Raw genomic sequence first — 72,089 nt, 5'->3', positions numbered from 1 at the left:
GCCACGCCTAAGTTCTCTCGGAGCTTAGACGATCACCGCCCTTAGGATTGCTTGGGAGTGAAGAGAGAAATGAGAGAAGAGAGGGTGTTATAAGAGGAGGTGACATGGAGGGTATAGGTTGCCTTAAATTTTTGGTAAGAAAGGGATGTGATAGGTATGGGTTCATTTGACCTGGTGAAGAGAGAGGTATGGGGTGAGTGATGGGTTGTACTTTGATTGATTGATGTGATGTTTAGTAGAGATTCTCTTGGGTTTTGCAATGCGCAACCTTTTTCCTTGAAATAAACGCGGGCCCACAACTCCTAGCCTGGGTATCGCATCGGTGCATAAGATGCGGTGTTGGAACCACGGCAACGACACGGTCGCAAGGGTACAAGTCTCGGGTTGAGCTGACTCAGATCTACAGGATGCAACTTAGGGTCACGCACTAATGCTGATTACAGGTCGTAGGTTGTCAGAATTCGATGGGGAGAGTCGCATAAGTCTAACGAACGGTACGGACTAGGATACGACCCTTACGTGGGTCCCACGTGCAATGAGTCACCCTCGAACAACTGAATATAAATGTACAATATGGTTGAAACGCATACACCATAGTGGGCCTATAATGAACCATACATTGTCTGGACCAACCTGATGTTGTGTGGCCCCTTTCATCGAGGCTATATAGTGATCTTATCAATAGGTTGATGGCTGATAACATCACAGTGGGGCTCATAGTCAGTGGGTTCCACACAACTCTAGATTAAGTCGATTCTTGTATATTAAAACCATCCAACCCATTGGGTATTATGGAAGGTTTAGATGGCGTGCAATCCTTAAAGTGAGGCTAACTACAACATAAATAAGGAAAAACAAGGAATCAGATAGAAGAGAAGGTGATTGGGTTTACTCACATTAACGGTCTTGATAAATGGTTGAGATGAAAGGGATTGATGGTGGCCCACCAAGATCACACATCTCTCTCTCTCACTTAGTGTGAAAATGTTGAAAATGGCTAAGGGATGGGGATATTTATAGGGAATTAACTAGGGTAGAGGGTTTGGTTTAGTTAAAGTTAGAACTTTAAATATAGTTAGGGATTATAATAGGATTAAGGGACTTAATCCATATTTAGGGCTTAATGGTGATCAAGAAATGCATGGGATGGTGTGGCTTGATGAGGTCATAGATAAGGGGAGGTATGGAGAGATGATGCTAAAGTTGACTTTGTTAAGCACATGAGAGAGGGGTTGGTTTGTGGTGGTGATGTCACATAGCATGGTAGAGATTCCCTCACACATGTGAAGTAGAGTACATGTGTGAGAAGTAAGTGTGGTTTACATGTGTGGGCATGAAACATGAGATGCCATGTGCACATTCAACTCAAAGAATTCTCCAGACGTACCTCACCAACGGAGCACCGCACGGATGCATGGGTGGTACCTATGTGACCTTGACGATGGGGCGGTCAATATGGCTGAGGTCTTGGGGTTCGAGTCAGTCGGGCACATACTACGCATAGGTAGTTTGTGGCTAGCCAAAGGCATCAAACATCATGCACACATATGCAAAAGGGTATGGAAGGGACAGGGTCTTACAACTCCAGTCGAGCTTCAAATATTAAACTACTAGCTCGAACATCAAGATATCGCCAAGGTAATTGAGGTTCGAGAAAGAGTAGGAAGGATGGCATTGGGATCAGAGTCTCCCTCACAAGAAGGACTAAAGGAGATGATCTAACTAAAGGGTTGACAACCCCAAGTGTAGGGTTGCGATGTAGTAATAACTCGGTGAGACCGAGGTCAAATCCTTAGGGAATAGGGAACATGGCTTAGAAATAATCTCAAGCTAATGATTGGTCTATGTTTTTAATCCATCGAATAGGTTAAAGGGTTTTAAAACAATAAATAAATAGCTAAGGATCCATGAATCCACTCATAAAAATCACGATATCTCATTCACTGATTCAATGTATAACTTAATTAGAATCGAAATCCTATCCAATCCAATCGGAAGATAATTCTATTAAACCAATCATCAACACTAATAAGATGTGATTTCAATTGAATGATTCTATTATGAAGCACTTGGATCTCAATCATAGTGAATCAAAAGCATCTAAAGCACCCTCAAGCAACAATGGATCAATCAATTATATAGATTAAATCCTTCTCTAATACAAGCTAAACAATTGTTAAATCAAAGCATTCATTGTACACATAGTGCACAACAATTTCAGAAATATACAACTAAAAGACTTCAAAGTAAAGTCTATATTAGTTCAATTTACTACCATATTTCAACCCATTATTATTGAATCAAATAGACTAAATACTATAATTATATTACAAGCTTCATCCCATAGCCTTAGCTAAGAGATTAGTCAAATATGGCTAACATCTTAGAAAGAAAAATAAAAGAAAAATTGAAAAGACAAACTTGATTTGAGGGATCGAAGAAGAATGATGGCTTTATGGAAGCTTCGCCACCCCTAGGTCTTTCTCCCAAGTCCTAATTCATACTTTGAAAAGTTTAGAACACACCTTTAGATATGAAAATCTCGCAACAACCTGAAATTGACTTCAAATTTATGTACTTTTGTTACGCTTCCATCACTCCGATGGTAGCCTTCAGTTGCACCAACTAGCTCTCTTGGTTGTAGCCGAATTTCTTCTTTATTAAAGTCACAAAAGTGGGTCTTTAGGGAAATTAGGGGAAAATTGCCTGGTTTCATCATCGATGAAGACGACATTCGAGTCAATGAATTAAAGACCAAAGAAATCCTTAAAATGCCACCTTTAAAAATTGAAAAGGAAATACAGGGCTTCTTGGGAAGGATTTAATACATCATTCACTTCATTGCCCAGCTCACACATGTATATGAGCCCATATTTAAGCTGTGCCATAAGAACATGCCAAAAGAATGGAATGGAGACTGTCAAAAGGCCACCGACAGAATCAAGAAATACTTGTTAGATCCGCTAGTCCTAGTCCCACCAGTGCCTGGATGACCATTACTACTCTACATCTCAGTAGCCATATACGACATTGGTTGCATCCTTTGGCAACACAATGATACAGGAAGAAAAGAACAAGGAATCTACTATCTCATCTGCTGATTTACTAATTATGAGTCCCGATACTCGCCAATTGAAAAGACATCCCTACCCCTCATATGGGTCACTTAAAGCCTACGTTAATACATGATCGCTTATCCAATCCTCTTACTTGCATGAATGGATCTATTGAAGTACCTGTTCGAGAAGCCGACATTGACTGGTAACTTACAAAATAGCAATTTCTACTTTCTGAATTCGACATCACACCTAGAAGGAAACCAAGGGGCAAGCATTGGCCGATCACCTTGCAACATACTTTCTACCTGATTACTAGACACTAAAGATGTTCTTCCTTGATGAGGATATCATGGTCCTCGAAGGTGAGGAAGGGCCAAAAAAAGATGAGTGGATATTGTACTTTAATGGGACAGCTAATGCCAAAGGAAGTAGAGTAAGGGCAATTCTCTACTCTCCAGATGACGTACATGTTCCCATCTCAAGAAGACTGGCATTCAAGTGCACAAATAACGTGGCAGGATATGAAGTATGTATAACCGGTCTAAAAGAAGCAATCATCATAGGAGTAAAAAAGTTGGGTCTTTGGTGATTCTCAACTCATCATTAATTAGACAAATGATCATTAGAAGATGAAGGATGAAAACCTGATTCTATACCACGTTTATCTCAAGAATCTTGTCGAAGAGTTCCACCAAGTCACCTTCACATACAACCCCTGTGCCAAGAACCAATTCACAGATGCACTAGCTACACTGGCATCCATGCTAGAAGTGTTAAAAGGAGTAGCTCAATGGGAGCTCACAATGGAGCTATAGGAAGATCCTGCATTCTTCCTACAAATTGAAGAGGCTAAAATGCCATCTGACAAGCACCTTGGTATACTAATATAAAAAAATATCTGAAACATTGTGTATACTCGAAAAGTGCCATGACAATAAACTATCATACGATCCAACGACTAGCTGCACAATTCACTCTCAATGGCAGCTCCCTATATAAACGGCCCTTCAACCAGGTCCTATTAAGATGTGTGGATGAGTTAGAGCGACGAATATCATGGAGACTACCTTGCTTGATTCAAGGACACAACTGGAATCTGAGTCCTATCCTATCCAATTAGTAAGAAGAGATTTGTCAATTCTCTAAACTTCTCATGGATCTAATCATCGATGGATGAGGGTTGTGAGGATTTAGAAGTGATTCCATCACCTAACCATGCCCATGAGACAAGGCAAACAATGGGATTTATCAATCCCACAACCAATCATAAGAAAATTGTAAAGGTTCGGAAGGATTCCATCATCCTACCATGCACAAGGGACGATGGTGAACAACAGGATTTCCTAATTTCACAATTTCAATTCAAGAAAAGAAGATATCTCAAACTATCACAGATCTATTGTAATTTGTCACAACAAACTATTAAAAATTAAAAATATTCCTTCATAATCAAACTAGAATCCAAGAGAGTTTAACAAAACATGAATTAAAACAAAGTAAAATTTTAATCATGCTACAAGCTTCACGTCTTAGCCCTAAAGAGGTTTAGCCAACCATAGACATGATTGAACTAAGAACTCTTAAACAAAACATAAACTAAGGAAGAAAAAGAAAAACTCCTAGACGGTAGCTCCAGCCTTTTGCTCCACTCCTCAAACCCTAGAAGATGCTTAGGAACATCATAGGAACTTCATTTATAGTTGTGGAACTCCAACTTTCGCATCGAGTTAGAAAAATCCAAAAACTGCCTCAAATTTACGCGATCCCCATAGAATTTGTGTAACTATAACGCCTTGAATTTCGAGGGTCGAGCAAAGCTCGACTCCCGAGATTCTGAACATTACTTATGCTTTGTGGAAGCTGGTTTCTCAACTACTTCTACATTAGTAATTAAGCATGTATAGGATTATACTAAATAGTGTATCATACTCTAGAATAAACACAATTAAAGTAGAAGATTAAATTGAAACGCATGTAATATGATTATCCAAAGTATGGGTCTAGCTGGGTCGAATATATAATTCCAAAATCAATAAAAATATGGAAAGGTGTCATCTAGCTAAGCCCAATCGCTCGATTCTCCCTGTCGAGAAGTACGCAGCCTACATCAGCCCATTAGAAAGCTGTAAGTAAGAGAAATCCTCCTCATCCATGCCTACCTGGTCCAATGCATCGGTCTCGGTGGTCCCTGCATCTATATCAACATCTATTTGGTATTTTAAAACACCATTCCAGAGTGGGAATGAGTGATCAACTCAGTGATTCCATAAAGCATAGGTTACACATATTATCAAGTCTATCAGCACATGAATGGTAAGGCAATATAAAACAATCACTTCCTATTATTCTTATTAATGCAAATAATTGGGTTATGAAATAATATATGCCCTCACCATACAACACTCCCTCAACACGCAACTCCGACCACCTGGTTCGCAAATGACAACACTTCCTCAACACACGACTTCAATGTTTGTTTTGCCATATTCTAAGCTAATGCAATGTGGTGAATGATTATGTTAGCCGAGTGATTAATTATACCTATTCATTCAATAGTTTGGGGAAGCTATGATACCTCCCCTTTAGTCATTGGTTTCAACTGAATTACTAGATGCAGGACGACTACAACGGTCCTACGCCTGTAATCCCTAATCCGTTTAGGGTCGTCACTCTCAACTGAATACATATGAAAGGCAAGTTGTAAAAGTAATGTTTGTAGTCACTACGAGGAGGCTCTTCACCCCAACATAGGCCGACAGCACAGACACGGTGTCCCATACCACCATGCTCAGCTCACGAGTCTTAAGGATCGTAATGATAATGGTTAATAGTAAACTTATGCAATTGGTAAGGGGGTGTCCAAGATTAAAACAGTTATAATCATACATGGTGAACATATATAGGGTTAGCTAGTTCTTTAGATAATTTTGATTAATACGGGTGAACACCGGCGTAATCAGCGTGGAGTGTGTAAGCACCCCGTATAACCCAGCCACTGTCGGTCATCTATGTGCGACCTGAATCAATCGAACGTGTCCGGGGTGGCCAATCTAATTTGGTCAACTCATATCCGGAAATTTGTCGACTAACTAGACTACTCTAGTAGTCCTACTTCTTAATCTAATCAAATCAATGAGTATTAAAGATGATTAGATTTACATTCAATCATTAAAATCAATAATCTACTCATTCAGGCATTTCATCAAACGCGTAGGTGTCACTATACTACAAATTGCAATCTATTGAACATAAATTAAAATATATGTAAGTTATCATGCACATATTACATTAGCAATCATAAATCATTAAATAGAGCACAAGTATTGATAAATCACAACCTAAGCACTTATGGTCTGCACCTATTGCTAGTACGTCCGACTCAGGGTTGTTCCTAGGATTACGTTTCCAAGGAATGAACATCAGCCACCTACATGAGTACACGGGTTCGTTAGGGTTGGGAAAAACCCATTTATAGACTTACATCTATAAGGAATGTTCGAAATCTTACCTTTAATCATCACCGAAGTAGTTCCAATAGTGGAAGTGGTAGTAGTTAGGCTTGTGGGCCAAAGGGAATAGGGGGAAATCTCTTCTAGCGTCCACTCCTCCGATCTCTCCTCTTTTTCTCTCTCCCTCCTCTTCTCTTTCTCACATTAGAGCTCTCAATTTCGGATTGGGAGGAAATGGGGTGATTTGGGAGCTATTTATAGTTCTGGATGGTGTGCAAGAGGCCCTGAGGCCACTCTATTTGATCCTTATACCCTATGGGCGGTCATTTCTAACTACCAGGGCCCCCTAGAGGGCCCGCGGGCTCATCTATACCATGTGGTAGGTTCCCCACCAATGGATCAATGCTAAGACACAATTTCAGTATGATCGGATACGCAAATCGGCCGTGGGAAGCCTATGTCAAATCAACGGTCGGTAATATTCAATTGGGGCCACAGTTATACGGATGTGTGGGGGAATTATTCTTACCTTAGATTTGAAGTTTAGTCTTAAATCGACACTCCAAAATTCTCGACTTCGCAAAAGAGTGTACAACTTAAATCACTTAAGTTTCAAGTTCTTCCATAGGATATTTGCACTTCTCATGCACGCGTCCTTTGACTTAAGTTGAGCAATCCTAAACACAATTCAGGTTTGGCTCCCGCGATTAACATTGAGCCTAGTAAGACGGACCTTATTCTATAGTTTAGGAACTAGCGGTCCACTAATGAGAGGTCCAGAGCTTGTTTGTAAAATCAAGGCATTTCTGGAATGAATTAGGTAGCAAAATTTCTTATGTGCAATGATTAGGGTTTGGATTAACTATGTTTATAGTGTGGCATATTCGTAATTGGTGAAAATGGCGATTCAGTCATAATCACTCTAAACCATGGGTTTATAGGCTATATGGATAATTGAGTCACTTTGGTTTGTTAATTATGATCCAACCCTTAATTGTCTCGGCTTTGGGTAGATCTTTAATTTAGTTGTGATCGTCTTGATTAGTCAGTGATAGGTCGGATAGATTTGGGCCCTATGTGAACAAATCACGAGGTTATACTTGGTGCTTAAGTGATCGGGTAGATTCATTGGCTTTATATGGTTGATTAATCGAATTTGTGCAGTTCTTAACCGGTACTGCCTACGTATATGCTCACCACAAGTATTAATGGTTGGTTAATGATAACGCGAGCTAATTATAGCGAAAAATTTTCAAAGGTTTTTGAAAATCCAAAACAATGAAAATCTAGGACGTTACAGTAACCTTAGACTGGTCAAGGACAGCCTTCGACTGGTCAAGGATGAAGGGAATTTAAAGGATTTTGATCGCTGGAGTTTGAGTCGAAGTTCTTTTGAATAGTCGAGGAAGAGCTTAGACTAGTCGAAACAGGTAGATTTTTAGGGCTCTTTTTCTTTACATCAAGTCTTCAATTCTCTTCATTCCTCACTTGGTTTTCTTCGATCTTTGGCATGTGAATTCTTTATTCTCCTTGGCTTTGGTGATTCTTGAGCATTAAATCCATGCTTTTAGCATCCTTTTCAATCCAAGCTCTTAAATTCACCTTGCAACATAAACATGATTAAAATAGAACATTAAGCATTATCATGTTCATAAAACCAAGTAATAAATGGGGGATAATATGCAATATTTGACCCTCAACATAGGACGGGCCGATGTTCATTCGATGCGTGATGATGGCGGGATCAATGCCCCTCATGTCCTCGTGGGACAACACAAAAATGTCAGCAAAGCGTCGAAGGAGGGCTACCAACTTATCTTGCAATGGTGGCGTCAGGGACGACCCAATTTGTACAATCTAAGAGGGATCAAAACAAGGTCTTTCATGGGTCATCCTCATTCCTGAGATTCCTCATGTGGATTCAGGGATTTTATTGTCATCGTGTCACGTGGAGCCCTTAATGTCGTCACCTAATATTGTCGAGCGTCCTGTTGGTCACTGTTGACAATCCCACGCCATGCTCGATTGGAAATTTCATGGTGAGGTGGTACTGCTATCCTGAGGAGGTATAGTGATGGTCGGCCAAGGATGGCATTATAGACGGATGATTGGTCATATACAAGGAATTTAACCATTACAATGGTTTGATTTTGATCATCCCCGGCCGTGGGAGGGAGCTGGATAGCTCCTTCTAGGACAACCTATCCCCCTAAAAACCTGATTAGGGGAGTCTTCACGGGTCAGAGTGAAGTCTAACCAATGCCCATCTTAGCAAAGGCTTGAAGGAAAAGTACGTCCGCAGATGACCCTGTATTGACGAGAATCCGAAAGACCTTCCGATTAGCTATCATAACAATTATCACCAATGCATTGTCATGAGGGTGGTGAACACCTTGGGCGTCTTCGTCGGTGAAAGCTACAATGTACCTCTCTAGCTTTCTCTCTTTCGAGGGTCGAGTAAGGACCGTAATTTTTGCATTGGGGTGACTGATGCTTTTTGCATGTATCTTTTGGGCATTGTTCGAATCGCCTCTGCCTTTGTGGCCCCCCAACAATCGTGCGGATCTCCCTAGCCGGTTGGTTGTCGATTGGTTGCTCTTCGGCAGCTGTAATCCGACTACCTCTCTGATCTACATGTTCACTGAGGTGACCCTCCAGGATGAGCCTTTCAATTTCCTGTTTGAGGTGATAGCAATCACTCATGTTATGCCCATGGTCCCGATGAAAATAGCAGTATTTGCTCCTGCTTCTTTGATTGGGATTGCCTTGTAACTTGTTCGACCATTGAACGAAGCGCTCATCTTTTATATCCAGTAGGACCTGCTCTTGGGATTTGTTAACCGGAGTGTAAGTGGTGAACTTACAATCAGGTCATTTGCACGACCTACAGCCATCCCGAGAACGATCATCCTTCCGCTTTTTACTTGTGTTGGTTGGATCAGGCTCCTTCTTCGTCTGTTCTTTGTGAAAAGGCCGTGTTAAGTCCTAGAGGGAAGGGGGGGTGAATAGGACTATGCCAAATTAAAAAAATAAATGCAAAATTTAAACAAATATAAATAGAGATACCACTAAACAATCCCACAATGCATAAATAAATAACAACCTTAATTGTACAAGTATTGAGAGGTTGATACAGATGTTGTTCTAAGGACAACCTTACACCAAAAACCAATGGCTTATGGTAGGACAACCTAATTCCTAGAACAGTCTGTGTATCAAAATCTCAAACTGATACAAAGGAATAAAGAATAAAATAGCAAAGAAAGAAACTAAGCTATTACAACATTCCCACACATATATAAAAAGATTATAACATTCTCCACAAATGCGTAAAGGAAAATTACAACATCCACACAATGTCATAATTAAATAATCATCACAAGACCAGAAGTTATAGTGGTTCGCTTGTGAGTACACCAACTGTTTAGAAAAATAACCACACAACTACTCCACTCCTAATATCCTCACATAGTGGATATTAGCGTTCACTATGAAATAGGTTTTTCAAGGTTCACCTAAAACCCTCACAATTGTGTCTTTCAAATGGGCTTACATAATTCAAAAACCCCACACTCTGAGTTTTCTGGATCACCTAGACAAACCAAAAGAAAAGATTTACACAAATGTAAAATACTTATCTGGATATTCTCCTTCGATGTAGCCCAGTAGAACCAATTCGGAGTAGTAGTTCAACGTAGATGTTCAATGTTCACACTCACTTATGAAAAGGTTCTAAGTTCTAAATGATTTTTAGATTAAATCATGTTGGGCTAGCTTAATTTGATTTTGATTCCAAGAAATGGGAAAACCTCAATCCCTATTTCAAATAAAATTGGAATGTAGAATACAAAATCAAATGCAAATAAAGTTAATTAAAGAGAATATTAAATGAGCACTAAATAACTTAAGAATATCACTAACTTGTCTCTCAGAGTGGTATCTTGATTTTTCTTGAATTGAATGAAAAACTCTAAGAATCGTGCTCTATTTATAAGTGAAGAAATTATTCCTTCGACTGGCCTAAATGACGGCTCGACTGGTCGAAGGACCAACAAACTTTTGAAAATTTGGGTGCGATAAGATCAGGACATTCGATGACTGGTCGAAGGGCCTGCTCGACCGGTCAAGTCCTGTCCACCACTGGTCATGTAGGACTCATTTTAGTTGCTGGACTTTGAGTCGAGTCTGCTGCACTGGTCGAGCATTGTTCACACGATCGGTTGAGCAGTCTCCAGGACTGGTCGAGGCAATAACAAAAAATCTTAAAAATTAGTAACAAACTTAGGTTTAGTCGAGGATTTCTTGGACTGATCGAGCTAGTACTAGTACTAGTCGAAAAACAAACTATGCACTTATAAAGTGACCCAATTAAATTATGTATTCAAAATGACCTATCCTATGGTCAATCTAGGGTCATTCATACCTTATAAGTGATATATGAACATTGAATCTTCTTTTGCTTCAGTTGATAGTTGTTCTTTGAAGTTCACAAAGCTTGATATCTTGGCATATGATGAAGCTTGAATTTGAGACTTTTTGAAGCTTGAAATTGAAGTACTTGAAGCTTGAGCTTAAGGTACTTGGGTTGTATTTCATCTTGAGCTTTGAGGTTCAAAGTAAAGACTTTTGTCTTGACTTAAATGAAGTTTTGAAACCTTGAACAATTGAAGCTTGAAAGAGTGACCTAACACACGGTGTTGTACTTGAGTATGTATATCTCTTGATTTTGCATTTGAAGTTCTTTTGCTTTAGTCTTGGATATGTAGATGATCTACACAAGAAATAGATTCCAAGAGGTTTTGGCACTACAAAATTTGACAATTGTAGGAGCTAGAAAACATAGCACTTGCAATCTCCCCGTTTGTCAAATTTGTGACAAAACACATTTCATTAAAAGAAGATAACAACACACGCAAAATAAAGAATCATGCACTATATATGCAGAAGAAAGAATTATGTACTGGTTACTACAACCAGCTTAAGCCAATACACATCAACATCAATATTCTCCCCCTTACTTCCCCCTTACTATCACAAAAAAAAAAAAATCTACTATCCACAATTCTTCCAAATTTCACGAGCATGATAAAATTCTCTCCCTTTTTATCACAATATGATAAAGGAAGGAACTAATAAATGAAAATGGAAGTAGATAAATAAGGAAGTAAATAGAAGAGTAATGAAAAATAAATGCATATAAGATCAAGATTACCAAGTAACTAAAACCATAAGAAAGCATGTTCAAGCATGTCCAAGCCCATAAAACAAGAAAAAGTCAAGTATTTAAAAGTTATTACAAACCACATAATCAAATACTAATCTGAACCCGATGAAGGAGCAGGTATGGTAGGATCAATCTGATGAAGTCTCTTGTTAATGCACTTCAGATACTTGTGCATATATTTAAATTGCAAGTCATGGGACACATTCATATTTTCAACCTTTTCATCAAGAGAGCACAAATGCGCATCAAAGTCAGATGGCTGATAATCAGGATTAGCAGCAGAATCGGATTCAATTTCATCAAAAAGGTCATCCATATTGATGTCATCTGGAGGCAAATCACCGTCCTCTTCATTTGCGACACTTGCTCCACCAGCACCCACATTAACTTGGCCTGGGACCAACTTCAAATTCATCTTGTTTATATTAGAATTGTTGAAGGTTAAGTGGTGAATGAGAGCTTTTCTAACAAGCATAGCCACTAAACTATGGGTGGCCAACACAGTCATAAGATAAGCGAAGGGAATATCACTGTGTCCAGGATGGAGACGGAATTGAATGATGTAATGACAAATTAGAGAAGGAAGACATACAGAGGTTCCAGAAATAATGGAATGAAGAATACGAACCATGAACATATTAAGTTCGGTTTTGTTACCAGAACAAGGATAAACATTTGAAATGAAAATCCTGTGAAAGATTCTGTATCTGGGTAACAAAAACTTGGAGGCAAATGCATTTTCAGCAGTATTCCATTCTGCATCTATATTGCATAAATCCCTTATAAGCATTCGCTTCTCAGTTTTAGAGGGTTTTGCCACTAGAGAACTAATAGGAATACCTTCGTCATTAACTGGAATGTCCATTAGATCAGAAATAAGATGACGGTCCACATTGATTGGACCATCTCTAGTCGCAATTGTAAATGTCAGATTTTCAGTAGAAAAATCAGTAATGCAAGCATACATAGCCTACGCAATGGAGCGGTATACCGGCCCACCCCAATGTAGTATGATATCCCATCCTACAGACTGAAGGAGAGAAAGGATATCAAATGGAGACAAATAATCAACATTAACAGGCCGTTCTACTATAACATTACGCAACCGAATATCCTGTACATAATAGGGATATCTTTGGGTGACCGAAGTGACACACTGTAATAGGAGTTGACCGAGATGAAGAGGGACCACGAGATCCTTTCTTCTTAGTTTTACCTTCCATTTGCAACAAGGAAATCAAGCAATAAAGAAATTGCAAATGATGGAAAATGGGTTTCTAGGAGATCAGATTTTTGAGTAAAAAACTCCAAAAACCAACATAAAACATGAAATAAACTTCACAAATGAAGAAAATGAACTGCAGAGGACTAGAATCTACAAGAAAATCGAAAACAACACACTAACCACGGAGGAATCGAAGATGGGTTCGACTAGTCGATGTTAGGCTCGTTGGAGAGGACAACCCAATTGAAGAAAAAAGTGATTTTTCCCCAAATAAAGCACCAAACCCATGGTTCAGGGCTGATCGAGTACATGTTCGACCGGTCATGCCACGACTAGTCAAGTATGTACTCGACTGGTCGTGCATAGCCCAAAATGTGCAATTTTCATAAAATTTAAAATTTTAAAAATTTTAAAATAACTAATATATACATTATGATACAGAAAGACATGAATCAACAATTCATATTGCACATACCAAGATCAAATTTCAATTTAACAAACCTACTTTTGTCGAGCGATTTTGTGAATATGTCAGCAAGTTGAGTCTCGGTCGGAATATAATCCAAAGAAATTATCTTGTCTTCCACTAATTCACGAATGTAGTGATATCTAATGTCAATATGCTTGGTTCGTGAATGCTGGATTGGATTTTTGGAGATATTAATTGCGCTTGAATTGTTACAATATAAAACCATAGTATTTTACGCAATTCCGTAATCGCTTAACATTCTTTTATCCACACAAGCTGAGTACATGCATTACCTGTTGCAATGTATTCAGCCTCAGCAGTTGAGAGCAATACAGAACTTTGTTTCTTATTTTGCCAAGAAACTAAACAGTTCCCTATATATAGAAACAACCACCACTAGTTGATTTTCGATCATTAATGTTACCAGCCCAATCAGTATCCATGTAACCAGCTAAATGCACACTAGTATCATGTGGATACCAGAGACCAAGATTTGCTGAACTAGCGACATATCACATAATCTACTTAACAACAATTAAATATGACTCTTTAGGGTCAGATTGATATCTAGCGCATATTCCCACGCTAAATGCAATATCAGGTCGGCTCGCAGTTAAATAAAACAAACTTCCTATCATACTGTGATAGAGCTTAGGATCCACACTCTTACCTGTAGAGTCCTTTGAGGGTTTTAAAGTAGTACTTGTAGGAGTATCGAAATTTTTCCCACTCTCAAATCTAAACTTTTTAACTAAGTTCAGAGCATATTTAGTTTGAGAGATAAAGAACCCATCACGTAGCTGTTTAACTTGCAACCCTAGGAAATATTCAATTCTCCAACCATGCTCATTTCAAACTTAGACTTCATAAGATCTGCAAACTCAACAGTCATGTTAGCACAGGTAGATCCATAGATAATATCATCAACATAAATTTACACTATTAAAATGTGATCATTATGTTTCTTTACAAACAATGTCTTATCAACACTTCCCATTATAAAGTTATAACTTAGTAGAAACTTAGTCAACTTTTCATACTATGCCCTGAGGCTTGTTTCAAACCATAGAGTGCCTTTTTCATGCGGTAGATATGATCAGCATTCTTAGGGTCTTCAAAACCCGTTGGTTGTTCAACATACACTTCTTCATGCAAATCGTCATTTAAGAATGCACTCTTTACATCCATTTGATATATTTTGAACTTTCTAAAGCATGCAATGGATATAAATAGTCTGATTGATTCAAGACGAGCTACTAGGATAAAGGTCTCATCATAATCGATGCCTTCAATTTGAGTGTACCCTTAGACAACCAGCCTAGCCTTGTTTCTAATAATATTCCCAAGTTCATCAGACTTATTTTTGAAAATCCATTTTATTCCGATATTGTGTTTATCTTTAGGTCTTGGAATTAAGTACCAAACATCATTTCTAACAAATTGATTGAGCTCTTCTTGCATCGCAACAATCCAGTTTTCATCAGTAAGAGCTTTTTTATGTTAGCCGGTTCTATCTGAGATGTAAAGCACACGTAATTACACATATCTTCAAGTTGTTTACAAGTGCACACACTAGTGAGAGGGTTTTTAAGGATCTGATTAGTTAGATGGTCTTTAACAGTCCTCAGTTTAGTATTATGTTGACTTGATGAAGAATCTGGTTTATCAATTAGAAGAACTTCATCATTTTCTGAACTTGAGACATGTGTATCAAGTGATCATCAATAACCATATTAATGGACTCTTGAATTACACCAGTCCTCTTATTAAGAACACGATACGCTCAACTATTCAGAGCATACCCTAAAAATATTCATTCATCACTTTTGGTGTCAAACTTACCCAGATTTTCTCGGTCACATAAAATGTAGCACTTGTCGCTAAAAACTTGAAAGTATTTGACAATAGGCTTCTTATCAAACCACATTTCATAAGCCGTTTTACCATTTGATTTTCTAGTATAGACGCGGTTAATTATATAATAAGTAGTATTAATGGCTTCAGCCCAAAGATTTTTAGGGAGCTTCATACTATTTAGCATTACATTTGTCATTTCTTGAAACACTATTTTTTCTTTCTACTATACCATTTTGTTGTGGTGTTTTGGGTGTAGAGAATTCATGTGATATTCCCTGATCACTGTAAAATTTCTCAAAACTGCTATTCTCAAATTCTGATCCATGATCACTATGGATCTTACAGACTTGAGATCCTTTTTCTGTTTGGATACGTTTAAGTACCCTTTTTACTTCATCGAGAGTTTCTGATTTGTCCCTTAAAAAGATTACCCAAGTATATCTAGTAAAGTCATCAACGATTACCAGAATGTACTTCTTATCACCTCGACTCTCCATTTTAGTTGGTCCAATGAGATCCATATGGAGAAGTTCAAGTGGTTTAGATGTGGCATTGGAGTTCACCTTTTTGTGAGTACTCCTGATTTGTTTGCCAATCTGACATTCGCCACATATTTTATCTACTTTCTGTATTTTGGGTAAACCTCTTACCAACTCTCTTTGGCCCAATCTATACAAGTTGCGGTAGTGTACATGTCCGAGGCGCTTATGTCAAAATTTAGCCTCATCGATATGGACCATGTAGCACGATAGATTAGATGAGCTTGAATCACAGACAATATAGCAGTTTTTAGAAGTTTTGCAACCAGTTAATATTACAGAACCATTTTTATTTAAAATTTCACAACCTTGATTAGTAAATTTTACACTGATTATTATCACATATTTGGAGATGCTTAATAAATTATGTTTTAACCCTTCATCATATAAGACATTCTCAAACTGAGGGAGGTTAAAGAGTTGAACCGTACCTTGGCCAATAATTCTGCAGTTGCTACCATCACCGAATGTGACTGAATCATTAGTCATGTCTTTAAGATTGGTGAATAGACCCTTGTCGCCTGTCATATGTCTGGAGCAACCACTGTCTAGGTATCACTTTGAATGGCTCGAAGCTTTGAAAGCAGTGTAGGCAACCAAACATGTAACGCTAGGAACCCATTTCATTACTGTTTTGGGTTTGGGAGTATAGCTGGTCTTCTTATGTTTGTAGTTGTTATAAGACCGACCCACTGAGTTAGATTTTAAGAGCTCCTTGAGTAAATCAACAATTTTCTCAGCTAAAGGATTACGATTCTGATTTTTATAGTTGATATGGTTGCTTTTAGATTTTAAGGTTTGAAAAGTCTTAGCATTTTTAGAATAAGTTTGATTTAGAATTTTCCCTTTTGAGTTTGAAGACTCCCCTTTCACAAATTTGGGTGGAGTATTCTTATCTTTTGGGAGGAATACTTTTGTCGTAGCCCAATCTACATTGATCGCCACGTTTTTTGGATTCGGATAAGAGTTTTTCTAATATAAGATCACCTTGGGCATACCTCCATGTGTCTTTTAAACTTAAAAGTGATGGACTTAAAGTTTTAGCTTTTCATTTTTAGATTTTAAGTTTTCAACTTGGGAGGTTTTGAAATCTAAGTCGCATTTAGTTTTTTCAAAACAATCTGAAATGTGAGATTTTTCTAAAACAAGATTATCAAATTTTTCTTTATGTTTTGAAAACTTTTCTTTCTGAAGTTTTAGTTTTACAACAATTTTACAACTTTCCTTGTATAGGGCATTATAAGCATCTTGAAGATCTTCTTCATTTTCATAGTCACTATTCAGATTTTCTTCACTGGTTGAATCATCATTATTTAAAAAAGTGAAATTGGCTAGAGTCATAAGGGCTTTAACATAATTACCCGACTCGATTTCAGAATCTTCTGACTTAGAAGAGGCTTCAGAGCAGGAAGATTCATCCAAAGTAACTAACATACCTTTCTTTTTAGGTTTGTCCTTTTTAGGACACTTGTTTGCTAAATGCCCATATTCATGGCAGTTGAAACATTGACTGTCTTTTAAAGATTTTCAGGTTTTAGATTTTTTCTTTTCATTATGTTTTTGCAAATCAACTCTCTTTTTACTTTTGAAAATCTTATAAAACTTTTTAGCTAAAAGGTTCATATCATCTTCAGAATTTTCTAAATCAGAATTACTATTTTCTTGAGAAATACTTTTAGAAGATTTAAGGGTGATGGATTTACCTTTAGGAGCTTTAAAGTTTAATTCATAGGTCTGTAATGAGCTAACTAATTCTTCTACCTTCATATTATCCATATCACAAAGTTCCTAGATCCAATCACCTTTGAATTGAACCGTTTAGGCAGTGAACGTAGTATCTTTGTATAGACTTTACTTTCTGGGATCCTATCACCGAGACCCCACATAGAGTTGACAATGTCATTTAATATTGTATAGAAGTCCATCAAAGTTTCACTTTCTTCCATATGAATTTTCTTAAATTTGGTTGTGAGGATTTGGACTTTAGATTTCTTGACAATTGTTGTTCTCTCGTGTGTCATTTCCAAAATATCCCAGGCTTGCTTTGCAGTATCACAGGATATAATTCTCATGAATTTATCTGGTGATTATGCGTAAGTAATAGCATTTAGAGCCTTTGCATTAGCACTACTTTCACTTTTGTGAAGACTAGTCCAAGTAAAATAAGGTGTTACTTTTACAATTACAGATCCATCGGTACCAGTCACTTCAATGGTAGGAGGGGTCGAAGCTTGTCACACGCTTTCATCCATGGATTTTAGAAAAAATCCTCATCCTGGCTTTCCAATAAGCATAATTGGAGCCATCAAATGGTGGAGGCCTAGTGACTGAAATACTATCAAAATTTGACATCTTAAAAAGCTCAGATCAATTAGCTCAGGAAATAAATTCAAAAAATAAAGCAAGCTATTAGGCTTTGATACAACTTAAAAAGGCGGAGCTAAGAGTCCTAAAGGGGGGGGGGGGGGGTGAATAGGACTATGCTAAATTAAAAAATAAATGCAGAATTTAAACAAATATAAATAGAGATAGCACTAAACAATCCTACAATGTAGAAATGAATAACAGCCTCAATTGTACAAGTATTGAGAGGTTGATACAGATTTTGCTCTAAGGACAACCTTACACTAAAAATCAATGGCTTATGGTAGGACAACCTGATTCTTAAAACGGTCTGTGAATCAAAATCTCAAACCGATACAGAGGAATAAATAATAAAATAGCAAAGAAAGAAACTAAGCTATTACAACATTCCCACACATATATAAAAAGATTACAACATTCTCCACAAACGCGTAAAGGGAAATTATAACATCCACACAATGCCACAATTAAATAATCATCACAAGGCCAGAAGTTATAGTGGTTTGCTTGTGTGTACACCAACTGTTTAGAAAAACAGCCATACAACTACTCCACTCCTAATATCCTCACACAGTGGATATTAGCGTTCACTATGAAATAGGTTTTTTAAGGTTCACCTTAAAACCCTCACAATTGTGTCTTTCAAGTGGGCTTACACAATTCAAAAACCCACACTCTGAGTTTTCTGGATCACCTCAGACAAACCAAAAGAAAGAGATTTTTCTGGCACAATCTCAAAGAAACCGAAAGAAAAGATTTACACAAATGTAAAATACTTATCTGGATATTCTCCTTCGATGCAGCCTAGTAGAACCAATTTAGAGTAGTAGTTCAATGTAGATGTTCAATGTTCACACTCACTTGTAAAAAGGTTCTAAGTTCTAAATGATTTTTAGATTAAATTACGTTGGGCTACCTTGATTTGATTTTGATTCCAAGAAATAGGAAAACCTCAATCCCTATTTCAAATAAGATTGGAATGTAAATTACAAAAGCAAATGCAAACAAAGCTAATTAAAGAGAATATTAAATGAGCACTAAATAGCTTAAGAATATCACTAACTCATCTCTTAGAGTAGTGGCTTGATTTTACTTGAATTGAATGAAAAACTCTAAGAATCGTGCTCTATTTATAAGTGCAGAAATCGTTCCTTCAACTAGCCCAGAGGACAGCTTGACTGGTCGAAGGACCAACAAACTTTTGAAAATTTAGGCGCGATAAGATCAGGTCATTCCACGACTAGTCGAAGGGCCTGCTCGACCGGTTGAGTAGCCTCCACGACCGGTCGAGTCTTGTCTACAACTGGTCATGTGGGACTCATTTTAGTTGCTGGACTTTGAGTCAAGCCTGCTGGATTGGTTGAGCACTGTTCACACGACCGGTCGAGCAGTCTACAGGACTGGTTGAGGCAATAACAAAAAATTTCAAAAATATGTTTCAAACTTAGGACTGGTCGAGGATTTCTTGGACTGGTCGAGCCAATACTAAGACTAGTCGAACATAGTCTAAGACTAGTCGAAAAACAGACTATGCACTTATAAAGTGACCCAATTAAATTATGTATTCAAAATGACCTATCCTATGGTCAATCTAGGGTATTCATACCTTATAAGCAATATATGAATATTGAATCTTCTTTTGCTTCAGTTGATAGTTGTTCTTTGAAGTTCACGGAGCTTGATATCTTAACATATGATGAAGCTTGAACTTGAGACTTTTTGAAGCTTGAAATTGAAGTCCTTGAAGCTTAAGCTTGAGGTACTTAAGTTGTATTTCATCTTGAGCCTTGGGTTCAAAGTAAAGACTTTTTTCTTGACTTAGATGAAGCTTTGAAACCTTCAACAATTGAAGCTTGAAAGAGTGACCTAATATATGGTGTTGTACTTGAGCATGTATATCTCTTAATCTTGCATTTGAAGTTCTTGAGGTAAAGACCGTTGTTCTTATACACAAGATGCACAGTCTTGAATATGTAGATGAGCTACACAAGACATAGATTCCAAGAGATTTTGACACTACAAAATTTGACAATTATAGGAGCTAGAAAACATAGCACGTACACTTTGGCCAGGGGTTTTTCTTTTAGGCAACGTCTCGCAAGATCCGGGATTCCTCTGCATTAGCGTACTTTTGTGATCGGTTCAGAAACTCGGCCAGTGTAGTAGGGGGATTCTTGTCCAGAGAAAAGTGGAATGGCTTGTCTCTCAGCCCGGCCATGATGACATTTATTGCGGTCTCGTCCGAGTGTTTCCGAACCTGTAATGCTTTCAGATTAAAGCGTTTGAAGTAGTCCTTTAAGAGCTCACCATCTTTCTGAACTATGTTCATAAGGTGGGCCAATGCTTTAAGTCACTTTTTCCTCCGATGAAATTAGTGACGAAGGCCTCACTGAGTTCGAAGAAAAAGTTGATGGACCTTGGTTTTAATTGTTTGAACCAGAGTCAAGCGGCGTCGGCTAGAGTTGGCGAGAAGGCTCGACACATGACTCATCGGAAGCATTGTGAAGTTCCATGTATGTTTGGAAAGATTCCATGTGCTCAGTTAGGTCGGTATTCCCTGTGTAGGGAGTGATCTGAGGCAATCGAAACGTATCCAGAAATCGTGCCTTCATGATGTCGACTGTGAATGGGGATTCAGTCTCTTTTGGGTAATCATATTACCTCGGTAGGTTTGCTTCATGTCTACGATCTGTCGCTGTAGACTTTGTACTTGGTAGTAGCTTTGAATGGGCCTCTGCTGCGCCTCCTTTGATCTATTTCATGCCGCAGGTCAGAGGTAGGCAATGGGATAGTTCCTGAAACATGGGATGGAACAGGTTCACAGGGGCATGTTGCAAGCTTGGTTGCACGAAGGCCTATACGACAGAGGGTCGAGGAGGATTGATGCATGGTCGAACATATCTCAACTGTCCCTTCCTCTGATCGGGCTCATGAGCGCGTTGGGGCTGTATGTTTTCCATCATTTGTTTTAGATAGCTTAGGTCATCCCTGATGTCTCCGACCTCCCTTTCGAGAGCATCTCGTTGACCATTTCTTCCATACATTTGCTGACCACGATGGCTCGAGCCCGAGGTGGCCTGATGCTTTGGGCCTGTCGTTCGGGATGCTTAACAAGTTGCGGGGCCTGAGCGGGCATAGTAGCGATCGGAACGGCTACCGGAGGGGATTGAGCTTTCTTCTTTCTCTTGGCCATTACTAGATATGAGACGTTCACTGGTAGAACTGGGATGGTTTAACTATGTTGTTCCCACAGACAGCGTCAAACTGTTGATGCAGTTTTCTAACAGATCCTCCACAACGCGCTCTCCTGAACCTGCACAGGGGAAGGTGAGAAACAAAGGAGGCCATGGCTTGTACAGGGGACTCTCCGATGCCTCCGTCAGGCATGAGGTTTTTGAAGTGGGGTAGGATCTCTAAAAAAAAGATCAGTCGAGTATTAGGGTTTTTGTTAACGTACCTCAAATGGTGGGAGATGTTTACATATTTATAGGAGAGAGAGGATCCCGTAGCACGGGGATTCTTTCCTGATTTCTTGGAAATCTGCTATAATCCAGGATCTTCCCAAGATTGTAGATTCCCAAGGTTGTTGGGATTTGATCTTATCTCCTGGGGATCTTGGGAGAGATATTTGGGACTTAGGAGGATTCTTTGAATTTATGGTTCGGCTTTAGGTTAGATCTCAAGCCGGGTGCTAAATTGGAAACGATTGATACTGTCCTGTCCGATAGATTAACATTCACCATTTTCGATCGTTAGTTGAGCCAGAAGGTTCGTGTTCCTTTTATCTGGGTGTTAAAACCTTTTGACCTCACCAGGGGTATTGTCGATCTATGATCATGTTATGGCCGATCTATGGCCGGTCTGTGACTGATCTATGACCGATCTGTGATCGACTATGGCCGGTCTGTGACTAATCTATGGTCGATCCGTAATCGACACGTTGTTGATTTATAGGCGATCTGTAACCGTCCTTTAGCCGACCTATAAGTTAGGTCAGTATTCCAGCCATTTGTGCGAGCTTGTATGTAAGCTCTTTGAGTGTCCTTGCATTTGCATTACCCTTCTTGGAGGTCAGCTTACTTTTAGACGTAGAAGATTTATCACCCTCGGGTTTTACTGGGCCCGTACTAGCTTAGTAGAGTTAGTCCATTCCATAAGCCAGGTTATGGACTTGTAGATTTTTCTCCAACATGTACCACACCAAAAATAACAGTGGGACAATGATTATCACTGTTAAAACATTCTTAGGGCCTGCCATGACTTTTACTTTCCACCCAATCTGTTCACATGGTTACACAGATGAAGAGGAAAAATAAATATCATACTTATGTGACCCCTAAAAGGTTTCAATGGTAGACGTTCAGTCCCCAACTACTTCTTACAGTGTGGTCCGCTTGATCTTTGGATCCGTCATCAGGTCATGCCTTCCCGTGAATGTAGAGGCATCTCGCAGCAAAACTAGCTCTCCAAATGAATGCACGGTTATATAACACGTACCTCATGATGGGACCTGCAAGTAGAGTTGGGCACATCTGACCCGATCCGGTGGATCCGACCCAATCAGACCCGATTCGATCCGTTCTTATCCGAACCGACGGCCTGGATCCGGTAGGTTCGAGTAGTATCAGGGAGATCCGACCGTTAATCGGGTCGGGTTCGGGTCAATAGCAAATCGGACCGCACCGATCCGAAAATCTGAACCGTTTGGGATTGATCCAATCAGATTCGAACAGAATTGTAGCACTTCCGCCCTTTCCCTGTATCTATAGTACACGTTGTGCTGTCCTACCCGCTGTAGCCCTTCCGCCCTTCCCCTCTATTCCATCCGCCGTACGTGCAGTAGCCGCCCTTCCCCTCTATTACGTCCGACGTGCAGTAGTCATTTACTATAAGTGCCAGAGAGAGAGAGAGAGAGAGAGAGAGAGAGAGAGAGAGAGGCCGTATAAAAGGGTGGATGTAACTTTTCGTGCCAGGAAAGAAAAAAAGAGGTTTTACAAATTTGACAAATGATGCGTATGGGAAGCTTTCGGTCCACATGGCTACCTTTCAACTTGTTGGCAATCACATAACATATCTGGACCGTCCATTATGTCTAGTCTACTCATCATGTCTCTCTTGAAAAGTTTCATGACCATTCGATAAATTAAACCATCCATTCATGGAATTTAAGAATAATGGACAAGAACATTAGGAAAATATAATTCCTACCACAAATATTTAGAACCATCCACTTATAGTGAATTTTACGTACAAGTAAAAAAACAATGACCTGGACTTAATGAACGGTCCAGATACGTTATGTGATCTCCAACTGAATCCAAATATAACTATATACATCTAAAGGCTCTTGTACACATACACCACTAGCTGTTGAGGTTAGTAATAATTTGATTGAAATTGTGAGAATATCGATGTAAAAGAAATAGCCGTTGAGAATGAGAATGGTAGAGAGCTGTCCAATCTGTTTGTTTGTAAAGGAGCAACGTGCGTTACTTCCTAAAGTGGCGAAGAAGACCCGTGACTTGTGAGCATTGAAAGAGAGATACGGAGATAGTACCTTTTTTTATCGTAAAAACCCGATCTGAATCGGTGCGAACCCGATCCGACTCTATATTTTTGTGTGGGTCGGACTCGGTTCGAATCAGCCCAACCTAGACCGGACTCGGATCGAGTCAAGCATGCTAAACTTGGTACCGAGTCAGATCGAGTTCGGTTAAACCTTTTCAAAACCGAATCAACTCGGGTTAGGCCTAACTCGGTCCGACTCGACTCGACGCCCACCTCTACCTACAGGACTTGGTGACGTCAACGCACCAGCCAGGTCAATAGTGTGTTTTACGCCAGCCGCTTCACAGTGTTCAATCCGCGTGAATGGGAAGCGGATTGGCAGTTGTACCTCACACCAGCTATATCGCTTCTGTACATTAGCAAGTTCTGTGGGTCTGATCACGATGTATGTATTATATCCAAATTGTCCACCCATTTGACGAGCTTGTCTTAAGTCTTGAGACGAAAAATAAGACAGATATAACAATCAATTGGACCACACTGTAAAAACCAGTGGGGGATTGAACATATACCATTGAAGCTCTTTTTGGGGTCACAGTAGTTTTGGATCAATATAAAAAAAAAATTTCCTCTTCATTCAGGTATTTTTGACCTTATGAACAAATTAGATGTAAAATAAACGTTATGGTGGGCCTTAATGGTGAAAATTATTATCTATGCTGCTATTTATGGTATGGTCCAGATGATCTTTGGATATGATTCAATTTTGGATAGTGCTCTAAAATGAACTCTAAAAATAGATGAACGGTGTAGATATAATAAATACATCACCATGGGGCCCATGTAAATTTGATCTCCTTTAAGCCGTTCGTACAATTCGGAACTCGATGAGCGTCCGTGCTCGTCTTCGCACGACACGTACCTACAGCAGCTATATAGCTAGTGTGAGGTACACCAGCCAATCCGCTTCCCGTGAATGTAGAGGCATCTCGCAGCAGAACAGGTGGCAGAATGGTGTGAGAAACGGGGCGGTCCTAGTGGGCCCTACTATGGATGGTTATACGTATAGTCGGATGATCCTAGCCATCCATCTAAATACTAGCCTAAAAGTGACGACAGAGAAAAGAAAAACTTTTAATGGTTAAAATTAATTGGCAGAAAGTGAAGAAAAGTGATGGCTATGACTGTTTGGTTACGATGAGTTTCGAGACATAGGCCATCCATAATGAGGTCCACTGAATGGACAGTCCCGATTGAAAAAACATCATGCTCAAGAAAAAAGACAAAAAAAAAACAAAAAAAACAAAACAAAACAAAACAAAACAAAACAAAAATACAAAAGGAAGATAAACGGATAATATTTTTATTATACCAACCAGTTATTAATCATCCAATTCTTGTCCAGGAAAATGAATGGCAATGAAAGGAAATGCCGACTTTTGGACGGACCGATTACCTAATGGACGGTTCACATGCAACTAGAAACTTTATTATAAATTATAAGTCTTCATTTGGATGTACCTTGAGAAACGGGAATTGCGATGGGTGGACCCATTTCTGTAAATTCATCACCTGTTGAAATCCAATTCGGTTTGGTTTCCGTGACGTCCCCAGACGGTTGTGAACGCGGATTAGCTGCTGACCGGTTGAGTATCGAGACTCGCTACTGAAGTGACGTCACCAAGTTCTGTGGGCCCAACCATGATGTGTGTTTGTATCCATACCGTCCATCCATTTGGAGAGATCATATTGAGGCATAAACCAAGGAATGAGTCAGATCCAAAGCTCGAGTGAACCTCAGCACAGAAAACAGTAGGGAGAGTTACGCCTGCCATTAAAAACTTCTAAGAGGAAAAAAGTTTTCGATCAAGCTGATATTTGTGTTTTACCTCAGGTGTGCGTTAACACATGAACAGGTTGGAACTTTAGAAAGGTTTCAACGGTGGGCGTCACTCTCCCCACTGTTTTCTGTGATGGGGTCCTCTTCAGCCTTTGATCAGTCTCATTCTTTGGATCTTGTCATAAAATGATCTCTCCAAATGGATGGACGGTGTGGATGTAACACATACATCATGACAGGGCCCACAGAACTTGGTGACGTCACTTTTGTCAGTAGCTAATCCGCGTCCAACGGTTGAAAGTTTCAACCAATTGCTGATTTGAGTACTTCCAAAATGCACCCTAGGTACGTGTTGGCACGCTCCCGCTCCCTCAAGAGGGACGATTGATACATGAATAGGGTTTTGGGTCGAGTTTCAGCTTGCTTTGTGCAGCTCGGCAAGATATGGACATTAGACAGTGGTAATCCCTTTTAGATGGTGCCCCATGTGGCGATGCGCCGCTGCGAAGGGAAAGAGGGGGGGCTCACATCACCTCCTCTCGCTTTCTCTCTTATAATAATTAAAACTTTTTAATAATTTTTTATTTAAAAAATCTCAATCTTCTATATTAAATAATAGTAAAAATTGATGCATGGGATATTCGGATTTGGAAATTCTTCAATCTAAAAATGATTAAAATTAATATACCTTGGTTTCTCATCCAATCATATATGTACATTTGTGTTTATACGTGCGCAGGCTAGTTTAAGTGGCTCACTTGAATAGACGTCTACATGCGTGGGACATGTGGGGTGTACCCATGAAGTAGGGGAGGATGTGAGGTCGAGCATCGTCTTCCTAGAGAGGATAACTGTTCCAATCTACGGAACTTCTCTGGACTCCTTACAGAGACCCCTTGAATCTACTAAGGAAAAGAACAAGAAAGTAGAAAATAAATTTTATACAATTTGAAATTGATTAATGAATGAAATAAACGAGTTCACAGCCCTTTAAATATGGATACCAAGCATTGGGAGAGAAATCGGAATTCGCAACTTACTATAAATAACTATTTATAGACGGTCGTGATGTCTACTAGTGCACAAGGTTTTCAGCCAAAAAATAGTAAGTGTCCTATTTGACTTCACCAAGCTGTTCTCCTAATTATTCTAAGAACTTATCGCGTTGGGCACAACTCCTAAAGCCCAACGGATGAAGAGTTACAATCAAACTAAAACTTATTATTTATAGTAAAAATGGAATTAAAATAGGGAAACGACCTTCAATCTGGTGGTATTTCGCAAATCCGTCTTGCATAACCCGGCATAGTGGGGTTGGGTGGCTAAAATAGATCGTTTTACCCCAAAATGACATATTTTACGCTCGATAACTCATCCCAGATTGCGAGATACGCCTGATTCAAGGTTTGACGGTCCTAATCACTTCTGTCGTCGATCAACCTTTTCTAATCCATCTTGGCCATGAAACTGTCCGTCAGTCCCCTCCCCTGTAAAAGAACTTATCATCGAGTTCTCATCCTTCTCTGGTTTATAATACTCGGTCAGGTTCACGACGTTGAAATCCGTGAGATCGCCATATCTTCTGAAAGATCAACAATGTAAGCGTTGTCAGTGATCTTTTGTATGATTGGTACTGGCCCAATCTTCTTATTCTTCAACTTGTTATACGTCCCGGTCGAAAATCTTTTTTTCCGCAGATAGACCATGATGTGATTACCCACCTCGAATACTTTTTGTTATCAATGCTTGTCCGCTTGCTCCTTGTACTTCTCGTTTGAGGCTTGTAGCTTGGTCTGCACCTCCGCATGAATGCCCATGACCATGTTTGCCATCTGTTTTCCTGCAATGCTCATGCTTAGGAACTTAGGCAGAGGGACTAAGTCAAGTGTATGGTGAAGCACTCGTCCGTAAATAATCTGGACAAGGGATTTCCCTGTCAAGCGGTTCACGATATTGTTGAATACAAACTCCGCTTGAGACAAGGCTAAATCTCACTACTTCGGATTTTCTCCTGAAATACATCGAAGGAGGTTTTCCAAAGTGCGATTCACAGCCTCAGTCTGTCTGCCAGTTTGCGGGTGGTAGGCGTTGTTGAATTGAAGTCGTGTATCGAACCAAGGCTATAAGGTCCGCCGAAAGTGGCTAATGAACTTCATGTCACGGTCAGAAGTAATAGTCTTGGGAACCTCGTGTAGCCGCACAACCTCTCTAAAGAATAGATTCACCACGTGTGTTGCATTGAGAGTCTTCTTGCATGGGATAAAGTGCGTCATCTTGGAGAAATGATCTATTACCACAAACACCGAATTCATGCTGCGTTGTGTCCATAGGAGACCAAGCAGGAAGTTCATAGATAGATCCTCATAAGGGCCATTAGGCACAGGTAATGGGGTATAGAGGCCCATATTATGAGATTGCCCCTTGGAGGTCTGACAAACATAACAACGTTGAACTGCTTTTCCTACATCACATACCAATTGCAGCCAATAATACCGTTCTTCCATAAGAGATCGCGTCTTGTCTCGCCCAAGGTGTCCACTAAGGGCACCTCCATGTAGCTCTTGGATGATCCGTTCCCTTAATGAACTTTTAGGGATGCACAGTCGATTCCCCTTTAAAAGGAACCCGTCTTACATATGTAGGTCACCGGGGTGACCTTCTTGGCATCTAACCCATGCATCCTTGAAGTCGTCGTCGTTGGCATATATGTCCTTGAGGCGCTTAAACCCGACAACCTCATTGCTCATAGTCACTAACAAAGTTGCACGACAACTCAGTGCATCGGCTACTTAATTCTGTTGCCCAAATTTATGTTTTAGCACGAACGTGAATTCCTGCAAAAATGAGATCTACCTAGCATGCACACGGTTAATGTTAGCTTGTCTATTAATGAATTTGAGAGCTTAATAGTCTGTGTAAAGTATAAATTTCCTTTGAATCAAATAATGTCACCAACATTGTAGTGCCTAGACCACTGCGTACAATTCGATCTCATATGTATACCACTTCTTACGTGCTTCGCTAAGTTTCTCATTGTAGAAGACTACCGGCTTGCCTTCTCAAGACAAAACTTCCTTAATTCCGACATATGAGGTATCACATTCGACTTCAAACAATTTGTCGAAGTTAGAAAGTACAAGAACCGGGGTTGTGGACAACATGTGCTTAATTTCAACAAAGATTCCGTCGGCTTCGTCAGTCCACTAAAACTGTCCATTCTCCGTGTAATTTGTGATTAGTGATACAATAGTACTGAAAGTCTTCACGGACCGATGAGAGAATGTTTTTAGTTCATAAAAGCTTTACACTTCGTGAATATTTGTGGGAACCGGTCATTCTCTGATTGTCTTCACCTTTTCCTCATCCACCCGAATGCACATAGATGTTACGACAAAGCCTAGAAACAACGGGCTATCGGTCATGAAGCTGTACTTTTTAAAATTGAGATACAGTTTATTTTCAGTGAACACTTGAAGGACCTTCTTGAGGTGTTCCATATGGGTGGTTTCGTCTTAACTATATATTAAAATATCATTGAAATAAACAACAACGAACCACACGATAAAAGGTTTCAAAACTTGGTTCATCAACCTCGTGCTTGAGGGTTGTGTTGACACACATGCGCCAACTCAAGTTCTCATCCAGCCATGGTATGGAAAACCTGTATTTTATGGTAATTTTGTTGATGGCACAACTGTCGACACATATGCACCAACTCCCATCTTTCTTATGAGTTAATAGAGAATGTACGACACATGGGTTCATGCTTTCTCGGATAAGACCTTTACAGATTAGTTCCTCCACTTGCCCTTATAGAATTTCACACTCCTTTAGACTTATCTGATAGTGAGGACGATTGGGTAAGCTGGACCCAGGGACAAGGTCGATATGGTGTTGGATATCTCGCATGGAGGCAATTCATCGGGAAGGTCATCAGGCCAAATTTTTTTTTTAAACTCATGCATTAAAGGTTTTAGTTCATCAGGGATGTTAGTGGGATTGAGTTTTTTCCTTTTTATAATTAATGCATAGGCCTATCTTGTTTCTTTGGATTCCTCCACGAAGTCTCGTATGGTTAAGAGGAAGCCACCCACCACTTTAAAAGTTTCAGGTGGTCCTTCTGGATCCATAGGGGCCAATATGGTTCTCCGCCTATCCTTAACGAAAATATACACATTATTTCGCCTTTTGTGAGTGGCGTTACGGTCGGATTACTAGGGTCAACCGAGTAGTATGTGACATACTTCTATGTCAACCACACCGCATACTACTTCATCTTTATAATCTTGCCAATTGAAAATGATATGGTGCATTGTTCAATTACCTTTGTTTTACTGACCTTCTTAATCCAACCGATCATATATGGAGAGGGATGACGCTCCATTTTCAACTGCAATTTTTCTACCATTAACATAGAGATGATGTTCTCGCTGCTCCCATTGTCGATGATCACATCACGGACTTTTTGATTCATAGTAAACCTAATTCGGAAGATGTTATGTCATTGTGGGTGTACTTCTTTTCTTGGCACATACAATAGTCACCTCATGATAAGCGATTCGCCATGATCCTGCTAAACCCAACCTGATTCGTCCATTTCTTCTTCTGTGGCATGCTCTAGTTCCTAAATACCTCGATTCTCGTCACCGTATTCAGCACTACCATCATTAATGGCGAGGTTCGTCACTTGTCGCTGGGGATAGTTATTTGATAGGTGACCTGGCTGGCCACAACGAAAGCAATGGTCACCCCTTGGCCAAGCATAGGGGTTCGGGATCCTACTTAGGCCAGCAGCAGTCGATATGCCCCTTTGGGGCCTAATTTGTCTACTTCCTTGATATCAAGAAGAGATCTTAGTATTTTCGTACAGACCTTGCTTTCTAGGATTTTATCTCCTAGACCCCACATGGAATTTACTATATCATTTAATTTCGTGTAGAAGTCCATGAATGTTTCATTTTCTTCCATACAAATTTTCTCAAATTTTGTAGTGAGGATTTGAACTTTAAATTTCTTGAATATAATAATTCTTTCATGTGTCATTTCAAGAATATCCCAAGCTTGTTTAGCTGTATCACATGAAATAATTCTTTTGAATTCATTAGGTGATAAAGAACAAGTAATGGCATTTAAGGCCTTAGCATTTGCATTGCTTTTGCTTTTCTAAGGTGTAGTCCATAAATAGAATGGAGTTTCTTTCAAAGATTTAGTTCCATCACTACCTAGAACTTCAAACATAGGTGTTTCCCATTTGTTTACGGTGGCTTGCCACACGCTTTCATCTAAGAATTTTTAAAAAATCCTCATTATGGCTTTCTAATATACATAGTTGGAGCCATCAAAAGGTGGTGGCCTAGTAATAAACAAGCTATCTAATTTTGACACAATGAAAGCTCTAAATCTTTAAACTCAAGGAACTTAATAAAAAAAAAATGAGCAACTTAACTCTGATACCACTTGAAAAAGGCGAGCTTAACAGTCCTTGGGGGGGGTTGAATAGGACTATGTCAAAACTTAAAGTACTGAAATAATAAATAAATCAAAATAAATTACAAATCTCAATAGCACTAGTATTGAAAATTTGATTCAAACTTAATTCATGGGACAACCTTACACCAAAAATAAAGTTTTAGGTAGGATAACCTGATTTCACAAACGTTTGTAAGGATCAAGACTTCAAACTAAGTATGAGATAATAAACCTATCTATTACAATCATTCACCAATGCAGAAATAAAGTTATAACCATTCACCACAGATACAAAAATAATAATAATAATAATAAACATTTACCACAACACCAGGAGTTATAGTGGTTTGGTGTGTACACCAACTATTCACAAATAGCCACACCTACTCCACTCCCAATAATCACAACCCACGTGATATTGGCGTTCACTAAAAGCAAGGTTTTCACAGGTTCACCTTAAAACCTATACATTTGTGATTTTAGAAGGGTTATACAAACAAAAACTCCACACCGAAATTTTCTGGCAAGCTCAGTCAAAACCAATATATAAGATTTTCTAGTTATCTAAAAGAAACAAAAAATACAAAGAAATAGAATTATATTTATCTTCTCTTTGAAGATGTTCTTGATGTAGTTTGTAGAACCACATCACTTGAAGTAGAATGTTCAATGTCTAGTAACACAAACAAGGGCTTTAGGTTCTAGATTGATTTTAAATTAATTCAAACCAAAGGCTATTTGTTTGAATTCCTCATATCTCAAAAGAAGTGTGATTACTCTCTTTAAAAAATAAGATTCATGAAAAGAGATCAGGGAATTAAAACAAAAAAGCTATATAAACAAAATATTAAAATCCATGCAATAGCTTGAAGATAGTGGAGACTTCTCTTTCTCTTGGTGAAGGCTTTTCTTATCTTGAATGAATCAATTCGGAATGAGAGAAGGCCTCTTATTTATAGTTAGAAATGTTGTTGCTTCGACTCGTCTAAGGTCTCCTTCGACTCGCTTAAGATCTAACAAAATTTCAAATTTTGGGCGTGATCGGATAAAACTGTTCTTCGACTGGTCAAAGGCACTACTCAACTGGTCGAGGGTCCTCTTTAACTGGTCGAGGGTGCCAGAAAATAGTTGCTAGACTTCGAGTCGAGCAACCCTCGACTGGTCGAAAGTCCCTCTTCGACTAGTCAAGTAGTCTACTCGACTAGTTGAAAAACCACCAGAAGATAATCTTAGATTGGTCAAGGTACAACTTAGACTAGTCGAACCAAGGTCTAAACTAGTTGAACTAAAGCCTAACCATATAAAAACCCATATGAGTTTATCTTTTGAAAGCACCTAAGTCTAAGATCTTTTTAGGGTCTATTATACCTGAGAACACTGGACATTGAAGTGTAGAGCTTGAATCATCTTCTTGAATCTTCAATAGTTGATCTTATACTTGAAATGTAGTCAAAGGTGAAGCTTGTTCTTCTACTATAAGTGTAGTAGAACTTGAACTCAATTCAGCTTTGAAGTTTCTAACTTCATGACCTGCACTTAAGCTTGCACTTTCCAACTTCATGATTTACTTGAAGGTGAACTTTCTGTCTTGATTCACTTGAAGGTGGACTTTCCATCTTCTTGATTTTCTTAAAGGTGAACTTTCCATAAGTTGTTTTGTCTCATTGAAATTTGACAAACAAGAGTGTAATTTATAAATTATAACATTTACATACCTGATCGTAGTCACTAGGGAGGAATTGTGTGTGTAACAATTGCTTCATCTGCTGCCATGTGTGGATGGGTGCTTTCATCTATCTTGCCTGTGTGAGTTATAGTTGCTCCCACCAAGCTGAAGCTCCACCTTTCAACTTGTAGGCCACAAGCTTGACCTTTTTTGCTTCCGAAATATCCATATAATCAAAGAATCGCTCAACCTCAGAAAGCCGATCGAGGAAATCCTCAATGTGTAGTTGGCCATTGAAGCTACAAATATCAACCCTCATATTGAACTCTCGATTTGCCCGATCGCCACCTTGTCTAGAATATTGAAGGACTACGTCATCGACCTCCTCGTCGTTGGATTCTCTTTCCTCAGGAATGACTCTTTGGTTCATTGTTGGCACTATTCCATGATCAGGGTGACCACGAGTTCCAGCAATAGGTGGTTGTGGATTACTAACATGAACATGGAGTTACCCTAGGGCCTCTGCTAGGAGATCTGCCATGCGATCGATGGAAGCCTGCAGGCCTTGTATGGCTTGCCGATTCTCTCGTTGCGCTGCTTCAAAAGCTGTCACAGTTAAAGATAAATTCCCTAAAGCACCATCCATGGGATTGTTGCCCGACCCATCGTTAGAAGGCATAAATCTGAGGAAAAGCCTCACACTGATACCAAACTGACACAGGAGAGGATGTGATGTCGAGTTCCGTCTTCCTCAAGAGGATAACTGTTCTGAATCCATGGAACTTCTCTGGACTCCTCACAGAGACTCCTCGAATCCATGAGGAAAAGAATAAAAAATAGAAAATAAATTCTATAAAATTTGAAATTGAATGATGAATGAAATAAATGAGTTCACAACCCTTTAAATAGGGATACCAAACAATGGGAGAGAAATCAGAAGCAAATTATAAGTAAAACTCCTAGAATTCGTAACTTGCTATAAATAGTAAACTTACTATTTATAGATGGTCGTGATGTCTACTAGTGCACAAGGTTTTCAGCCAAAAATAGTAAGTGTCCTATTTGGCTTCACCAAGATGTTCTCCTAATTATTCTAAGCATTTCTCGTGTTAGGCGCAACTCCTAAAGGCCAACGGATGAAGAGTTATAATCAAACTAAAACTTACTATTTATAGTAAAAACAGAATTAAAATAGGGAAACGACCGTCAATCGGTGGTATTTCGCAAATCCGGCTTACGCAACCTGGCATAACGGGGTTGGGTGGCTAAAGTAGCTCGTTCTACCCTGAAATCATATATGTTATGTCCGATAACTCATCCCAGATTGCGAGATACGCCCGATTTAAGGTCTGACGATCCAGATTACTTTTGTCGTTGACCTGACCTTTTCTGATCCATCTTGGCCATGAAACTGTCTACGACCCGCTCTACATCAACCCATGCATGGTGAATGGTGGCACACATGTCCAACCTAAGTGATCATGTAAGGCCTTACTCTTCATGAATATGCCCACACGATCATGTGATCCTGATTGTTGAGTTAGATTTCTCTTTAATCATTGGTCACATGCTTAGCCACACCACACAAGTCTTCAGGATGATGTTCTAACTTTAGACATTATATGGGATAAATACCAAATGAATTATTTTTCATAAATATAATATGATTTAGGAAAGTTACGATATTTTGAGCTTGGTCAACTTAGATCTGTAACACCTTAAACTTTTCAATACTCGAGTATTAAAAGTTCTCAAGTGTTACCATGAAATTTAACTTATTATGTACATGTGTACGATACCAATCTAGTTATCCTAACCTTACATTCATTCTCCAACATGAATCTAACCGTTGGAAATAATCTTCATTCATAGATCAAGCCATCTGACCGTTGATTTTGAGATAGGATCATCATATACCCAAGTATTCTTACTTGCCATCATAACCAACCGATTCACTGCTAGGTAAAGATATTTGACCGTCCACTCTGAGTTTGGACCACCTGATCATAGTAAACTAGCTACTTGATCTCAACATCCACTTGTACACATCAAATTGAGATTCTGATCCGTTCATCTTGTTCGCTACCTATGAATATGCTTAACCCACTATCAAAACTACAATATGAGAAACTTATACATGTGAACAAATCACTTGAATATAATGGTATACATTTTCTACCTCTTGATCACTCTAAAAACTCACTTGTGATCATCCGTTTACAAAACTAATCATACACACATTTACATACATGATTAGAGTACTCACCATCAAGTTTTTCTATTTTTAACCTATCATCTAACCATCCATTATGTTGGTTGATATATGTATATTCCCTTAATTAGTTTGATGAATAATTATTTATTCATAATCATTTAGATATAAGTTCTTTTGTAAGAATTACTTAAAAACGTGCCTACAACTATGTAGAACAATTAGATTTCCCAAAACTATCAAATCAGTAATAATTACGAAAATGCCATTAACCTAGACCCCTGAATTATAGATCACATGGTTCCCACGATCCGTTTCATGTGAAATCTTATACCATGCATATGTATCATAAATTAACCATACATGTCAAATTTCGGCCCTTAGATCATTGTAAAAGTGACTCAATTGATAAATCATCCCCTTAATCATTGATTTTGATGTCCATCGATTAAAGAAACCTTGTGCTTAGTCGTAGTAGGATATTTCCCTTCATATGAACAATTTGGATTGCCCATCATATAGACTAATTGTGAAATATGAAGACCCCACTTTGATAGGCTTTTCCTTAGGCGCGAAATTATCCTGTCAAGGCCTATAAACTCCATATAAATCTGGATCTTTGGATTTAGCCACTTCCTTTCGGTCATCACAACTCAAATTTAGACCACACTCTGGTCTCATATGACTATGAGGTTATACAAAATTTAGGCCTCGATCTATGATCCTATACCATTGAAGGTTGAAGTCAGTTCCTTCCTTTTGGTACAAAAGGTGAAATTTTATATTTAAGCTTTTTTCACCATCGATCAACCACTAAATTTTGACCATTTTCCTATCTTGACTACACATTTCTCCTAAAATTGGGCCTTGATCATTAAGTGTGGACCGTTAATTGAGATCAAGTTCGTTTTGGCACCCGTTAAGGGAATTTTTAAGATAAGCCAATCTAAATTTCGAATCACTGAGAAAATTATAAATCTCGGCTCTATTTAACGACCCTGACACAATGGATAAATTAGATTTAAATAAAGATCATCAGAAAATGAAAAAAATGGATAAACTCAATCCGAGTGGGATGTGAAACACACCCCTCTCACACACCCGCTCCTTTTAAAAAGGAATATGCGTTCCCCTCTCCACTCACACGCCTAATCTCCCAACGCCCAAGTAGAAAGAGAGAGAGAGAGAGAGAGAGAGAGAGAGAGAGAGAGAGAGAAGCCTGAACGCCCTCTTCCTTCTCCATATGCATGGTGTATCCCTCTTGCTCAAGTGATGTCGTGATTCATGTGGAAGCTTTTCATGTACAAGCTTTCCTACATGAATATCTACATAGGGTTTAGATCTGAGGCTAAGGTGAGGGATTCCTTTAAGCTTACATTAATTTGAGTTGATATGATTTATCTTACCTTTTATATGCTTTCATATTACTATGATTCTCTCCCTGTAAATGTATAATTTACCACCAACAATTATTTATCATTTGAAAATTATGGTATGAAGTTAATTACGTGTGATTGTTATTAATTTATGTGAGGCAATGGATACAAGCCTTGCCCTTGCCTTTACAAATTTTCTTGAGTTAGCCCTTGTTACTCTCCTCTTTTGTTGAGTTAGTCATTGCTACTCTTCTCTTTTGTTGAGTTAGCTTATTGCTACTCTTTTCTTTTATTATATTAGTCATGTGCTACCTCCTGTTATGGCCTGGGCATGTATCTTGGAATTTCAAAACTCCCATGATTCAACTTATTTCTCTATCGAGGCAAGTGATGTGTTAGAGGTATCACGGCTAGTGATTCAAATATTTATCATGGACGTAATATGTTTCAGGTAGCGGCTCTCTTGGTCGGCACGTAATTCCGTAGGTTGGTTGGTGCAAGACCCGTATCCTATACCGTACCATTCCGTAGGCTTCCGCGGTCCTCCCGATCAAATTCTGGTAACCCTCGACCTGTATTCGACATTTACACGCGATCCTAAGCCAGGTCTGGCATACCAAAGTCGGCTCGACCCGAAACTTATACTTTAGTGACCGCGCCGTCACCGCGGTTCCAACGCCATGACTCGCGCACCGATCCGATACCCGGGACAGAAGATGTGGGCCCGCGTTTATTTCAAAGAAAATGTCACATGTTGCAAATTTCGAGAGAATCTCTACAACATGTCACATCCATCAAGTCAAGTACCTCCCCTATACCTCAATGTCATCTCACCCTATTCCAAGTATAAGCATCCACTCCCTCTTTTTCATAAGTCAACTCTCTCTCTCCCTACCCATCCCCTTTTCACACAAATTTCAACCAAGCCCATACCCTATCCATCCCTTCCTTACAACACCCATCCTTTATCATCCCATCACTTCTCTCTCTCCCTCATTTTCTCAAACAATCTCCCAAGCAACAAAACTTCAAACGTCCAAGCCTTCTAAGAGCAATCCAAGTGTGGCCCATTTTTTTACCCTCTCATCTCCTATCTCAACCACTCATTCATCATCAACCTCCATTAAGATTGAAGATAAGAAGCCTAGGAGTCCAAGGAGCTAGAGGAGGACTGCAGTAGGTGGGTGATCCATCATTGATTTTAATTTTAGGGCCCACTTGTTGTGGGACCCATATTGATGTATGTAATGTAGAGAGGGGCCCATAGTGGCGGGGTTCCTCTATCTCACCGCTTCTCTCTCTCTTCTTCTCTCTCTTTCTTTCTTTCTCTCTCTCTCTCTCTTGTATGGATGGTGTGTGTGTGTGTGGCTCACCATGAAGTATTTCATCCATGCCGTCCACCGAGTGGGCCCACATGGCAGTTCGTTTAGATGGGCCTAATCGAAGGAAAACATAAGTATCAGATTGATCGGAGGCCGATGTGGGCCACACGTGTGGACCCACCATGGAATATACATTAAATCCACATCGTCTAGGGGTCAGGACGGTGGGACCTATACCTATAGTGTTGTGGATTAAATCCACGCCATCCAGAGCATCCATACCCCCTGAACGCTGGACCTTCAGTGCATGAATAAATAATTATTATTATAATATGTATATTGATATATATATATATATGTGTGTGTGTGTGTGTATTTATATATGAATATAATATATACTCATTTAGCCATGATGAGGTGGGCCACACGTGTGGACCCACCACGATATACGCATGAAATCTGCACTGTCCAAAACCTCCAGAGGTCTGGACGGTGGGCTATATATATATTAGTGTGTATATATATATATATATATATATATATATATATATATATATATATATATATATATATATATATATATATATATGTACATATCAAGTCTATTAAACGCCACACAGATGTGGACCCACCTTTAAACATGGGATCTGCACCGTCCAGATGAATCTGGACGGTGAGTATGGGCAGTGCTGCCACCTGCACACACATATATATAATAAATAATATTATATTATATTATATTATATTATATTATATATATATTAATAAGATTACATAGGTGGGCCACTACGTGGACCGTACCATGATGTATGCCTATATCTGCACCATCCAATTGCTGGACGGTGCAACGATTATGTTATCCAAACCGTCCATCCAATGGACACAGTCATGGACACCATGATACATGTATTGTATCCTTCCCATCCCACTAATTTAGACGTAGCTAGGGACCCCACGTGATGTATGGGTCTTATCCACACTGTCCGTAGGATGCGACGGTGGGCCCCTTTGATGTAGGCATTCTATACCATGCCGTCCATCCATCTGACGTGCACACGACCTTACCATGAAGCGTGTGTCGTACCCCTACCGTCCATCCATTTGGCGACCTTGTCTCATGACTTGAGACTAAAAATAAGACAGATCTCATATCATTTGGATTACACTGCAGAAAACAGTGGAATGAAAGCCCACCATTGAAACCCCTTTGGGTACAGAAGTTTTGAATCAATATGATATTTGCTTCTCCCCCTGTCCAGGTCTTCGTGACCTTGGGAACAAACTGGATGGGAAAATAAATACTATGGTGGGCCCACTGGAAATTCAACTATGGAAATCATTATCACCACTGTCATTTGTGGTATGGTCCAGATGATCCTTTGGATATGATTCCTTTTTTTTAAATAATGCTCTAAAATGATCTCTAGCAATAAATAAATGGTGTGGTTGGTTTCGGCCCATTCAACTCGGCCTAATTGATTCGGCCCATTTGTACCGACCCATTTGTATTGGCCCATTTGATCGGCCCAATTGATTTGGCCCATTTGTACCAGCCCATTTGATCGGCCCATTTGATTTGGCTCATTTTAATTGGCCCATTTGATCGACCCATTTGATTCGGCCCATTTGACTCAGCCCATTCGATTTGGCCCATTCGACTTGGCCCACTTAATTCGACTTGATGTTATACATATATATATATATATATATATAAGCCAATGAGTGAGGCCCAATGTGATGCGTATATGCCTCATAAGTGAGGCCCATGATGATGTATATTAGGCCCTTGTATGAGGCCATGGACCCTCTATACGATTAGCCCTATGAGCGTCATTCCTTGGGAGTAATGCTGGTTAAAGCTCCACATTGATGGGCAATGATGGTTGGATGTCCACATTGTAACCTTCCCTTAGGCCTTGTTAGGCCCATTCTCATAATTCTCTTATGGGTTAACCCGGATAAGTGGGCCTCATTCGCCATAGATGGATGGTTTCGCGATATCAGATTTGATATAACCACGGCCGATGGCTGATCTTTATATTATGGTTGATCAGTTGTTCATCTATGGATCCCACCTTGTTTATATGCTGATTATCGGTGCCGATTACCAATTCTGATTATCGAGGCCGATTCTGTTTGTCGAGGCCTGCTCCGATTGTCAAGACCAATTCTATTTATTGAGGCCAACTCCATTTGTCGAGGCCGATTCCGTTTGTCAAGGCCGATTCCGTTTGTCGAGGCCGATTCTGATTGTCAAGGCTGATTTTGATTGTCAAGACTGATTCTAATTATCCAGGCTGATTAATGAGGCCGATTCCAATTGTCGAGGCTGATTCCGATTATCGAGGCTGATTTCGATTGCTGAGGGCGATTGTCGAGACCCATATAATATATATGCGGGTCGTAGTTGAGACCCATTATGATGTGTAATTATCCTGTGTTTGAGGCCCAATGTGATATATATGCGGCCCGTATTTGAGGCCCGTTAGGATGTGTATCTAGTCCATGTTTAAGGCCTAATGTGATGAATATGAGGTCTATGTGATGAGGCTCATTGTAATGCATTTGAGGGTCAGGTGATGAAGCCCATGGTGATGTATATTAGGCTCATGTGAGAGGCCCATCATGATGTGTATTAAGCTCTTAAGTAAGGCCCATGGTGTTGTATATTATGCCCTTGTGCGAGGCCATGGGTCCACTATATGTTAGGCTTTATGTGGGCCATTCCTTTAGGGTAATGTTGGTTAAATGTCCACATTGTTGAGGCCGATTGTTGATACCGATTACTAGTATGTGACAGCATAGCATCATGATACATGCTTATACGCATCATTTACATGTTTGTTATGAGATGTGGTTAACCATTGCATATGTCATTGGGCAGGTTGTTATGAGACTCCTTGATAGGCGAAGGTTATCTCACATGAGCGCACGGTATACGCAGGATTGATACATGACTGGATTGTATGAGTCATGCATCTTGCATTGTGTGTTGTGACTACTGTATGCCCTAGCGATCTTAGGGCCATAGCCTCCACACGCATATCGTGGATAGCCATATGGGACACCAGAAATGTTTGGCTGTAACATACGGGCATCATAGATGTCCCTGGGTGAAAATCTCTAAACCTTCGTGGCCAGGAGACACCTCAACATCAAGACCGAGTGAATATATATAAGCGCATGAGGGCCAAATAACAGGAGGCCACGTCTCCCACTGTGTCGTGGCCGGTTGGGAGGGGGTGTGGCCTTACCTGCCCGAGAGTAGGGACATTGCTAGGCTGAGTTTGACCAGTTCATGAATGGATCTGCTATCAATGTGCTGGGTAGATATTGGCTGACTACTGGCCAGGCAGATAGTGAGGTCTCTTCCACTTGCATGGTCGCGTGTCAGTGGGCGGTGATTTGCATTTAGAGTGTACTAGAACCTGGTGATGATCCCAGAGAGAAACCGTATTAATATGTGGACTTATCGAGTAAGAGTTGCATATTCATTCATTCATTTATTCATTCACTATCCACTTGGGTTGGTGGTGCGCAACTAATTATTATGTACCTTCATAATGGCAAGAATTTCGGTTGGGCGCATGACTAACCTGAGATCAAGAGTCTACTACATTGAGTCTGGCTATCCAAATTTAGATATGAGACTGATTTGGATAGAAGTCCCTTGTGATGGACCCCATAGCCTGTGATACTACGTACTATCATCACGACTTCACTCCAGCTTGGTCATTTCATTCGCACCGCATATTATATTGCATCATTAGCATCTGATATTTGGCTTACTGTCCCCGCATTGCATAGTTAATCTACATTGCTTCATTAATATATGATATTATTTTTATTATATTTTTGCATCGCATAGCCTGGATAAGGCTAATGGTATTTATGGGCCTATCAACATATTTTCACATTACTCTGATATCGTATGATTTATGATCTTGCCAGTATTTCTGATATTGTATGATTATGGGCTTATTAGTATTTCCGCTTACTCTGATTACTCTCATATTACTTACTTGGCACTTACCTTGTGCACACACTTTCATCACCCACTAAGCTTTTTATAAGCTTATGCATGATAGATGCGTGTAGGTGGCGTTGGTTGCAGCACCGTTGAGCTTGGAGCGTGCACCGGACTTCTGGAGTTTTAATTTTTGATATATGTATTTCCCTTTCAATATTGTATTCAAATGATTATATTAGTGGATATGTGATGATGATGTTGCCTTTGTGATTTGGGTAAACTTATGGTTATGCTTATTACGAGTTAAATGTACGTTAGAAAATCATCCTTATAGGATCTCAGGATCGGAATCTGGTGTATAGACGCTGGGAGCAGAGAATGGGGTACTACGGAAGCTGTCGATATCGGATTCAGCGATCGAGAATTTTGTGAGCCCGTTTTCTAAGTTTGGGGCGTGACAGTTGGTGTAGTGCACAATCGATGTAAGTAAATCGTCATGCATGTTACATCACTTTTTAGGATCATATGTCACAAATAGTTGATCTATGAACACATCATGTTACGTAAATCCCTCAATCGTGTTGTTGTGTCACCTTGAGATGTTTGCATAAATTCATGTTAACGTTGGACACGCTAGCGAATCTCCATAGTTATGGGATGCAAGGAGAGTCAGGTTTTCTATGAGTAGGGCACTGACCCTTTTCAATCAGTATAAGTAGGACATTGACCCTCTCCAATCGTATAGATGATGCAGGTGATATACAGACTTAAGACCTAGAGGACCATCTCCCTATTGAAGATTATACTGAATGAATAAGAAGATAGTTTTATGATTTAGTTTTATATTTCTGCTGCAAACTCGATGATGTAATAAGCTCTCATTGAGAAGGCATTTGATAATTTGTTGAATTCTTTCACTCAAATGAAATAATAAATACAGTCGATTTTATTCTCATGAATGGTTACCTAAATAAATGTAATTGCATCTGATCTAAATGAATATATATATATATATATGGCGAAATTTTTGAAGCATCCAATTTATACATTATTAACACCCGAAATTCTTAGGCATGAGTATGTACTCAGGCCGTGGAAATTTCGGGATGTTACAAGATCTCACCCTATTTAAGTCTTTGTTTTTTCTTCTTACACACGCATTCACACCCCACTGTTGAGACTCAAATATTGCATATTTTCCCCCGTTTATATCTTGGTTTTATGACCATGATACTACTTAATGTTACGTTTTATGCATGTTTGTGTTGCAAGGTGAATCCGAGAGCTTAGATTGAAAAGAATGCTAAAAGCATGGATTTAGTACTCAAGAATTACCAAGGCAAAGGAGGGATCTTAAGAGACCAAGAAAGGAGAATTCTCATGCCAAAGATCGAAGGAAAACAAGTACAATGGATGGACAAAAGATTAGCAAATGCACAAGTTAAACAACTGAAAAAAAGGACATTTTGATGCCACCTAAAGTGCACAAAATAGTCCAGCAAGAAAACAATTTAATTCGGTGCCACCTAAGTTTAATTTGGTGCCACTGATATCAATTTCGGTAGAAAATTCGGTGGCAAATTTTGCCACCTAAGTACTCTGCACATATAATTTCAAATGCGATAAAATACAGATTTCGCTGCCACCGAAATCGTGCAGAATGTAACACCGTGTCTACGGGGATTTCATAAAGAGAGTTTATTTTTTGAAAGTAACCGAGCTATGCTATAAATAGAGGTTTCCCACGAACTTCTAAAGCATACTTAGGGTTTTTTTAAAGTAATCTAGGGTTTTTGGAGAGCTTTCTAGTTTTTTGTAGAAAAGTTTCAAGTTTCATAATTTTTGTTTTTATTTTTCTATACAATTTTTTTAGATCTTTATTTGTTTATGTACTTGCTTTTTATTTTCTTTGCTTTAATTATGTCTTTCTAGTTCTCTCTAGCCCAAGCTAGAAGGGAAACACATGGGTTTAATGATTTTGTAAATTATGATGATTGATTGTTTTTAATGATGAGATGAATAGAGTATGCATGTTATCAATTATTTAGGTTTAGGTTTTTAATCCTCATGTGAGATCCATATGTTTCTAACATGTGAGATCCATATTAATGGATAGGCTTAACCTGGGTCATTAGATTTCCAAAATGGAAGATATTTTCAACATGTTACATTGTTTGATTCATTATCTCATGGATATTGAATGCTTATAATCACTAGCGCTTGAGAATATATGTTAATGGTGCAAATCCATGATTCTCTAATCTCCTATGTCATTTATTAAAAGATTTGAATTGTTTTATTTTTAGATTAGGCCGACCATAGTGCTTGGATCCTAATTGTGTTATTAAAGTCATCATGATTTATGGGTTATTAACCTATGTGTGGAACTTTGAAGCTTGGGTGCTGTTTTTAATTTAATTAAATTCTATTTAAAAATAAAACCCTCAAAATCATCGCATCCATTAATTAGAATTCTTATAGGTCAATTTCCCTTTATTAGTTTTGCATTTGATTTGTCATTCTCCTAAACCATCTCCCTGTGGGATCAACCTTGTATTCACAGGATACTACTTATGAACCTTTGCACTTGCAAGATAGCTAAGGTAAGTTCTTTTCTAAAACCTCTAAATTTCTGTAGATTTTTTGTTTTACTTTGAGACTAAATTCAGTTGGATCTTTTAAGTACTAACTGTGACATAAGGTTACTCTTGCTTGAGATTTTATTACCTAAGTGTTATGATTGTCCTACAGTTGTTGTTTGATCACAAAGATCATCTGCTAAATCTATTTTCCAGATTAGCATAGTTTAATTTCTGCTTTAGTTTTACTTTCTTTTTATTTATTTTGCTTTGTGGTTTGAACCCTTATAGTTAGCTTTGCCGCCTGGGTTGTTGATTTATTTTACTTTGTGCTTTGAACCCTCATGGTCGGCTCCTGTCGCCTGGGTTGTTGGATAAGTTTTTATTTTTACTCTAAGTATCATACTTACTATTTGAATTTGTGGTTTTCATTGTGTGGTGTGGATGGTTTATGTCATGTTGGAGTAGAGATCAAAACAATCGATTCTCCTCCGAATGAGGACTAGTCCCAGGCCTGGATTATTCATTTAGGAAAGGTAGTCAACACCACTTGGATTCCATGACAGACCTAGTTAATAATGCAAATTTAAATATGCCAGATCCAACTCTAATACAAAACAGAGAAAATCAACGCAGTCCTCCTCTTGAGGATGAGAATGAATTTCAGAGGAATGTGTTAAACCAACAACAGACTTTACGTGAACATCTACACCCTGAGAGATCAACTTTACCATCTTACATTGTGTTCCCTGCTCACAAAGGGAACATTGATTTTAAAACAGGTGTGATTCAATTGATTCCTAAATTTCATGGCTTGGATTTTAAAAGCCCCTACTTGCATCTCAAGGACTTTGAGGAAGTGATTGCAACATTACAAATAAACAATGGCAAAAAGGATGCACTCAAACTTAGGTTATTCTCATTTTCTCTAAAGGATTGAGCCAAAGCATGGCTCAACTCTCTAAGACCTCATACCATCACTACATGGCAAGCTTTAAGTAGAGAGATTTTGAAAAAATTCTTTCCCAAGAACCAAACAAATGCACTGAAATAGGAAATCATGTCGTTGTCCCAAAAGGGGACACTACAAGAAAAACGGGCAAAGGATATGGCCAAAAACTGTAGCAAAAGTCCTTTTACTACGGATATAATCCGTAGGACGTCCGTCACTATTGGTTGGGTAGCTAAAGGTATAACTACGGATAATATTCGTAGCAATAGATACCAATAGCTACGGATTATATCCGTAGCCATAGATACCAATAGCTACAGATTATATCCATAGCAATACTTTTAGCTACCCCACCAATAGCGACGGACGTACTACGGATCGTATCCGTAGCAAAAGGGATTTTATCTGTAGCAATAGATACCAATACCTATGGATAAAAGCTGTAGCTATAGCTAGGATTATATTTATAGCTATTTTTTAAAAAAATTGTAATAATACGACCTATTTCCATTGCAAGAACCTGCTGTGATTGATAACTCATCTAAGCTTAATGCTGATAGAAATAGTACATAAAATACAATCAGAAAAAAAATGATGCATATATTACAAATAGCAATCAAATCATACAATGCATCCTACATTCACATTTCTAAATAAACAATACTTCACTGTGCTTAACCTATCGTAAGAATTACAACTAAGGCGTGCCCTCATGTGCAAGAAATAAATACACTCCAACACAATAAACACCCTCCATATACATTCAATAATGCTCACGTTTTTATAGAATTTTCTTCCTTCAGACGGTCAATTTCAGCAAATGTAGAAGATGGAGCTTCTTCTTTCTTTGAAACTGAACATGTAACTTCTGTGGACTTCGACACAAGATCACTTTCAAGTTCTGAAACCCTTGCCTTAAGAAAATGAATTTTATCCTCCACTGACTTCTTTAGCTTGTCAGCCTATATAAAATAGCATTTGTAGACACAATGAAACAAGCATGCCTTTGTACACATTTCAAAAGGAAGAAAGACAAAAAAAAAAACACTTATATGAAGAAATAAAAAATGTACCTACAAATCTTCTAAACTATGGCAAAATCCAATATGAGTAATGTGTTCAAACCTATGATGGACTTTTAAACTCAAAACCTAGGTTTAGGTTAAGGCTATAGGTTTAGGTTTAGGTTTTAGGTTTAGGTTAAGGTTATAGGTTATAGGTTATAGCTTTAGGGAATTGAGAATAGGTTAAGGTTTAGGTTCAGGAAATCGAGTTCGGGTTCGGGATCAGGTTTAGGTTTGGTTTTCAAGTTTAGGTTTATGTTTAGGTTAGGGAGTTGAAATTAGGATTAGGTGTAGGTTTAGGCTTAGGTTAGGGAGTTGAGATTAGGAATAGGTGTAGTTTAGGTTTAGGGATTTAAGAATATATTTAGGTTTTAGGTTTAGGTTTAGGTTAGGTTTAGGTGTAGGTTATAGGTTATAGGTTATAGGTTATAGCTTTTGGGAATTGAGAATAGGTTATAGGTTTAGGAAATCAGGTTCGGGTTCGGGATCGGGTTTAGGTTATAGGTTACAGGTTTAGGTTTAGGTTTAGGTCAGGTTATAGGTTATAGGTTTAGGTTTAGGTTAAAGTTTAGGTTATAGGTTAAGGTTTAGGTTTAGGTTATAGGTTATAGGTTATAGCTTTAGGGAATTGAGATTAGGTTAAGGTTTAGGTTTAGGAAATCGGGTTCAGGTTTAGGTTTGGGTTTTCAAATTTAGGTTTAGGTTTAGGTTAGGGAGTTGAGATTAGGATTAGGTGTACTTTTAGGTTTACGTTAGGGAGTTGAGATTAGGATTAGGTGTAGGTTTAGGTTTAGGGATTTGAGAATACATTTAGGTTTTAGGTTTAGGTTTAGGTTTTAGGTTTTAGGTTTAGGTTATATGTTTAGGTTTAGGTTTTAGGTTTAGGTTAAGGTTAGGTTATAAGTTTAGGTTATAGGTTATAGGTTTAGGTTATAGGTTTTGGTTTAGGTTAAGGTTATAGGTTTAGGTTTAGGTTTAGGTTAAGGTTTAGGTTTAGGTTTTGGTTTAGGTTATAGGTTATAGGTTAAAGCTTTAGGGAATTGAGAATATGTTAAGGTTTAGGTTATAGGTTTTGGTTTAGGTTAAGGTTATAGGTTATGGTTTAGGTTTAGGTTTAGGTTTTAGGTTTAGGTTAGGTTTAGGTTATATGTTTAGGTTAGGTTTAGGTTTTGGTTATAGGTTATAGCTTTAGGGAATTGAGAATAAGTTATAGGTCTAGGAAATTGGGTTTGGGTTTGGGATCGGGTTTAGGTTATAGGTTTAGGTTTAGGTTATAGGTTATAGGTTTAGGTTACAGGTTTAGGTTTAGGTTTAGGTTAGGTTATAGGTTATAGGTTTAGGTTTAGGTTATAGGTTATAGGTTATAGGATAAAGTTTAGGTTATAGGTTAAGGTTTAGGTTTAGGTTATAGGTTTAAGGTGTGGTTTAGGTTAAGGGTGTGGTCCCTGCAAATACAGATATAAACACGGCCTGTCCAAATGGCTAGGCCCCTCTAATGTTGTCCATATGAAATGGACAGCTTCATCATGGTCATAATAGCAGTTCCCACCTTTCAGGGACCCCTGCTCAACATCCAGATAGCTTCGACGCACATCCGGATCTGCTTCATCAATTTTGAGATAATATATAAACATGAGCCTGTCCAAATGGTTAGGCCACCCATATTGTTGTCCATAGGAAATGGACAACTTCATCATGGTCATAATAGTGGTTCCCACCTTCCAGGGACCCCTGCTCAACATCCAGATAGCTCCGACGCACATCCGGATCTACTTCATCAATTTCGAGATAATATATAAACATGGGCCTGTCTAAATAGTCAGGCCACTTCATCAATGAATCATATAATATGAAGGAAAGAAGATTCACTAATTTAGCTAGCAAGGAGAGAGTGTGAGTAGTTGGAATGTCACCCTTTCTTTGAATAATGGATGCATATTCCACAATGCAATCTGAGAATGAGTAAATTTTTCCTGAGAATCTACATACATATGAACCTGTAGAAAGCAAGTAACAAGAAACATTCTACATAAATGCATTTGTACATCATTGCTATTTAGTTTCGTATGAAAAAAACTGACCTTTTTCAGGAAATCTGTCATCTCTGCCTTGCGTTAATGGAGAAAATAACTTTGAAATACATAATTTAGTTAATAGGAAAGATCAAATTGTAGACCGGCAATGACCAAATTGTAATTACATTCCCAGTATTTATGATGCAGAAACATTTGTAAACATCAAATTGTAGATGAAATGATGCAGTAACTAGAGATATACATATGCAACTCGAGGAAGTCCACCGATCAGATAGCTGTGATTGTTCAACAAAGTAGATTTCTGATCTGTTGAACATTAACATTGGGATCCACCTGGCGAATGATATGTATCATCATCATTAATGCAAAATATCCCCCCATCTGTAGAGACTATTGGCCTCGAATGAAAATTCTGTTAATTCAGTCGAAGTTGGTATAAAAGCTTAGAAATTACTTACAAATTGCACATGTGGCATATAATTGTAAATTTGTAATAGAAGTTTTGTCATTTGATACAATAACTTCTAAGTCAAAATATGTAACAAAGATGTACCAAGAAAGGTGAATTAAGTCCCAGATGGGCCAAAGAAAAAGCAAGAATTAGAGGGTCCTAGTGCACATGTGGCAATGCCTTCTTGTCTTCCCAAATCTTTACCTGTTGCAAACCAACAAATCAAGATGATACTTGAAGGTTCCAAATCATATAAAATATTTTAAAAATGGCAAGATTATCTAAAATAAGTTACTTATCTACTGCTGTAAATGAAACAACAAAACAACTAGTGCCATAACTAGATAGGTCTTTTAACTATTAATGCAATACAATTAGAGAAATACGGAAGAAAATGATACAATTAGAGAAATATGGAAGAAAATTTTAAACTTAGTCGTAGCTGATGAATGTAAGTTCAGCAAATCAAACTTTAGAAGAAACTTTCCATGTAGGTTTCAAAACCTGGACCACTTAGTTCAACCCTGCTCAACCATGAGCAACCATGTCAGTGGTGCACTTAGGACGAGATGTGAAGACATAAACCCATTCAAACAAGTTTTTACCAGTAACGTTATTAATGAGATGGTAATACCCATACTTTCATGCCTTGCTTAAACTGAGGTATGAGCAGAAGTACTTGGTAGACAATTACAATGTTATTTTATTCAGAATTGATATCATGTACTGTCTTCCACAATTCTGTGGCAGCCTCAAGAAGAGTACTGCTATTCACCTGTCTTTCAATACTGTTTATCCTTAAGAATCTTCTTTCATCCACTTCTTCAAATTATCTTCTGATTGTGCATCTCTGAAAATAAAGTCAAGTCTAACCTACTGCCTTGAAACAACTCAATGATTTTCAACTTCATTGTTGAAACATGAATATTAATGTTCTCCACCATGCTAGAGTTTAAAGAAGAAAAACTTCCATTTCAACAACTGTTTAGGATATCCACACGGTCGGTAGAAATATTTTGAGCAAAGTTCACTTACCTGAGGGTAAAGATCACAGCTTCCCAACTCCTTCACAGCCAAAGGCAATCGTTCTCCATCTATAACCTGAGAAGTTGAGTAAATGGCAATGTTACCATGTTAACTTCAACAGAATACAACTTCAACTTTGATATAGTACATGTCTTACAAAAAGATAAATACAAGGTGAACTAACCTCAAAATCTGCCCCCACAGTCTTGATGTTAACAGTTTGAATTTCATTATGCTTAGCCCATATGATCTTGCCACTATTGTCCATACTAACAACTGGTTCTTCTTGACCAATTTTTATCATAATAGTTCCTTCATCATATCCAATTACAACCCTATACACAAAATAAAGACATACATCTTTAAGCAAGTAGACAACTTTAGGACAAGTTACTTGAACCTATTTCTTCTTGAATAGTTTACCACTCAATAAGCTTTAATGAACAGTGAACACAATTTTTGTAAAATAGAACTAGTTTCATCATTCTCTTAAGCAAAACAATAAATATCTACATACTATGATGCCATGAAACCAATGATTGCAAACCACCTTGAACTATCCATTAATTGTTGAGAACTAAAATTTCTTCCTGTAACTTAAAACTCATTGGCAGGGAGAGAATGAAAAAAACAATGGTTAAAACACTCACCGGCATGAACCTTTCATATATCCAACAGCCCACACTCGTTTAAGACCATAATTCAATGTGTTCTCAAGTCTGTACAGTCAAGAAACCAACCCAAAATTAATGCCATAACTCAAGCTAAACTTTTTTGCTTTATATGTTATGTGAAACTCTAATCACAAAGCAAAGCAGAAGGCAACATACGCTCACACATAATAGTTATAGAAAAGTGATCAAGCTCAGGTCTTGCTACTACCAATGCTTTAATGTCCACATTTCAATATCAATTTATTAAAATAGCATTTTAGTGAGAAATTGTGACTCAATGTGAAGGCTATAGGCTGTTGGATATTCATAATCCCATAATCACAATTTAAAGAAACAAGTAATATATGAAGCAATTTCAACAATTAGAAACACCTAAAATCAAGAATTAGATCCTACAACACAGATATGGATGGCATTACACCATCTGATATTTGATTAAGATCATTAATCACACAGCATAATGCTAATCATAAGAGCATCACATCTGACAGATTTGAGAAAGTACTTCTCAAAGTCTAGAGTCTCTCCTTAAGAAAACATCGGTTCACAATATTTATATTTAACTTACAATTGAGAAGACTCAGAAGTCAGAACTTGTAGTTCCTTCACAATTCTGACCATGCATCTAATCTAGGTCAACCCTTAAAAACTCTTTAAAACCAGCATATCTCTTTTTAAAATTTTTTTTTAAAAAAAACACTCTTTGAACCTACAAACATGAAAGGACCTATTACCATCCACCATTTTCCTAACAAGGCTATATTGGAAGTTTGAAACTGATAACTCTAGGCAGAAATGGTCCTTGACTCTTAGAGATTCCATAAGAACATCCCAGGAAACAACACAAGTTGCCATTTTTGAAGAAATGGGCACCAAATCTCGAACCTTTGACATATAGATTAGAAATTGATCACGTTAACACAAGTTGCCATTTTTGAAGAAATGGGCACCAAATCTCGAACCTTTGACTTATAGATTAGAAATTGATCACGTCAACACAAGTTGCCATTTTATGCAATCTGAGTCATTAATATAACATTAACGAGTCTTAATAGAAAGAATACAAGGACATCTTCTCAAGCAATTAAGTTGTTAAGCATGAGATTTCAGAATAGTAACAAAGTAGTTGCAGGTGACAAATACTTGGAAAGTACATGCAGTAAAAACAACATTTTACCAAAAAAAAAAAAAAACACATCATTTCCTCAATTTTTCCTCAAGATCAAGTAGGAATTAAAGGTAAGTAATCCAAAGTATTTTGATGTTTGAAATGGTTATACTTCTTGAATCACAATTATTTCTTTAATTTTAAGAGCTTCATATATCTAGTGCATTAAAATATATGAAAAGCATTCTAATATGGAAGGAATTACCTCTCAAAAAAGAATAATTGGATGGAATACAGAACTGGAATCTCTGGATATTGGAGTACTTGAGTAAAAGTAGTATGTGTACATATTCAAACAAACTAACCTCACAAATTTCTCCTCTTGATGATACATAACTCTATCTTATTTGCCTTATAGGGTCTAATATGGTGAGTCAACCTTAGAACTATCAAAGACAATAAAGGTATTCCAAGTAATACATGTATTCGGTGATCATTCAAAAGTTCAACTGCTAGCCCTTGAGAAAGTTTAACCTCAAATGTACAACTTCCCACCTTCCTCCAGTTTAGAATGTGGTAAAGGGCCGTCTGGCAAAAAAATGACTCAAGCTGTAAAATGAGGCAGATAGAACAAGTCTTAATTAATAATTAACAACACTAGATATAGTCTGTTTGACAGAAAATAAATGAAATGGTTGTCTAAGCGAATACTTGGTTCATATCTTGCGACCTTAGCATGTGTGTCCACTCATCAGCTCTTCAACAGTGACCTAAATAATCTAACATGGTTTAGTCCAATAAACCTATGCTGATTGAACATCCTAACCACTGAAATGGTGTCCATCGAATGGGTGGATAAAAATCATTAGTAACCATCAATAGGCAAGTCAGATGTTTAAGATCAAATAATTAGTGTGATATTTAGGGATAGCTCCATCAACAATAGGACTAACCACCCAAGATTTGGACAGTCTCTAGATTGCCAAATATGAATTTCATATGTATAGTCAATGAGTGATGACACTTAAAACTAGAAAATGTAGCAAGAGAAAAACCATAAGACGAATGGAACTCACCTAGCTCTTGGTGAAACCCAACAAGCAACTTACTTCCCAATGCCACGAGCTCCTCGAATTTTGTAATCCTGTGATAGAAGGGCATTTTCTTACTCACAGCATTCAACAAACAAATGACATGATTGCATAAGATTAAGAAGGGAAAAAGAAAAAAAAAACTTCAAATGGAAATGGTTTACGCATCACAAAATCGAGCAGAGAAACAAAATAAGTGCAAGCATCATCTTAAAACAGTTGTATAATAGGTCCCATTGTGGATTGTTCATATTCAAAAGAAGCATTTTCGAAGAATCAATTAAGCTGAAACAGCCACAAAAATGCACAAAAAAGGAATCCAAAAATCAGGCCAATATAAAACTTAGGTGGGCCACACCACAAGAAATAAAAGGGATTTAATGCCTACCATCGGAAACTTTTTGGGTGCCATGAAAGTTTTGTATCGGAATGATATTTGTACCTATACTTTATTTGAGTGGTAATAAGCCTATGAACAGTTTAGATGGTTGGCTCTAGGAAGGTTTCAATGGCGGATGTTTCCATTCTAACTATATCTTGTGGTGAGGCCCACCTGAATTTTGTATCCACCTGAGTGATTGCGTCCTACTAGGGGTGAACACCGAGTCGAGCTGACCTCAACTCAGCCACTAGCTGATCCCAGCTTGAACTCAGCTCGGCTCGATTTGGTCAACAGGTCGGCCAGTAAAGCCGAGTTTCAGTCAAAATTGAGCCTATGCAGCATTTTCACAAGCACATACAGGGCACTTCCAGTTTCTCACTATTTGAAAAATAGTAGGAAGTATTCCTTAAACACCTTATATGCAACATCAAAATCAAGAAAAAATGGTATTTTTTTGGTGTGCATACATTCCTTGCCACTAGCCGACACTTCGTTGAGTCATTTCATCAAACACTTGGTGAGCAACATCAATATCAAAATAACCGAGTCATCAAACTTCAAAGAAGAAATCCTGAAAATAAAAAAGAAAGAGAATTTAGTTTCATGAATTTAACACTATTAAACAATCATGAATATATTAAAGCTGAGAAGATCAAAAGAATATCACCTTCCAGAAGTGGAAACCCTAATCCGTTGGATTTGTATGCCGATGAGGTGTGGTCGGAGCACCGTTACAATGCCGACGTAGGGTAGCTGGGTTGCGGTAGAACAGAGCTACGACATGTCTGCAAGGCAAATGACAGAGAGAGAAAGAGATAGGGAGAGACAATGCGCGTGCGCGCTTGAGAGAGAGAGAGAGAGAGAGAGAGAGAGAGAGAGAGAGTGCGCGCAAGAGAATGAGACAGGGAGAGAGTGCACAAGAGAGAGTGCGAGAGAGAGAGAGAGAGAGAGACAGGGTGAGAGAGTGTGCGAGAGAGAGACGGGAGAGAGAGCGCGAGAGAGAGTGTTTGGGCGCGGCTCTGTTTTGAGCGCGCGCCCAAATTTGGGGCTCTTCTGACGGACGGACCGATTAAGGACTCCATGGGGCCCACCATGATGTATATCGTTAATCTATTCCTATCCATAATTTTAATAAATTATTTTACTTTAGGAAACCAAATTTCAGGTATATTTGAGGCCCAACTGGACTACACCATAAGAAGCAACTGTAATTTAATATCAATGTTTCCTACCGTGTGGTCCACTTGAGCCTTCGATCTAGCTGATTTTTTTTTCAACCTCTAACGTAATATTTACAAATATATAGACGGCTTAGATAGAACATATAATTTTTTTTAGGCCTCATAGAGTCCCTTTCAACACTATTAATTATTAATGGTGTATCAACTTTTTAGCTACGGATTAAAACGTAGCAAGTATATCTAAGGTTTATATCCGTAGCAAAAAAGTAACATTGTTTGAATCCTTTGCCCCTTTTTTTGGTAGTGGGAATGAACTATTTTTTCAAGCTTAGGAGCACTTCAAAGAACTTCTACTCACTTGCCCACATCATGGTTATGAACCATAGCACTTGATTGATGCGTTCCAAAAGGAGCTCACCATGGATACCCGTCAGTTCATAGAGATGATGTATGGTAGAACCTTTCTTGACAAAGATTATAATGAGGCTTGAAATTTTCTAGACATGTTCGCAGAGAATACTTAGACATGGGATGTCTCTGCTAAATTGTACCAAACTAGATCCATTCCTAGAGAGAAAGCAGGGATGTATGTCCTAAGAGAGGAAGACAACCTTAATGCAAAATTTGATGCATTGGCTAGAAAAGTCGAAGCCTTGGAAATTAGGAAGGTTGATACGATTAAATCAAACACCTCCTTAGGTAATTTTTGTTGCATTTGTGGTGGTGCCGGCCATGATACAAAGGATTGTCCAACAATCCCAATTATACACGATATCATGTATGAGCATGGGCAAGCAAATGCTATAAATAACTACCAAAGGTCAGTTGTGCAAACCAATGGGAAACACGTACAATCCAAATTAGTGTAACCATCCTAATCTTAGTTGGAGGAGTGGACCACAAATTAATGCACCTAATGCACCTTAAGGGCCTCCACAAAACAACTTCTTTGGGGCACCTAACAATGCACCATATGTGCCCCTACCAAAGCAATCATCTGTGGAGGATGCATTGACCGCATTCATGAACTCTCAAGCTCAAATGAATCAGTGTCTAATCTAATCAAATCAGGAATTAAAGACGACTGTAGCTAGGATTAAGACTCAACTAAATGTTAGAGAAAAGGACACACTTCCTTCTCAACCTATGCCAAACCTTAGAAATACACATTTCATTAGAGACGCAAATCCAAGTGAGCTACATCATGAACAAGCTAAGGTCATCATTACCTTGAGAAGTGGAAAAGAGGTTGATAACAAGATAATGCAACCGGTAGAAATACCGGAGGTTGAGTCACCATCTCAAGAGAATGATGAACTAGCTATGGTTCAAGAGCCGCAACAATAAAAGGATAAAGAGACTTAAGTCATATGAGCCTCCAGTTATGTTCCCATCTATACCTCGGAACCTGACTGTTCCCATGAAATATCAAGAGGTGTTGGTTGTGCTAAAAAAGGTGACTGTCAATATTCCTCTACTTGATGACATTAGACAAATTCCATCATATGTTAAATATCTCAAGGACTTGTGCACTGTGAAGAGAAAATTAAATGTGCACAAGAAGGCCTTCCTCACTGAGAAAGTGAGCGTTATCATTTAGAAAAGGTTTGTACCCAAATACAAAGACCCAAGAAGTCCTACTATTTCCTGTATTATTGGAAATTTTCAAATTGAGCATCCTTTACTATATTTGGGTGAAAGCGTCAACCTAGTACCTTATTTAGTTTATCAACAAATGAGATTAGGTGAGTTTAAACCAACCACGATTACACTCCAACTCATTGACCACTCCATTAAGGTACCAAGGGAAATTATAGAGGACGTGTTAGTCCAAGTAGAGAAATTCTACATCCCCATGGATTTTATTGTACCAGACTATTAGAGCATAAAATTAGGTTAAGGAAAGGAATCAAAGAAGGAAGATTGAAGACTGAATTAAAGCATAAAGGAGAGAGGGAAGCCGAGTTGTGCGGATTTTGAGTTGCACTAGAAGCATGTTGCACCGAAACCTAAGTTATGCAGGACCGCGTAACTCATCATAGTTGTGCCGGCTCACGCTACTCTCTTCGGGAATGGTTAGATTGAAGATGCGAAGTGGGGTCCACAACAGGAGATTTGAGGGCCCACACATGTGGAGGCCTATAAATACCCCCTACCCCCCTCATTTGAGGGATCGAACTTTCAAGAAACCAGTGCCTCTAATAGGTAATGGAGAGAGAGGAGGGAGAAGGAAGGACATCGGGCCCCGCTACCCTTTGTGAGTCGCGTGAGCCCTCGCAACTCCTCGGCCCACGCAACTCATGGAGGAGTTTCGTGGATACCCTATAAGGCCATATCATGCTCATTTTCCAGAGTGTTTTGAGTCATTCTAAATTCTTCAAGGGACTTTCAGGACTCATTTACTACATTAATGAAGGAAGATGTCTGCATGGAAAAGATCCGCACAACTCATCTCTTACAAAGACATGAATGACATGAGCCAGAATGCTGTTGAAATTGATATTTGAATCTATTCAACACTTGTATTTTTGTTATAAAGAACTCTATCCTAGAATCAAAGGATCAAAAGGATGTGACGAATTCAAAATGAATAAATTTGATGATTATTCTCTTTATTATTTCTCTTTATTATTATTAAGTAAGATAATTCCTTGAATCAAATACTTTTTCTTTCTTGTCGAAACAAAATGGTGACTCCACTGGGGAAGATTTTCTATTGTACTTGATATTGACTTAAGAACAGTCGGGAGAATTTCATCATTTTTTGGCGTTTTATAAGATGCCAAAATGGCGACACTCGATGGGAACATCCTTCCTTTCATCACTGGGATAGAGCGTATTTACAAATAGATGCTAACTAATGACGTTTATGATCTCTGACAGAATTACAATAGGGTATATGCATCCAAGCTATAATTAATGGCAACTGTTGCAAGCAAAACGATCTTCTACTTCACACCCAAAAGATTCGTGGTGGAATATGTCCATAACTAATCCTTGATCCATCAGAAACGGCTTGCCTCAAATGGAAAAGACAAGTTTCAAGTCACTGTTGGAGTCATAACGGTCTCTCCAATAGCACAAGAAAATGAAAACGATTGGATCGTCATGTCACGCCAAAGATCGAAATATCGCAACTGCTAGGATAAGTCTATTGACACTAAAAACCAGAGGACTGGTGACATAAAATGCGGCAAGGAAAATTCCTAAACTTGCTCCCCTAAGAATATACCCTGGAAAATCTTTATCCTCACTGACATCACAAGATTTTCCGGCTCTACTCGCCGCAAATGCCCGATGGACGAAGAAACAAAATGGTAAATCACCCATGGAAAGTCCACCAGTCTACATATTGCCTCAGACCGTATCGCCTCAAGTTGTATCATAATCAGCCAAACTTTATGGAAGTACCGAAGGAACGAATAAAACTCTCTTTTCAATAAGCCCTGTCACATTGGCATATCCTCACTCCACTCCAATGTCTGCTTCATCAGGGAACGGAGAAGCCACTGTATGCATGGCTGGAACAAGTAAAGATCTGCCACCTACCATAGTGGATTGTATGGTTGAAATGGCCCAAGCACAAAAAACATTGATGCAAGAATGCAGGAATCTTCGGGAAGCCTTGGCTACTATAACGTATAATGTAGCCCAGATAATAGTACCTCCAGTGACGGCTACTATGAATGAACAAGAACAACAGCCCAAAGGTTCTCAACCACCAAGAGCAGGATCACATGGATCCACTCCCGTGGCAAGGGTAATCACCCAAGAAGAAGTGCGACAGGTGGTTACAAAAGTAGTTAGAATGGAAAGGGAGCGTGACAATAGGGGAAGGTTTCGATACCGGACGTCATATCCGAGGAAGTAGAAGACATACCATTCCAGTCAACTTTAAGCATCCTGAGTTTTAAAAATTCAGTAGAGACGGGTCCCTAGATGAACATTTGATGCATTTCATCACGTCCATGGATAATTTGTTCACTATCCCCCAGTGTTGCTTGCGAGTGTTCGAGTCTTCTTTGACAGGTAGGGCATTTTGATGGTATTCTAGCCTAGTGCCAGAATCGATACAAACTTGGGAATAGATGCAAGACGCATTTATGTCAAATTTCTTTTCGTCGGATCATGATGTTAGTATTGCAAAATTGACATCTATAAAGTAAAGAGAAAATGAACCTATGGAGAAATTTATTAGCAAATGGAAAACTTAAGGAGCATCATGTCAACAATTACTCGAAGGAAGAGAACAGGTAAAATGTGTTTAAGTTCCATGGAGACCAGGATCGCATTCGGACTCACCAGTGCTAATATAAGGACTTTTCGAGACCTGGTAACTAAAGCACATGCATTAGAGCCGATGACTAAGAAAATGTTAGCATTTCAAATTAGGACAGAAAAGAGAGGACCAAGCAGGGCAATAGTAAATATTGTTGACCAAGAAAAGAAGAAAAATACTTTTCGCAATAAATAGGAGATAAGAAGAAAGGAAGAATCAGATCGACGAAGGGATTATAAAAATGATAAACGATTATGATCATATGATTCTCATAAAGAATATGCTTTTAAAAAAGAAGATGTGTTGCCAATGATGGAACAGTTACTAGCTGCTGGAACTATCAAGTTGCCCTCGTCGAAATATCCAGAAGAAGTTGGAATGATGAAAGAAAAGAATTATTGTCATAATCACCGTTGTCTACGGCATCATACAGAAGATTGCTTTACACTGAAGAATATATTACAGAGGATGATAAAACAAGGAGAAATAGTTCTAAAAAAGGGTGATGAGCAATATAGAAGAGCAACTATAAATATAACATCTGCAAGTGAATTGCCAAAGTCTTTTGTTAGAAAAATCAATCTGAATGACGTAACTTCCGCTTATCACCAAAATGATGAACTAGTAAAAGAATCCATTGGTCAAAGGAGAACTTTGGGGGCATGCATATTTGAAGAAGACGACATGCTTCATATGATGAACCGACTGCTAATAGCAGATAAAATCGAGTTACTATGGCCTAAATGTCTGAATAGAAGGAAGCGGATGAGAGAAGGTAATCATTCCTATTACTATCATTTTCTCAATCTTATGATAGCTTACGATCCCAATTGAGGTAATCATCACAATTAAGATACGAAGCTGAAAATTTGTTAAGGGACCAAATTTGTAGCAATAGTACATCAATTCCGAAGATGGCTATGATTTTGGTTTCAAAGAATATCAGCATAATACTTCTAAACCAAAAGGGGGGCAAGACAAACGAATAATAGAGAAGCTTCAGAAGTTAAAACTCTATATTCCTCCTTGTGCATGAATAAAAGTGCCAAATAACAAGCACCAAAGATTATTAGTCAAGCGCTAAACACCAAACGCCAACGATCATCCGCCGAGCGTCGATGATTATCGCTAAATGAAAAAAAAAAACCAATGATTGTCGTTAAATCATCAAAGGTCATTTTATTATCTAAATTTATCGAAATTAATAGCACCGCCAAGCTAATACACTATTTTAACCATGAGAATTTTGTTTTCTATCATCAGTAGGGGCAATATATCAATTTCAATTTATTATTTTCAACAGGAGTTATTATTTTCACCAAGGCCTATAAAGTCAGTCAGCTACATATAAATATCAGTGGTAATGGTGATTCATCATTTGCGGCAGTGGAATGAGCTTATAAAGCCAACCACATACAAGTCCTATGGAAGACATCGATTGCGATCTATCATTTACAGCAGCAAAGCCAAGCCTATATGGCCAATTATATATAATATCCACCGTCATCGGTAAAATAACGAAATCGTGCAGGTAGCAATGAGAAGCCTATGGCCCTAAAAATGCCTGTAAAGAGCATCACATGCACCCATGTGGGTAGTTGATGAAGCAATCACATAAGACCCATGTCGTCTATACAGTTTCTGACAACATCATGAAGGATAGCAAGAAAATGGCCTCTTATGAATGGGCCTAACCTTGCAAATGAAGAAAAAGTGAGTCTCTCAAGCAAGATGACTCCCCAAATCCCTGACTCGATTTCAGTAATAACTCATGAGGACAGGTCTCTAAAGTAAGATGACCCCTCATTGATGGACTGGTGACCTTAGATTTGGTACCTGAAGGTAGCCTTGCGCACCCCATGAACTCTAGAGAGTTACTGTGGCCAACCTTATGCGTAAAACCCACTAAGTTCACTGCCCCAATAGATTCACTGGGCCCCTCTGATGGATCGCGGTTTGTGAACTCTCCAGTCGTGATAAGTCTAACGAACTCATAAGAGTTACAGAGACCATTCGCATAAGACCTGACTCCAACTACTTATGAGTCTAAAAAACTATGATCACTCTACTACTCATGAGCTTAAACTGTGTGTGAAACTAACTGAAATAGAAATTTAGCATTGTCTATAAAAGAAAATATGTAGACAATATTATGCTAATAAAAAAATAATACTATACGAAAGCATGTTTGCAAGAATTGATCATTCCTCATATACTCATAAAATTTTTGAGTTATCAAAGTTCAATCATGATGCTAAAGAACAAAGTATGAAAGCAACAATAAGCATAAAAGAAAATTCATATATCCTCTGACATCCCTAATGCAAGCATGTATCGTCGAAAATCCTCCGTTAATTGCACTTCTACAACTGCATTGTCCAGCTCAGCATCGACGATAAGCTTAACTTGGTCAAGAACATCAGTCAGTTCTTCCTCCAGAGAAACTATTGTGGCTTCCCCCTTTGAAATCTCTGATTGTTCTAAATCAGCTATTCACCTATTGACCTCAATATCGGCTTCAAGATTGTTGGTCCTCAAATTGACTTCATGCTATTGGGCCTCCAAATCAGAGATTTGTTGTTTAAGGCTCGAAATCTTCTCGCTTATGAGCGTTGAAGAATGCTTGGAAGCTCTCACCAGCTCCTCGAGTGAGCCGAATTCTTTATCATACCCGAAAATCGTTGTTACTGCCATGGAAACCTTATCTCTAAGCTGCGATAACTCTTTTTGGTAAGCAAGAATCTCAGGAGCAACAGTCATGTCTTGGGCAACTCCTAGTTTGTGAAATGTCTCGCAGAAGTGAGAAAGAGATTCACGCAAGGGAGAGATGTTAATCTTTGCTATCCTTGCAGCATTTTCTAGGGAAGTTAATACTATTTCCAAATCCAACCACTATGTGGGATCTTTGAAAATGTATATAGCTGTTGATAGAGAACTCTTCAACAAAATTAGTGCAGGAGGAGGAATCGTCTCTAAGGACATTACATTTAAGACAGTAACAATAGAGTTCGAGCCCACGGAACCGCTGGAAACAGGGTAGACTGTAAAACATATATAAAAGAAAGCATGAATTAGAAGATGAATTGTGAAATACTATTACAAAATAAGGGGATGAAATAAAGTATACCTGCAACCATTGAAATCATTGGAGCAAGGATTAGCGCTTCTACAAACTACATTTCTTCAGGAAGGGAAGACGGGCTAGGCATGTCTGAAGCCATGTCGGTAAAAGAAAGTGCTCTAGCTTCGGTACGAGACGCAACTGTAGTTGGAGTAGCAGCATCAATTGGCTCTATCAGGAAGACTATTCCATGAGCTACTCTGCTAGTTTTAACTAGAGGGTCAAGACATGTCCTAGCTTTCCTAGCAGAACGTTTGCCAGAAGACGGGGCAGCGGTGATGGCTTGAACCATGCCTGTAGATGCTGGGAGAACCTCTAAAACTGCTGCAGTATTGGCTAGAGGATCTGAGAGCATTGTGTGTGGAAGGGGAGAATAATTGCTACTGAACGACATAGTCAAGTCAGCTTCGGGTATATCTTCATACTCCCCATAGTCGAGAGGCTCTTCTTCTTCGTCGACTCTTATAGATGTAGTATGGGGGATAACACTCTCTTGGGGGACTTCTTCGTCAACTTTGATGGCTGTGACAATGTGCTCATTATCACCCACATCTACTTCTCCTTCTTCTCCTTCTTCTCCTTCTTCTTCTTCTTCTTCTTTATTTGTATTCAATTCACCCTCCTCTTTCGAGTCGCCAGAAGATGACTCACTTTCATTAGAAGAAGAATCATCAGAAGAGGATTCTTCACCTTCTTTCTCTGATGATGATGAGGATAATGATGAAGCCAAGTCTGGTTCTTCAATGACCACTCATTTGCCTTTCTGCAGAGATTGTCTCTTCTCGGTGAAAATGGGATCTTCCGTAGCAACAATCTTAGGAGATGTGGAGGACCTAGCCCAAGTTTGCGATCTAGTAACAGGGGATGATGAATCCCTGAGAGTATACGGTGGTCGAGCAACAGATGGAGATATTGTTTGGGGTTCAGAGGATCCAATAGCCATGAGAGCCATTTGAAGTTCAGAGGGTCCAGCAGTCGCTGGAGTTTGAATGGGATCTGTTGGTGCAGGAATATGAGAAATGTTGGCAACATCTGTAGTAGCATCTTCCCTACCAGTATGCCTTCTTTGAGCCTTCAAGTATGTCAAGGGGAATCCATGGGCAATCCAGCCCTCAAGGGTGTTGGCAGGTTTAATCTCACTAATCAGTTCGTCTAAAGAAATTTTTACGCTGCTTCACCAGGAGCGTGGGCACGGTCCCATTCGACAGTATGTCCTACTCCTTTTACAAGGTTACATTCTTAATTCTAAGAGCAGTTATCCATATGGGAGAATCCACTGACATATAGTGGCGAATCAGGAAAGACTGGTGCGCCCACCATCTCATCCATGGATACGTCGTGCGAACAAAACATCCGAAAGCCGGGAATGATGAATTTTGAATTAATTCATGCTGTAAGAAACTGTGTCCAAATCAATCCCCAATTGTAGGGACCTACATCGTAGCTTCTCATAGCAAGGGTCACCACTTCAGGATGCTCAGGAACGGTTTGATCGTACCCAAATTATCGTGCGAACCTGCTTGGGTAGTAGGGTTCCCTTTAGAATTCGCTACCTTACCGCAATGGCAAACTATTGGACTGTATGGAAATAAAGAAAGCACGTTCAGCCGGATGAAGCTTATCGTCATCAAAAGTCTCATGATCCACAATATACTGAGAGAATGAGAATTGATCAAATTCAATGGCATCAGTCGACTCGATCATGTCAGTCACCATTCATACGTTCTTTTCGGCATCACTCTCTTATGATAATGACACAGCGAAATTCATGAAGGATGGACGTAGGCTTTCTCTAGATCATCATACATCCAAGGGAAATACACACCTAGCCACTCGAAAAAGTAGTGTCATGGTGTGAAAGCCGAGCTCACCCCGACAGATGGGTTCTAACAATGAGTAGCAACATCACCAAAAGTCCTATATAATGAACAAAGAACAGGGGGCACCAGTGAATATTTCTGACCCTCCGCTAGTCCTCTCGAGACAACAAATACGGAAGGCCTAATGGCATTGGCCCATTTGGAGCTTAGAAGTACAACGATGTTAAGCCAATAAGCAAGGAAAGCTGCCAATTCACCCTTAGGTGTATATTCTAAATGATTCCTTATTCTGCGACGAGCAGTCTCCAAGTCGTCAAAATGACTGTTTTTAAATCTGTAAAAAAGAAGAAGAGAAGTATAAGTAAGATGAGTATCAGTGAAATGTATAAAGTCATGATACGAAGCAAAGAATTATACCGTAGCTCCTGAGAAAAGTGAGCCAGCTAGAGAAATTAGGGGATCTTCTTGATGTCAGGAAACTTAGACATTTCTTTGAACAGTTCGACTGAGGCATCAGATACTAATGTCTGCCTTTTGGAAGGCAAAAAATGTGAGAACTCTTCATTCGTGGGGATATATTCATCATAAAAGCGACCTGTTATAGGTAGTCTGGCCAAGGGTGATGCTAACCTTGCCCAAAGGTAGGTGAAAGAAGTTGGTGGTGGTACACCAATAGCTAAGGAATCCCTTATATACCATATGGTCCTTGTGGAAATATTCAGAAGTGGCTTCAATGGTTTCGTAAAGGCCAACTTCCATCAGTGCAGCATAGTGTTTATTGAGGATAGCCTTAGCCTAGTTAGCATAATATTTGTGTGTGGATAAGAAACCGCGTGTCCGAAATTCTTCATTTCCCCACAACAATCATCTATCTCTGAAGTGCTAACGTATTGTTTCGTAAAAAGCCATGGGAAACAGTTCGTGGGGGTTGTAGCAAGGAATGAGGAACTGCATAGGAAGAATACCACTGACTTGTTGTTTTGATCCTCTTTCTGACAAGATACCCTCCAGCATCCTGGGATTTGTCATGGACTAGTTTGGTGTGTACATCATTCTACTTTGAGTCGTCCTATCCGTGGGTTTGCTCTTAAGAATAGATAGATGATGACGAATGTTCAGAGAGATTACAATCAGCTCATTCCTGAAGGGGCTATTGAATTTTATGATATCATCTTGAGCTTTTACAGTATCCTAGGTATTTGGAAGCTTTCTTTTCTTATGCTCCTTAATTTTCTCCTGAAGCTCTTGGTCTTTCGATTTCTTTCACTTCTTCTTAGAGAAGGATGGCGACGGTGTATTTTCTCTGATAGGAGATCAAGTGATATCAGTACGAAGATTGGCTGTTGATTTTAGCCGTGTTTCCCAGTCAATTTCCTGGCCTTGTTGCGGAGGTCCGGGTATGTCTCCAGCGATGATGGCTTGGCATATCGGCCAAGAAAGTGTCTTCATTCTATCAAAAAAATCAAGAACTGGTAGAATAGGTTCTTTTATATAGGCACGTTGCTTCTTGGTTACTTTGATTCTTTTCCCTAGCCGTTCTTCATGAGTAAGAGGGGAAGGAGCAAGTTCGAAAATTGAAGAAGGCAAAGGGGCTGAGGAAGAAGGTGCAGGAACTGGAGGAGGAGAGTTAGGAATCTGGGAGGAACTTGGAAGACTAGCATGAGAGGGTTAATTAGTTGGTGGTTCTATAAGGTGATATGTTCTCTTTGTACGAGCCATTATGGAAGGATCAGAGAATTGGCTAAGTTTGAAGGGTCAGAGAATTGGCTAAGTCTGAAGGATTAGGGAATTGACTAAGTCTGGAAAGTTAAAAAATTGGGCAGAGTTTTGGAATAAGGAATTTTGCACTAAGTGTAGGAGAGTTGCGTGAACTCCAAGTTGCGTGGATTTGAAGTAGCAGACAGGCCAAGTAGCGCGGGTTCTAAGTTGCGCGATGGGATGAGTAGCGTGGACGATGAGTTGCATAGAAAAAGGTCTAGACTGAAGGGAAATTTTTGAAAGTAAAAAAAATAATTGGGGAGTTCAATATTTATAGTTGGTGGGACCCATTTGCGAGTTGCGCGAGGCTACGCAACTCGGTTCATAGGTAATGAATTTTGATCCTTTAAATTGACTTGACAAATGGTCAAATCTTGGATCAAGGGGGCATCTATTAAAGCATAAAAAATTTTTAAGGAAAGGAATCAAAGAAGGAAGATTGAAGACTGAAGTAAAGCATAAAAGAAAGAGGGAAGCTGAGTTACATTGGAAGCAAGTTGCACCGGCCACGCTACTCTCTTCAGGAATGGTTGGATTGAAGATGCAAAGTGGGGTCCACAGTATGAGATTCGAGGGCCCACATGTGTGGAGGCCTATAAATAGCCCCTACCCCCCTCATTTAAGGGATCAAACTTTCAGGAAACCAATGCCTCTGACAGGTATTGGAGAGAGAGAGGAAGGAGAAAGAAGAAGACCAGGTCATGCTACCCTTCGTAAGTTATGCGTTACCCTACAAGGCTGTATCATGCTCATTTTCCAAAGTGTCTCGAGTCATTCTAAATTCTTCAAGGGACTTTCAGGACTCTTTTACTACATTAATAAAGGAAGATGTGTGCATGGAAAAGATCCGCACAACTCATCTCTTACGGAGACATCAATGATATGAGCCGAAATGCTGCTGAAATTGATATTTGAGTCTATTTAGCACTTGTATTTTTGTTATAAAGAACTATATCCTAGAATCAAAGGATTAAAACGATGTGATGAATTCAAAATGAATAAATTTGACGATTATTTTCTCTATTCTCTCTCTTTATTATTATTAAGTAAGATAATTCCCCAAATTAAATACTTTTTGTTTCTTGTCACAACATAAACACTGAACCATGTGTAAATGTCAGCGCTCAAGTTCCCATTATTTTAGGCCGCCCATTCCTATCATCTTCAAATACAATCATCAATTATAAGAATGGAATGATGAAGTTGTCTTTTGGTAACATGACCTTAGAGCTCAATATTATCAATTTATGTAAGCAGCCCATAGACAATAATGAGGTCCATGAGCTGAATTTTATGGACTGCTTGAAAGAGGAAGAGGAATTGGAACCTAGCCTACCTAAGAAATTAGTTAAAGTTTTTGGAGACTTGAAAAATTCTGATTTAGAAAAAGTGCTTGCTAAAATTTGTGATGATAATGAGAGCACTACCACCCAGGACATTGGTATGTACCGATGGAGACCGTGCACTCAAATCCTGTCTATCAAGGACTTATAGCCTCTGTCATCACTAACCAATGCTCCAAAGCTTGATCTAAAACCACTATTAAATGAGCTTAAGTATGCATACTTGGCAGAAAATGAAACTTATCTTATGGTGATCTCTTCATTTTTAAACAAGGATCAAGAGATTAAATTGTTAAATGTTCTAAGGGACCACAAAGGAGCCTTGGCTGGACCATTTATGACATTGAGGGTATAAGCCCTTCCATATGCACCCATCGGATCCACCTCGATGAGGACACCAAACTAATTAGACAACGTTAAAGGCGTCTCAATCCAAACATGATAGAAGTTGTAAAAAATGAGGTGATCAAATTGTTGGATATGGGAATCATCAACCAATATCCAATAGTGTTTGGGTGAGTCCAACACAAGTAGTTCCAAAGAAATCTGAAAAAATTATTCTACAAAATGCTAATAATGAACTCATGCCAACACGTGTCACCACAGGTTAGCGTCTTTGCATTGATTATAGAAAATTGAATACGGTCACAAAGAATGACCATTTCCCTCTACCATTCATTGATCAAGTTTTAGAGAAGGTAGCAGGTCACTCCTTTTATAGTTTCCTTTATGGATATTTTGGATATAACCAAATAAAGATAACCCTGGAAGACCAAGAGAAAACCACGTTCACTTGTCCATTTGTCATGTTTTCTTTCAAACGGATGCCATTTGGATTATATAACGCCCCAGCAACTTTCCAATGGTGTATGATAAGTATTTTTTTTTAAATATGGTTGGAAAGTTTCTTGAGGTTTTTAGGGATGACTTCTCTGTATTTGGGAGTAGTTTTGAGGAATACATCAAGAATTTATCTCTTGTCTTATCTATGTGTGAAGAGAAGCACCTTGTCTTAAATTGGGAGAAGTGTCATTTCATGGTTCAAAAGGGAATTATTTTGGGCCATATTTTCTCCAAAAATGGAATCAAGGTGGATCGCTAAAAACTCGACATTATTGCTAATCTACCTATTCCCCAAAACTGTTAGAGATATTAGATCACTTCTGGGGCATGCTGGTTTCTCTAGAAGATTCATCAAGGACTTTAGTGTCATTATTAGACCCTTAACTAATCTTCTTCAGAAGGATGTTCCATTTAAGTGGACAGATAAGTGTGCAAGTGTCTTTAATAAAATTAAATCATCCCTTACCACTGCACCTATCATGCATCCACCTGATTGGACACTTCCTTTTGAACTAATGTGTGATGCAAGTGATTATGTCATAGTGGCTGTTTTGGGTAAAAGGAAACATAAGCGACCATAGGTTATTCACTATACGAGTAGAACTCTAAACTCAGCCCAAGTGAACTACTTAACAACTTAAAAGAAGTTACTTAGAATAGTTTTTATTTGGATAAGTTTAGGTCCTACTTGATGTGATCCAAAGTGGTCATTTTCACAGACCACTCAGCTTTGAAATATTTGTTATCTAAGATGGATGCAAAGCCGAGACTTTTGAGATGGATCCTCCTACTCTAGGGATTTGACTTAGAGATAAAAGATAAGACAAGAGTAAAGAACGTAGCGGATGATCACCTTTTCAGATTGGTGTTAGATGATTTTACTGAGGAGATGCATATCCAGGACACTTTCCCTGATGAACAATTATTTGCAATCTCCAAATTGCCTTGGTATGTGGATAGAGTGAACTATCTTGTGATGGAAAAAATGTCATACCATTGGAAGTCACAAGATAGGAAGCATTCTGAAACTGAGGTTAGGAACTTCTTCTAGGATGACTCGTATTTATATAAATATGGGACTAATCAAATTTTTAGACATTATGTCCTAGAGAATGAAGTTTAGAGTGTTATTGCCTTTTGCCACATGGAAGTATGTGGTGGCCATTTTTCTAATAAGAAAATCACTGCAAAAATCCTAAAGTATAGGTTCTACTGGCCCACCATATTTAAAGACACCCACGCTTTCCGTGTTGCGTGTAATAAATGTCAAAGATTGGGAAGAGTGTTCAGGCACAACATGATGCCTTTATCCCCTATTTTACCATTGAAGAATTTTTATTATTGGGGTATTGATTTTATGGGTCCATTTCCATCTTCTTTTAAATCTCTTTATATATTGGTTGGTGTGGACTATGTTTCCAAGTAGATTAAGGCAGTTCCAACTAGAACCAATGACAACAAAGTGGTCATATGATTCCTCAAGGAAAATATTTTTTCTAGATTTGGAACTCCAAAGGCCATCATTAGTGATGGTAGGTCTCACTTTTGCAATAGAATATTTAAGGGTTTGATGAAGAAATATGACATCAAGCATAAAGTGAGCACCTTATACCACCCATAAACAAGTGGGCAAGCTAAGATTTCTAATCAGAAAATCAAACACATTTTGGAGAAAAGTATAAGGCCAGATAGGAAAGATTGGTCCCATTAGACTATCCGACGCTTTATAAGCTTATAGGACTACTTATAAGACCCCAATTGGAATATCCCCATACAAATTGGTGTATGGAAAGGCTTGTCACTTGCCTGTGGAATTGGAACATAAAGCAAACTAGGCAATAAAGAAATTAAACTTTGACATGGACCAAGCAAGTGGACAAAGGAAATTAGAGTTGAATGAATTAGAGGAGTTGAGGAGAGACTCCTATAAAAACTCTAAAATCTATAAAGAGAGAACCAAAGTTTTCCATGACAACATCCTGGGGAAGAAGTTTGAATCTCAGCAAAAAGGTCCTATTGTACAATTCTCATCTCCAGTTCTTTCCGGGAAAGTTAAGGTCAAGATGGACAGGCCCCTTCATTGTGAAGAATGTATATACTTATAGGGCTGTTGAAATTGAGAATCCCCGTAATGCAAAGTGTATAAGGTTAATGGTTAAAGATTAAAGGCTTATATGAAAAACCTTCATTTAGGAGAGGAGTTTGTTCTTCTTCATGAGGCAGAATATTCGAATTGATGCTCTTAGTCTAACGGAGTAGTTGTGTAGGATTTGTATAATATTCATTTTTTTAATGTCACCTTGCAGGTGAGTTCTTCATGGCAGGTACTATCCATCCTTTCTTTTATTTTTATTATTCTCATATTTTCTGTATTATACGTATCATTACATTGGGGACAATGTAAATTTTAGGTTAGGGGGTGTGGATAGTTACCCATGTGAGTTTATATTTTAAGAATAGTAGAGTCTGCTTTTTTTAAAAAAATTCAAAAATAATTTTTTTTTAATACAAGAATGTGAACATAATATTATGCGAATTCTAAAGACAAAGTTAATACTTAGTTTAGGTTAATAGTAGTCAAAATTTTGATAACTAAAAATTATAGACTTGAGTTCGATTATCTAATCACTAGTTTAAAGTGAGTTGTAATTTGATGTACTAAATTCATAATACACCATAGCTAACTAAGTGATGAATATGATATGTGAACTAGAATAACAAATTTTGATTCAAACAAGGTTGAATAAAATAGTACCAGTGACATATGCTTAAAAGAAAGAATATGAAAGGAAAAAAAAAAGAAAAAAAAGTGATGGAAAAAAGAAAATTTTATGAATGTAATGACCATAGCAATTTTTCAGTAATTCGGAGTAAGGATACCTAAGTATCCAGTGTTGTTACCGTTACAATTATGATACCTTAGGTTATGAAGCAAACTCGGTGGGAATCTTCATCTAAAGGTGGTCTATAATAATGAGGATATGATGATAAAAGAAGAAAGGGCATGAAGGAAATGAGATAAGTAAAGATTTCATATTCTTAGGATGATTGAAAGGAGTTAAGATAGGGAACATGCATATTTCTCAAAGTTAGACTAGTGTCACCAAGCACCTAAGTGCATTGGATCATAACTATTTTAAATTTTGATTAGGTCTTTAAACTTAAGGATGTAATGGATTAGGAAATTGAGATTCTGACTAACTTTAGACTTAGGACAAGTGTTGCTTTGTTTTGAAATTCATATGATAAATTGAGGCATAATTGTATAAATTCTGAATTTTAAACTACTCTCCATGTTTTCAATGTTTGTAGGTAACATTTCTAGAAACCCTCACAAGACTATAACTCGTCCACTAGGGGAAACCTATGGATTTAAAGGCTTGTTCCATATGTTAAATGCAATCAAGATTACCTCCAAAAGTGGTGTAGTTAGAATTTTTGTTTTTATTTTGAATTAGTTTTTATTCTTATTTTTATTTAAAAAATTTCTTCGATTATTTTGCTCGGGATTAGCAAAACACTGGTTGGGGGGTGTGTTGAGACTCAAATATTGCATATTTTTCCCCATTTATATCTTGGTTTTATGAACATGATACTACTTAATGTTATGTTTTATGCATGTTTATGTTACAAGGTGAATCTGAGAGCTTAAATTGAAAAGAATGTTAAAAGCATGGATTTAATGCTCAAGAATCATCATGGTAAAGGATGGATCTTAGCAGACCAAGAACGGAGAATTCTCATGCCAAAGATCCAAGGAAACCAAGTACAAAGGATAGAGAAAAGATTGGCAAAAGCACAAGTTAAACAACAAAAAAATAGGATATTTCGGTGTCACCTAAGCCAATTTCAGTGCCACCTAAAGTGTACAAAACAGTCCAGTAAGAAAACAGTTTAATTCGGTGCCACCGAAATCAATTTTGGTAGAAAATTCGGTGGCAAATTGTGCCACCTAAGTACTCTACACATATAATTTCAGATGCAATAGAATGTAGATTTGGGTGCCACCGAAGCAAATTTCTGTGCCTCCGAAATCGCATAGAGTGTAACACTGTGTCATGCAGATTGCGTAAAGAGAGTTTGTTTTTTCAAAGTAATCGAGCTAGGCTATAAATAGAGGTTTCCTACGGACTTCTAAAGCGTACGTAAGGTTTTTGAAGCAGATCTAGGGTTTTTTTTAGAGCTTTCTAGTTTTTTTTGAAAATTTTCAAGTTTCATAGTTTTTGTTTTTGTTTTTCTTTACAAGTTTTTTTTTTTACATCTTTATTTGTTTATGTACTTGCTTTTTGTTTTCTTTGTTTTAATTATGTCTTTCTAGTTCTCTCTAGCCCAAGTTAGAAGGGAAACACATGGGTTTAATGATTTTATAAATTATGATGATTGATTATTTTTAATAATGAGATGAATGATGTATGCATGTTATCAATTATCTAAGTTTAGGTTTTTTATCATCATGTAAGATCCATATGTTTCTATCATGTGATTTCCATAATGATGGATAGGCTTAACCTGGATCATTACATTTCCTAGATGGGAGATATTTTCAACCTATTACATTGTTTGATTCATTATCTCATAGATATTGAATGCTTACAATCACTGGCGCTTGAAAATATATGTTAATGGTGCAAATCCATGATTCTCTAATCTCTTATGTCATTTATTAAAAGATTTGCACTGTTTTATTTTTTGATTAGGCCAACCATAGTGTTCGGTCCTAATTGTGTTATTAAAGTCATCATGATTTATGGGTTATTAACCTATGTGTGGAACTTTGAAGCTTGGATGTTGTTTTTAATTTAATTAAATTCCATTTAAAAACAAAACCCTCA

At 38.4% G+C, this 72,089-nt stretch overlaps 1 protein-coding gene and 1 long non-coding RNA gene across 3 annotated transcripts; both read right to left on the bottom strand.

The window, feature by feature from the left end:
* Positions 1-45,639: 45,639 nt before the first annotated feature.
* On the bottom strand, positions 45,640-48,778 carry LOC131228993 (uncharacterized). Of its 2 annotated transcripts, none has more exons than XR_009163114.1 (3): positions 48,226-48,778; positions 48,014-48,096; positions 45,640-46,042 (listed from the first exon to the last, which is right to left on the bottom strand). It is a non-coding gene; the product is annotated as an uncharacterized LOC131228993 (long non-coding RNA). The 2 variants fall into 2 exon arrangements; XR_009163115.1 differs by having other exon boundaries at positions 45,640-46,033.
* Positions 48,779-49,507: 729 nt separating this feature from the next.
* On the bottom strand, positions 49,508-50,369 carry LOC131228992 (coatomer subunit beta'-1-like). Its single transcript, XM_058224842.1, has 3 exons — positions 50,308-50,369; positions 49,842-49,992; positions 49,508-49,732 (listed from the first exon to the last, which is right to left on the bottom strand). The coding sequence occupies exons 1-3, from the start codon at positions 50,322-50,324 to the stop codon at positions 49,577-49,579; spliced, it is 324 nt and encodes a 107-aa protein (XP_058080825.1). The 5' UTR covers positions 50,325-50,369; the 3' UTR covers positions 49,508-49,576.
* Between the last annotated feature and the right edge of the window lie 21,720 nt (positions 50,370-72,089).

The sequence above is a fragment of the Magnolia sinica genome, chromosome 16, assembly GCF_029962835.1.
Source record: "Magnolia sinica isolate HGM2019 chromosome 16, MsV1, whole genome shotgun sequence".
In the NCBI taxonomy this organism is placed as follows: Eukaryota; Viridiplantae; Streptophyta; class Magnoliopsida; order Magnoliales; family Magnoliaceae; genus Magnolia; species Magnolia sinica.
The sequence above is the reverse complement of the archived record's forward strand: the minus strand, read 5'-3'. Positions and strand labels throughout refer to the sequence as shown.

What these genes read in the sequence shown, in the direction of transcription:
- LOC131228992 (XM_058224842.1), bottom strand. An exon ending in CTGTGGGGGCAGATTTTGAG is followed by an intron (nt 49,733 to 49,841) that starts GTTAGTTCACCT and finishes TCAACTTCTCAG; the next exon opens with GTTATAGATGGAGAACGATT.